At 37.4% G+C, this 70,768-nt stretch overlaps 6 protein-coding genes and 1 long non-coding RNA gene across 11 annotated transcripts; 6 read left to right on the forward strand and 1 right to left on the reverse strand.

The window, feature by feature from the left end:
- Positions 1-23,496: 23,496 nt before the first annotated feature.
- On the forward strand, positions 23,497-28,679 carry LOC114313286 (protein SEH1). 3 transcript variants are annotated; one of them, XM_082896179.1, is made up of 9 exons: positions 23,522-23,816; positions 25,112-25,223; positions 25,681-25,781; positions 26,138-26,215; positions 26,562-26,717; positions 27,063-27,175; positions 27,467-27,593; positions 28,102-28,163; positions 28,286-28,679. In XM_082896179.1, the coding sequence occupies exons 1-8, from the start codon at positions 23,658-23,660 to the stop codon at positions 28,117-28,119; spliced, it is 864 nt and encodes a 287-aa protein (XP_082752305.1). In that variant the 5' UTR covers positions 23,522-23,657; the 3' UTR covers positions 28,120-28,163; positions 28,286-28,679. The 3 variants fall into 3 exon arrangements, with proteins under 3 accessions (XP_082752304.1, XP_082752303.1, XP_082752305.1); XM_082896178.1 differs by lacking the exon at positions 28,102-28,163 and having other exon boundaries at positions 23,497-23,816; XM_082896177.1 differs by lacking the exon at positions 28,102-28,163 and having other exon boundaries at positions 23,521-23,816; positions 27,467-27,596.
- Positions 28,680-31,467: 2,788 nt separating this feature from the next.
- On the forward strand, positions 31,468-33,333 carry LOC145803017 (uncharacterized). The gene is made up of 3 exons (XR_014345006.1): positions 31,468-31,766; positions 32,931-33,080; positions 33,168-33,333. It is a non-coding gene; the product is annotated as an uncharacterized LOC145803017 (long non-coding RNA).
- Positions 33,334-37,281: 3,948 nt separating this feature from the next.
- On the forward strand, positions 37,282-43,200 carry LOC114313289 (protein SEH1-like). 3 transcript variants are annotated; one of them, XM_082896181.1, is made up of 8 exons: positions 37,282-38,030; positions 39,658-39,769; positions 40,227-40,327; positions 40,684-40,761; positions 41,108-41,263; positions 41,621-41,733; positions 42,025-42,151; positions 42,827-43,200. In XM_082896181.1, exons 1-8 carry the CDS (start codon positions 37,980-37,982, stop codon positions 42,956-42,958), a joined length of 870 nt encoding a protein of 289 aa, XP_082752307.1. In that variant the 5' UTR covers positions 37,282-37,979; the 3' UTR covers positions 42,959-43,200. The 3 variants fall into 3 exon arrangements, 2 of the variants coding, with proteins under 2 accessions (XP_082752307.1, XP_082752306.1); XM_082896180.1 differs by having other exon boundaries at positions 37,285-38,030; positions 42,025-42,154; XR_014345007.1 differs by having other exon boundaries at positions 37,302-38,030; positions 42,025-42,712.
- Positions 37,412-37,952, forward strand: LOC114313288 (agamous-like MADS-box protein AGL61). Its single transcript, XM_082895690.1, has 2 exons — positions 37,412-37,897; positions 37,941-37,952. Exons 1-2 carry the CDS (start codon positions 37,412-37,414, stop codon positions 37,950-37,952), a joined length of 498 nt encoding a protein of 165 aa, XP_082751816.1.
- Positions 43,201-44,470: 1,270 nt separating the features above from the next.
- Positions 44,471-45,422, forward strand: LOC114313287 (agamous-like MADS-box protein AGL29). The gene has a single exon (XM_028259663.2). It carries the CDS (start codon positions 44,560-44,562, stop codon positions 45,184-45,186), a length of 627 nt encoding a protein of 208 aa, XP_028115464.2. The 5' UTR covers positions 44,471-44,559; the 3' UTR covers positions 45,187-45,422.
- A 2,985-nt stretch (positions 45,423-48,407) lies between these two features.
- LOC114313292 (1-acyl-sn-glycerol-3-phosphate acyltransferase) lies at positions 48,408-50,276 on the forward strand. Its single transcript, XM_028259666.2, has 3 exons — positions 48,408-48,875; positions 49,805-49,822; positions 49,928-50,276. The coding sequence occupies exons 1-3, from the start codon at positions 48,515-48,517 to the stop codon at positions 50,116-50,118; spliced, it is 570 nt and encodes a 189-aa protein (XP_028115467.2). The 5' UTR covers positions 48,408-48,514; the 3' UTR covers positions 50,119-50,276.
- On the reverse strand, positions 50,250-52,934 carry LOC114313291 (putative WRKY transcription factor 53). Its single transcript, XM_028259665.2, has 3 exons — positions 52,090-52,934; positions 51,833-51,961; positions 50,250-51,253 (listed from the first exon to the last, which is right to left on the reverse strand). Exons 1-3 carry the CDS (start codon positions 52,407-52,409, stop codon positions 50,611-50,613), a joined length of 1,092 nt encoding a protein of 363 aa, XP_028115466.2. The 5' UTR covers positions 52,410-52,934; the 3' UTR covers positions 50,250-50,610.
- Positions 52,935-70,768: the final 17,834 nt, after the last annotated feature.

Here is a 70,768-nt window from a genome sequence, read left to right on the forward strand (position 1 = left end):
TGAAATAAAATCCTTATTTTTTAGTTGAGTGTTTTCATGTTCTTTTCACTTAGCATTTATTACATTCCTTGTGTTTCCCACACGGTTGGATAATAAGGCTTCAAATATCTGCCATTAATCTTCTTAGGATGTACATATCCATTCAAAATTTTCAAATGATATGCTCCCGAAGGCAAGACTCTGTGAATTTGATATGGTCCTTCCCAGTTAGGTGACCATTTGCCAAATTTGTGGCTTTTAATCCCTATTGGGAGTATTGTCTTCCATACCAAATCACCTTCATCAAAGCTAATGTGCTTGACCTTTTTGTTATAGTTTTTGGCTGCTTTCTTCTTTTGGAAAAAAATGCTAATTAATGCCAAAATTCTAGCTTCATCTACGTTCTCTAATTCCAAGCACATACTCTGATGGTACTGCTCAGGAACTAACTGGTCCAGGCCTCTTACCCTTAAGGACTTGATGTTAATTTCTACAGGTAACACTGCATCATGTCCATATACTAAGGCATAAGGCGTAACTCCTGTACTTGATCTTGGAGAAGTCTTATAAGCCCATAATACATCCAACAGTAAGTTATGGCAATCCCTAGGATTGTCTTCCATAACTTTCTGTATTCCTTTCTTCAAAGATTTATTGGATGATTTTGTCTAACCATTGGCTTGTGCATAATAGGGGGTAGAATTAAGAAGGCTAATTCCAAACTTTGCCACAAAAAACTTTACCATCTTCCTATCAAATATAGTCCCATTATCAACAGTTATAGTCTGTGGGATGCCAAATCTGTGGATCAGATCTTTAATGAATCCAATGACTTCGGTCTGGTCTACAGCCTTATACGACTTAGCTTGGACACACTTAGTGAAGTAATCTGTGGCCACTAAGATGAAACAATGATGCTTCGAAGAGAGTAGGTGTATTTTCCCTATCATATCCATAGTCCATTCTCTAAATGGCCAAGGTTTCACAACCGCATGCAGATCAGTTATGGGTACATGCCTTATTGTGCCATGCTTTTGGCATGCTTGGCAACCTCTAGCATATTTTATACAATTTTTAAAGATGGTTGGCCAATAGTAGGAATGTCTTCGAAGCATCTCATCTTCACACCAAGCTGATGAGCACCACAGATGCCTTCATGAACCTCAACCATGGCCGTCAATACTTCCTTTGGGCCCAAACATTCCAATAATAACCCGTTCGCCCCCTTTTGTAGAGAGCATTACCATACAGTATGTATTGCATAGATTGCAATTTGATTTTTCTACTACCTTTCGAAAATGGGCCAGCTAAATATTGCATTATTGGATGCCTCCAATCTTGTTCTTGTAAGTCATTATGATTGACTTCTAAGACCACATTCCTTTTATTTAAGGGTGGTATTACCTTTTGATATGTTGTTTGGCTTATGTTCATTTGAATGTTATCACTTCTCTTGAAATTCGAAACTTTCTAAGCCACATCATTAGTTTTATTATTCAAGAATCTTGGAACATATGTTACATTTGCTATCTGAAATTGAGAAACCAAATGTAATGCAACAACATAGTATAGCAACATGCTTACACTTTGACACTTGAAAATTCCTTTCACCTAGTTAACCACCAATTGAGAATCTCTGAATATATCAATTGCATGAGCTTGTAATCTAATAAGTATTTCCAGTCCCATTATTAAAGCTTCATGTTCAGCTTGATTATTGAAGCAAGTAATTTCATCCACTCTGAAACCATGTGTGGTTTCTACCCCCTGTGGTGACTTAATCACCACACCAATTCCAATTAGACCATTGGCTTTTGATCCATCGAACTATATTTGCCATGGTTCTATACTAGCCATACCAAGTTCCATTATCTCTTGGCTTTCTGTTTGACATGGATGATCTACCAAGAAATTAGCTAAAACTTGTCCTTTTACTGCCTTTTGGAGGACATATTCTAGATGAAATTCTGATAAAGCTAGTATCCATTTGTCAATTCTTCCTCTCAACATAGGTCTAGATAATATACATTTAACCAAATCTATGGTTGTAATTACCAAGACAGTTATAGGCAAAAGATAGTATCTTAATTTCATTGCAGCAAAATACAATGCAAGGCACAACTTTTCTACAGTTGAATATTTACATCCACAAGAATTTAGAAACCTCCTAAGGTAATAAATTGCTTGCTCTTTGCCTTCTTCATTGTCCTGGGCTAAGAAAACTCCCAGTGAATCTTCTACTGCAGCTATATACAACTTCAAAGGCTTATCACCCATTAGTGGCATCAGCACTGGAGGGTTGGCCAAGTAGGCTTTGATTCCTTCGAAAGCAGTTTGATGATCTGCTGTCCACACAAATTCCTCTTCATCTTTCAACCTTAATAAGGAAGAAAATACTTTAGTTTTTCCTGCAGTATTAGAAATAAATTTTCGAAGAAAATTAACCTGTCCAAGAAATTTTTGTACTTCTTTCTTACTTGATAGAGGTTTGGCTTCAATGATAGCTTTGGCTTTGTTCTGATCAATCTGTATTCCCTTCTTGTGTACTACATAGCCCAATAAGTTTCCAGCTGATACACCAAAAGCACATTTAAGAGGGTTAAGTTTCAACTTGAACTTTTTCATTCTTTCAAAAGCTGCTTTCAAGTGAAACAAATGTTCCTCCATGGATTGGGACTTTACTGCAATGTCATCAATGTAACACTCTAAATATCCTCCAATGAGATCATGAAAGATAGTGTTCATAGCCCTTTGATATGTAGCCCCAACATTCTTCAGACCACATGGAATTTTAACCCATTCGAAGGTGCCAATGTTCCCAAGACATCTGAATGTTGTCATGTAGATATCCTCTTCTGTAATGCAGATTTGGTTATAACCAGAGTGTCTATCCATCATTGATAAAATTTTGTACCCTGTTGAACTGTCCACCAATAAATCTACTATGGGCATGGGGTACTCATCTTTTGGAGTTGCTAAATTCATGTTTCTAAAATCGATGCATACCCTCATTTTACCATTCTTCTTAACTACAAGCACAATATTGGATAGCCATTCAACGTACCTGGCTGTCCTAATAAAGCCTGCCTTAAGGAGCTTAAGAATTTCCTCATTGACCTTCTGAATCACTTTAGGACTCATCCTTCTTGGTTTTTGTTTGTATGGCTTGAAATTAGGCTTCATAGGGAGCCTATATTCTACTAATGACCTATCCAGCCCTGGTAGTTTATTGTAAGACCATGCAAAACAATCTTTATATCTCTTTAAGACCACCAACAGTTGGTCCCTGTCAAGAGAACTTAACCAAGCACTAATGTAGGTAGGTTGCTATGTAGAACCTTCCCCTAAGTTAACTTCTTCCAAGGGGTCTTGTATCTGAGAACTTACTGATGCTCCTTTTTTTATTTCTTCTGTTTTTGAAGCAACCTTTTTGCTTTGTCTTGTTCCCAGTTTCTTTGGTTTAACATCTTTACCCTCCTCCTTATAGACAAAGTCTGTCCATAAGGCTTCTTCTTCCTATATCTCTTGGACTTTTGTTTCAATGTCCAAAGCACAATATTTATCAAAGGCCAAAAACCTGACCCGTTGCTACTCCTGCTTACAGCCAATCACCATGGCTTATTTCTCTTGCTCTTGCACCTTTTGGACTATTAATTTTATGTCCAATACTGAGAACTTAATTAAAGCCAAAGATCTAGCCTCCTGGGTTCCATCTTTTTGCCTACAACTAGGCACCATTGTCATCCTTGGCGACAAATTCTTCATCAGCACTTTCCTGGACTAAGTGCTTCAGGTGTGCTAATTCCTCATCAACCGTCACTTCGGCTGATCCATCAGGTTTTCTCAGTATACTGAGTGGGGTTAGTCCTTCAGTATACAATTTGGCCTCTGTAAAATCTACACAAGCTATGAAGGGTTGAGGGTCTACATTGATCTCCTCTATCTCTCCATTGCACAGGGCCATCATTATCTTCCGATGTAGAGAGGAAGGCACACATTTGTTGGTGTGAATCCAATCCGTACCAAGTCGAGCATTATACTTAGCATTGCTGTCAATAACGAATAATGTCGTCATGCAATCCCTGGTTCCTACACTCAGGTTGATGGGCAAAATGCCCTGAGCCATCTGTTTGTCTCCAGCGAAACCAGCAATGGTTGTGCTGGTTGGGATTAATCTGGGGTTCCTCTTTCCTAGTTTCTTCAAAGAAGATTTTAGAAGCAAGTTTACTGCTGCCCCATTATCTACCAATACCCGGTTCATCTGTATCCCATCAAAGAAGGTCTTGATATACAAGGGTTTGACATGCTGTGTCATGGATGTCGTGGGATATTCAAAAGGGTATGAGAGGTTAATACTCACCTCTTCATCACTCTCGTCTCCAGTTTCCATTGGTGTGGCCACTTCGGATTCATCTTGCACCATACTCACTTGTGAGTCTTCACTAGAAACTGGAATTGGGTCAATCTCCTGACCCTCTTGGTTTTCATCTACAGCTTGGAACTCCTGTGGTAGTATATGCACCATATTCAGTGACACTAGAGGAAACGAACCAAATTGAACGACTGGCTGCACCTGCTTCTTTTCCTGGCCAACTTGTTCAATTACTTCAGAAGCATCTTTCATGCTGCATTCTAGCACTTCAATACTAGTAACTTTCTTCGAATGGTCTGTTTCTGCTGGTTTTTTAACCAAAAATGTATGTTCAACCATGAAGGTTTCGAACATTTCCTCTTCAACCATCTCCTTTATTTGGCCTAGGCCAACTTCTCCCTCTGTCTCACTATCGCTTTCCATCAAAGCCCTTTCTAATCCTGCTAAACTGGATCTTTCTTTGGCTTTTAGTTCGGAGTGTACTTTGGCCAACTGCTCTCTGCTGTAACTCATTTTTCCTTAAGGAGACAATTTTGGACTATGATCTAACTTTGAACTTTTTTTTTCCTCTGTCTGGCCCTTTAACTAGACCAATGAAGAGCTTTCTCCATTTTCTTTCAGATCTTTCTGGTACTGAGTGTACCTTCGCTGGATCTTCCTCCTTTGGGATCTAGAAATCACTGGGACCATATTTGGTTCCTTTGTCTTTGGATGCTTGTAACAAGTCCGCGAGGGACCGCTACAGTTCGGACTCGATTTGTGTCACGGTTCTTAATCTGAACCAAAGAGTCCAAATCTGGCAAATCGTTTTGAGAAACAGATTTTTTTGAAAAGAAGTTCCAAACATGGCCTACTTTTCCAGATACAGAGTCGCCACCTAAATATTTTTTTAATGAGGAAATTTAGGAAACCCTGACTCGGTGCCGAAGGCCACGTGTCCGTCATCACCAAAGTTGCCTCGGCTCGGGAACTTGGGTACGATCGGGGAAGGTCAGCTATGAGCACCCCCTCTCGCCCGGTCTGAAGACTGGCGTCTACTAACCGTGATATCCAATTTTGAAAACGCTATGTGTTCTTATTCCAATTATTAGCCTAGAATTACTATGTTATGCGCGCAGCAAACAAGTATAGACCAAATCGCCCAAATTGGAACAAAACATTTCATGTTCGTTTTGAAAATGGTTTGCTACTCGCAAGTAGTCTAAAATGCAAATTTTGCCACCCTCAAGTGGGCTTTTGGAAAAAATGGTTTTGCCACTATCCAGTGGGCTTAAAATTCACGGTTTTAACGCATTATCCCAACTTAAGCAATTTGACCTCCACCCATAGGCATTCAAGCAGTTTATCTCATGTAAGCACTTAGCCGCATGGCAAGCATACTATTATGGCAACATTCACACGCATGCTGGATGCTAAAGCAAAAATACTTACATTGTACTCCGTGCCAAAACAGTAAACTAGTTAGCAAACATGCATGTCCTAGTTCATGTTAAAAGTGGCTAATGCATCACATGCAAAATGCGATCTAGGCAGGCTCGGCTAGCCCTAAAACATGGTATGTGAAAATGCACAATTATCACATATTCGGTTTAGAATTTAAAATACAAATGCGGTTAGCGTGATGTACCGAGCCTAATGTATGCAATACAAATGCATGGATGCACGCATGCATAGCATAAGGTATGCTAATTTTGAAAAATGCCCTAATCTACCACCATAAGCAGGTAAATAAAAGGAAGAAAGAAATGGGGATTGGAAAACATACACACCACCCACACACACTTATTACAGATTTGCCCTCACTCGGAGGGACCAAATAAATATTACAAATTAATTAACTACGCAAGCTAATTAAATATTGCAAATTAATTAATTAATTAACAAATTAACTAATCTAGGAAAACAGGTAAACCGCCTCGGGAAATGCGCCGCCATGCATAGGCTGCCTCTGTTTTCTTTCCTCTGCTCCTCTGAAGGCTACCAAAACCTCAGGACTGCTTCCTTGGACACTGAGGAGTGCCACCGGCTGAGTAGAATCGCCACCGGCAGTGTGGTGTAGTCACCGGCACAAGATGAATCCATCGGCTGCTTGTTTACTGCCGGTCGGCAATATATACTGCCGGTTGGCAAGGAATGTCTGCAGAACCTGCAATTGACAGCAACAGAGTGCAAAGCAAAGCATGGCAGCCCAATTCAAGGCATATATGCACCATTCATGTCCCTTATCATGGTAATGACTCAAAGGGGCATGTGCCTCGATTCTCGGACCACCAATCGCGCATTTCCATGCATGATGGCCCAAGGAATCAAATATGCAACTTTCATGTCAAATGAAATGCAAACCAATCAAACAAACTAAAACCCAACCTCTATCACATGATCAAGGGGCAAGGCATGCATGCCAATGCAATGCAACCTAGGTATGCGAACAAGAATACAAGCATGCTATGCAACTACATGGCATACACAATGCTAATAACATAACATGTGCAACGCTTTGAAACATGGCATACACAATGCAAGGTGGACTTACACCAATGTGAGTGGACCTCAGCCGCACCCACATCAGTGGCCATAAGATGAAAATGAAGTGCCTCGAAATGCGTGCACACGAGCACACAAACCGAGGCAATGACATATGCAATGCAATGGCTAAAATGGCATATAAAATGCAACATGAACTTATACTAACATGAGAGAGCCTCAGCCACACTCACGTGAGAGGCCGATGGATGAAAATGAAGTGCCTCGAAATGCGTGCACACTGGCACGCAAACCGAGGTAATGGCATATGCAATGCAATGGCATAGAAATGGAAAGCAATCATTCTAATAGAATTTCAGCACTAAAATATGGGGGAAAACAGTCCCGAAATGAGGCGAAATGACACCAAATGCATGGAATAGTCCCGAAATGCGAATTTAGGCACCCGAAATGGCCTATAGCTATGCCAAACATGCACGATATGGACATGGAATGTAAAGACAGAAGCAAGGAAGCCCCAAAATTAGCATTTTACTAGTACAAAACATGGTCAAACAGCAAACCAAGATAGGGCAAAACTAGCATGCAAGAAATGGCCCTAAACATGAGATTAAAAAGAAACTCATAGGTGCTGGCCCCAAACAGGTTAGGGTCCTTCAACAATGTTGAAGAGGGACCCAAAATAAGACTATTTAAAGTTTATGGCAGCCCCAAAAACAGTATACAAATATATTAGAAATGCAATGCAAAAATGAGGCTCAAAAGTGGCTATAACATGAGGTATACAAAAAATTCACCAAACAAGAAAATACCCTTAATAAAACATGTTCAGGAGGTCAAAATAAAGCCACTTTTAGTTCGGACCAAGGTCCAAAAACAGAAACATCAGGGGCTGCCAAGACATACAAAAATGGGACCAAAAAGAGGATATAAAGGGAAGTACAACATGGAAGTCCCAAACAGTGTTGAGCCCTTCTTCAATGTTGAAGAGGGGCTCAAAATAAGCCTATTTTCAGTTTACCTCAGGCTCGAAAACAGATCACACATAGGCTAAAAGAATCATGCAAAATAATGGCATACAAAGGGGTAATGAAGAAAGTGCCAAAAATAAGCTTCAAACTGTAATAAGCCCTTAACGAAACATGGAATATAGCTCAAGAAAATGGCATTTTATGTTTTGGTCGGAGCTCGAAACAGCAAGCAAAGAGGCTAAAAAAATGAGGCAAGAAATGAGCTAGAAAGAGGGAGAAGAGTGCTCACCCTTGAAGACCCAACCTTTGCTGCCTCTAGGACTGAAAAATGTTGCCTCTTAGCTGCTGGAAAGCCACTCCTATCTGCTGGAATGGAGTAGTGGTGGTGGTGCTTGGTAGTGATGAAGGAATGATGCAAGGGACTTGGATGCTTGAGCTTGAAAGAGAGAGATGGAGGGAGATATATGGAGGGATGTATATATCAATCCCAGCTGGTTTTTCTAACCTAGTATAAGGAAGAGGAGAGCTTCCTTTATAGGCAAAACAAAGTGTAAAGCTTCTTGAGGAAGCTAAACAAGGGTGCATATCCTCTATACACGTGTATGGAGGATCCATTCTGTGCCCTCCAGCTGGCACAGCTGGCATATACTCAATCTGCAGAATGCTCCGGAAGGTCGTCGGCCAGCAAAATTTGCCGTCAGCACAATAAAGTGCCGGTCGGCACAATAAATTGCCGGCCGGATAAATAGATTGCCGATAGATTCTGCCAAGGTCAAAAAATGGCCGGTGGGTGTCCAAATTGAAGCCCCGGAAGTTAGCTTTCCAATAGCGCAAACCTTGCATTAAAATTCGTTCTGTGCAAAAAGTTATGCCCTTTTTCGTGAAGCCGCGCAGATTCGATCCAACCGGGATGATGCCCGACTTCAACTGATCATATCTCCCCCACCCAGACTTGGTTCTAGGAGATTCTTGAGTGAAAAATGAAGCCCCAGAAGTAAGCTTTCCGACGGTGGTGGCCCCATAGCTAAACTCCAAGCGTACAGACAGATAAGCCCGATTCAACGAGGGCTGCTCGACTCGCTTCTACCCGGATTCATGCCGAACTTCTCCCAAATTAGTTTTCTCCTCTCCTTTCCTCTCTTCTTCAACTCCAAACTCCTAGACAAAGTGTTTTGAAGGATTTGCCTCTCTCCTTGCCAAAGAAACTGAACATTTCCCCTGCACACCTGTCTCCACCAAGTGAACCATCAGTAGCGCCCAAGTCTTAAGGGCGGTCAAAAATGGGGTGTCTACAATGCTTTAGTAACACCCAATTATTTGGAGCCACCAAGGGAAGTTTGACCATCCTACCCTGGTCTTCAATAATATTTCTTTCGGGTAAGTATTTCCTTAGGTTTGTTCTGCATAACAAACCAATCTGGAACTCCAGGTACCCATAAACCCACTAACTCAGTTGCTAAACTGTCCCTTTCTTCTTTTGAAGCCAGTTTCGAAGCTGCCTATGAAGGCCACTACTTGGCCCTGACTCCCTGTTTTGGGCCTAATTCAGGCCTTCCATGAAGGTGGCCACTTTCCATTCTGTGTGAGGCTGGTCTAGGGGGCCAATCTCTGGCTTTGATCCTATAACTTGATCCCACTTCGAGTCTCCTTTCAGGATGATTGCCCTTCATTCTATAATAGTTGGGCGGTCTAAACTCATATAGAGGTCTCTTGCACATGGAGTGCACTCTAGTGGCTGCTGACCCAGCCATGAATGGCTGCTACCTAGGACCAGCTAGATATGGCCTTTTGTTATAGGCACTGGCTGGTTTAGGATGCCTTTGCACATCCTTGTAATATTGTTTCCCATCAATCGGAAGCCCTTTCAACCATTTGTAGCTCAACTTGCACCTGAGACACATTCTTTACATGACAGCTACCTCTGAAGAATCATCATCCACTGTCTCCTCATTAGAGTTTTCCCTCTGGTCTGCAAAGCCCTGTCCAACAGCTGGTGAACTTCTAGCATCTTTCTTGATAGTAGTCTGGCTGGCAACATGCATTTGCACATTGACCTCTTCTAATTCCTTCAAGGATAAGTTCTGGAAGTCTGGCACAATAACATTGGCTACAACTTCTTCAATTTCTGGGAATAGATTAGTGTCAATCCCTATAGCCTTTTCTGCTTTAGCTTTGAACTTTCTTTCCGAATCTATTCTTGGATCTTGTCCCGAAAAATAATACAGTTTTTAGTTGAGTGAGACTAAGAATTATGTCATTTACAATACACTCTTCCCTTAAGTTCCTCTGGAGACGGAATTTTGACTCATTTTGGTAATTTCAGGAAGTTTACCGCAAAGCAAATGATCAAAAATGTCATCTGTCTTTATTAAATCGAAAGAGTATTTCCTATGAAGGTCTTTCTTTTTAAACTGTTGGTCTATTGTTGTGTCTTTATGAATTAATGCCTCACAGATCACAGGTTCCCCTACAATATCTGCTGCATCAATCTCATAATTAGGATCTCTATAATACATCTTGTATGATGCATTACTTCGATCTTGTTCTTCCTCTAGTAATGCTTCATACCTAGACACCTTATAGGTTAGTTCCACTAAGTCTCTAAACTCAGTCGAGTCAAACTTCTTTCAAAGCCTAAACTCTAAACCATTTTGAGCCAATCTCACGAACTCAGGCTCTGGTAGGATGATCCTACATTTATTTCGTGCTCTTTTGAATCTGGCAATAAATTGAGCAGCCTTCTCATCAGGCATTTGAGTCAACCTTGCCAAGTCTGCCATGGAAACTTCTGGCTCCGTTTGGAAGAATTGGGCATGAAATGCCTCCTCTATTTGTTGCCAAGTTTGGATAGAGCCAAGTGTAAGGTTAATATACCATACAAAAGCTGCCCCAAGTTAGAGAATTTGGGAACATTCTTAACTTCGTGTAATCATTATTGGTAAATCCACCGCATTAAGCAGCAAACCTAGCAATATGCTCTACCGTTGACTGGTTTCCATTCCCACAAAAAAGAGCAAAGTCTGGTATCCTAAATCCTCTCGGGTATTCATATACCCTATCTACCCATTCTGGATATGGTTTCTTGTAGACAGGAGTTTGAACCCCTCGAGCTATCGGTCCACACATCTCTCTAACAATATCAACAATTTGGTCCCTAGGAACCATATTTTGTGCTTGTTGAACCACTACTGGAGGAACAAACATAGGATTTGGTGGACAGCCTTGTGCCTGAGGTCCTTTTGGTCCATATGGCGGTATATTTGGGACTGGTTGTCCCTGTGGTGCTGGCTGCTGTTGAGGGTATGGGTAACCCCTCTGAGCCTGTCCTACGAAAAGACCTGCGAAAGGTGCTGGAACAGGTGTTGTGTCTCTTCCAGTCGCAGGAAACCCTTCCAACCCCCCGGGTACAAATTCGAACAAAGGATTAGTGAACCTCCTTGTGCCAGGTATGGCTTCGAACATGGGATTTGGAAGCATCCTTATGCCATTCTCTTGTGTTGGCCCGGATCCACCAATTTGCATGGTTTCATTGTTAAGTAATGAGGCATTTTGATTTGTCACAGGCCTCGAAAGAGGTAAAGAGGCTCATACCAAGACTGAGGTGATGGTCTTTCATAGTTTTGGTTACTAGTTTGACCATTAATGTGTCCATTACTCTGCATAGGTTGTTTATCTCTAGCCAATCTTTGCTGAGGGACATTTGAAATTTTCTCTATGTGCCTTACGTTAGTTAGTTGATAAGTGTTCATTTGATCTATAAATGATGTTGCCCATCTTTCCATTGTGTTCATTAACTGTTGTCCTATGGCATCTACTAGGCCTCCCTATGGATTTATCAGCTAAGTAGATAGAACAGTGGATGGTCCAATTCCTTGGCCTCGTCCAATATTTTGAACATGTGGTACTTGCTCCGAAATGCTGGTCTGTTCGACCATAGGTCTTGATAAAACAAGTACTTCCACAGGATGTGTTATCACATTATCCTCTGGATTTGGTATTTCTACCTCTCCTTCCATGCATTCTTCCAAGCGTTCATGTTCTCCTTGTCTCCTACGTCTAGCCATTTCAATTAGTCCCACTGGGCGTGCCAAAAATATATGTTGGTTTTTTGGATTTCGAAGGTTATTATTGTAATTTTAAGCATGCCAGCAAGGATCAATTAGTCCTTACAGAAGATAAATTGCCAACTAATTATCAGACAATTGTGTTTTAGTTCTTTCAGCCTCAATGGAGATGACTTTTACTGGTGGCTTTATTTAGGAGAGTTAAGCAAACAATGATTAAATGAAGAACAATAGTTGCATTTCATTAAGTAAAAATGAAAGACTTACACTGATCCAATTCAGCCTCGTAGAGGTTTACAGCAACAAGCTACTTGAAACTACTCATGTGAACAAAGTGCAGCACAGGAATTTGAAGTACAGAAATGCAAAGAACAAGAAATGTAAAAAAACTGGAAGGAAAATAAAGTAGATAAAACTAATTTTTTGGATATGAGTCTGGGGGCTCTTTCTGGGCCTTCTCTGCTATTTATACTTCTCAATGACAATCGTCAAAATGGGTTTCTAACCATCGAACCATCCCTCCATGATCGCTGATCATGTCTCCTCACAGTTAGCTCCACTATGCCATGTCTACAATTAGACTTCCCTCATGATTTTGAATTTAAATACATGAGCAACCGTTAAAATCACGTTATCTTGCATCTCTTTGCTGATCCAGTGCTATGCAGATCTACAATAACCAATACTAACTGCCACGTGTGTGATTATGATTGAAGATTTGAATTGTCTTCCCGTATTGCCCTCATCCTGCCACGTGTAGAACTATGATTCGCCTGTACAAAATATGTAGCCAACAAGTTCTTTTTCCATCCCTTGTTTCTCTCTCTCTCTCTCTCTCTCTCTCTCTCTTTCTCCCTCTCCAATTAATCTACTCTAACCTAACTTAGTCGTCAGAGTGTCCACCGAAGGACTACCTCCCCCTTTGGATAGTTTTACAGGCACGCTTTGTGGACTCAAAGGCCAGCAAACTGGTTAGAAGTGTGAATCAGTTCTACCCATCCTCCCTTGAAGTTACTGTCTCATAATTACGATTATTAGATTGATTTATATTTTTTTTTTATGGGTAACGCACACAAAGATTCTAATAAACAAACAATTTAGATCATTAAAACAGAGCCTATAATGATTTCCATAAACCTAAATAACGTCTCTCCAATCCAGATGAGAACTGGAGAGAAATCTCTCCCATGTTGTAATTAGTATGAACAGCTCAGACATGAAAAGTTCTTAAACCAAACTATAATATGGTGACAGATTTCACTGTATAAAAGTATATTCCTTATTGCATTTTTATCTTTAGCAAATGACATTGTCCTTATATCACTTTAATAGTTGCCTTGAATTTATAAATTTGAGTGCTTCTAAATATACTCACTAATTTTTTAATTTTTTAATTTATACTCATATTTTTTAACCAAATAATTATTTCTTTGTGAGGCACAAAAGTTACCATGCATGTGGTGGGTGTGGAGAAAAAATTAGTGAATATTTAAAGGCTAACAATGTTTGGGTTTTGAAATTCTATAAGTTTTTATAAAATTCTTTAAAATTTCATGTAAATTATTTTTCTAAACTAAATTAATAAAATCAAACCATAACATACTGTTTGTGTCGATTCTTCAATCATCAAAATAAAAAATTTTAATTTGATGCTAACCTTTCTTTTCAATAGTGACCGAATTGAATAGTTTACAACCCTTCTAATACTGTTTGAAAGGCCCGTGAAGACCCCTTCTGAGTGCTTTCATGAACCTCATAAAATTGTTGAAGTTCATCTAAACTTTCATGTGAGAGTTAATGAGAAATTACTAAATGGGCCATACTCGGCCCAATTGAGTTTATCAAGACATGAAAAAGAGACAGCCAGTTCTCCCCCTAAATTTATGGAGATGGTGATACTCCACCTACTAAGCTCAAACGAAGTTAAAAGACAGTAGTCGTATTATTGTATTTTTTACATGATGTTTATAATTAATGTTATAATAAAAAAATTTATGAGCAATATAATATTAATTATTTTTGTTAGGTAGTTAAAAGATAAAGAAACACTCACTTAATTTATTTTTATTTTTTTTGGATAAATTACAAGTATATTTGTTGAGATTTATCTAAAATATGATTTTTTTTCTCTATAATTTTGAAAATTATATCCCATCCCTTGAAGTTTAATTTTATACCAAATAGCCTATTTTATTAATAAATGATGTAGGTCGAAAAGTACTACATTGAAGCCACTGAAGTTATATTTTTTGGCTTTCAATATTGTTTATTTAGTGGAGATGATGCGTTTTGTGCACTTGTACATATTTGACAAGTAACACGCAAATTCAATCAAAAAGTACGCGGAAGCAAATTCTTCGAACGAGAAGTGAAAAATCCGAGCCAATCACCCCACTGCACGAGCGGCCCACCTGGGGATGCATGCGTGGAATTTTGGGTCTGTTTTGCTGAGAAAAAAAAAAGAAAAAAAAAAAGAAAAGAAAAGAGGCTAACCTAGGGTTGGAAAAATTACTTTAAAGAAAAATGAGACTAGGGTTTTAAAGAGGGATTTCTTCTCAAGCTAAAAGGACAACTTCCATGGAGGCTTCTTCCTCATCCTTTTCCTCTTCCCACTCCTTCATGAGTGACTAGTCTTCTTTTCTAGGGTTTTGATGAAACCCTAGCCATGTAATAGGATTTTTCATAAACTTTGACTGTGAATCGGTTTGAATCAATGTATGGATGATTTAGAGGTTTTTAATCATTATTCTTTTCATTTCCTTAAGTATTTTACTCACTGTGATTGTTTAATACTTTCCTTATATTAGTTTTTTTTGTGTTTGTATTCAAAGTACAAGATGAGTCATGCTACGAGAGACGAGTTGTGTTGCTACCGTAGTTTAGAGCAAACGCCTCATGCTACTCGGGATGACTCGTGCCTGTACGTTAAATGCAACAACCCTCTTGATCAATATTTCAAACTTGTAGTTGTGAAATATTGGATATTTCAAACTGGATTACAATTGATAGCCGATGTTTGATCTCGTTTATATGGTTAGTGATGAATTCTTTGTCCTGGGAAATTTCTCAAAAATTAATATCTCAAACTCTAATTTTAATTGTCAATTTAATTTATCAATTTCATCTAATTCCTTTTTAGTCATAAAATCTCTTAATCTTTTTAATAAAAATTAATTTAGGAATTTAGTAATTAAATTAGTCTAATTTCATAATTGTCCCTGTGGATCGATATCTGGACTTGCCATTATTCTAAAAGAATTTGGTATAGTTTAGTGTTTAATTTTGGTATGTGTAACGTCCCATCAGTAAATCATTAAGTCAATTAATAGTTTTATCTTAGAAATTTATTTCAATTAATAATGGGTAAATTAAATTGACACTCCCTGAGATTTATGCTTATTACAGTTCTTCCCCTCACCTTTTGAAAATTACACTCCCCTTCTGAGGTTTAAAGTTTCATTATAGATTCCCCCCACAGCAATTTAATTTTTTTAAATACCAATTTTTCTCTTACTAGGTAAAATACATTAACACCCCTCACATTTTAAAAATAACAATCCCCTCCCTAAGGTTTAAAGTAGCATTATCAATTGTCTTCTCGGTTAGTATTAGTTGGAAAAAAAATTATTTGAAAAAAAAAATAAATTGAAAAAAAATTTTGTTAGCAAAATTTTTAAATTTCTGTTTAAAAATCAATATAAATTCATTTTTTTGAATTTATGTTTTTTCCTCAACTTTACAAACTGAGACAACCATTTATAAACCAAAAAATTATCAAACAAGTTTTTATGACAAATTTTAAAATTTTTGTAAATATAAATTGAAAACTGAAAACGAAATGGTTACCAAACAGATTTCAGATGGTAAAAATGTAGTAAAATTAATAAATAATTAAATAAGTTACCAACGTAAGAAATGACTTATCAAAAGATTCAGGCTATGTATAGTTTGATTTTTAGAAAAAAAAATTTTAAAATTAAAAATTAATCTGGTGAAGAAATAAAAAATAATTATCATTTTTATATAATTTTATCTTTTAAGTGGTTAGAAATAATTTTTTACAAATTAAATTGAAACAGCCATACGTATGTATATAACCTGCCCAAAAGTTAAAATGATAATTATTTTTTACCCTTAAATGATAATTATTTTTTATTTTTTATTTCTTAACCAAATTAATTTTTAATTTTTTTAAAAAAATCTAAAAATCAAACCATACATAGCCTAAGAATCTTTTGATAAGCCAATTATTATGTTAGTAACTTATTTAATTGTTTGTTAATTTTACGACATTTTTACCATCTGAGGCCTATTTGGTAATCATTTCGTTTTAGTTTTCAATTTATATTTACAAAAATTTTAAAAACTGTCATAAAAACGTAATTGATAATTTTTTTGGTTTATAAATGGTTGTCTCAATTTGTAAATTTGAGGAAAAAATTTAAATTCAAAAAATGAGTTTACGTTGGTTTTTAAACAAAAATTTAAAAATTTTACCCACAAATTTTTTTTTCAAATAATTTTTTTTCAATTAATTTTTTTTCCAATTAATTTTTTTTCCAACTAATACTAATCAAGTGGGGCAATTGGTAATACTACTTTAAACCTTAGGGAGGGGATTGTAATTTCTAAAAGGTGAGGGGTGTCAATGTAATTTACCCAATGAGGGCAAAATTGGTATTTAAAAAAATTTAATTGCTGAGAGGGGAATCTGTAATGAAACTTTAAACCTCATGGGGGAAATGTAATTTCCAAAATGTGAGGGGGAGAACTGTAATAAACATAAATCTCAAGAGGTGTCAGTATAATTTACCCATTAATAATTTAGATAATTTTATCATTGTATAAGATAACAGTTAAGAGTTTTATTTTTTCAGTTGATTCTGTTCAATAAAAAATTATGCCAAGGGAACACTTGTAATTTTTCATACTATAAGAAGCAATTTATATTTTAAGTAAATCTCAAGAATATTTATTTATTTATTTATTTATTTATTTTGGGAGCACCGTGTAAATAATAGAGATTGACTATGGACTGGACTAATATAGTTTTGGAGTTTGGCCCAATCATGCACTCCACTTTAATAATTTAAATTGTTTAATTTATTAATTATTCTATGTACATTATTTTTAAAAAAAAATCAGATTGATTTAATAATTGCGGCCAAATAATTTTGTTATATTTGTCTTTAAAAAATATATGATTTTAAAAATAGACCGCTCAACATTTTAAAAATAAATATAATAAAATAACAAATCAACTAGTTTGGCTTTTTTTTTTCAAATATGATCTACACATTGTGTTTCATAAAATGAATAGTTCTCATCAAAAATTTTCAAAAATTCACTAAATAAAAAAATCTAAAAATCAAATCATACATAGCCTAAGAATCTTTTGATAAGTCATTTCTTACGTTGGTAACTTATTTAATTATTTGTTAATTTTATGATATTTTTACCATCTGAAGCCTATTTGGCAACCATTTCGTTTGTAGTTTTCAATTTATATTTACAAAAATTTTAAAAACTGTCATAAAAACTTAATTAATAATTTTTTTGGTTTATAAATGGTTGTCTCAATTTGTAAATTTGAGGAAAAAACTTAAATTCAAAAAATGAGTTTACGTTGGTTTTTAAACAAAAATTTAAAAATTTTACCCACAAATTTTTTTTCCAACTAATACTAATCAAGGGGGGCAATTGGTAATACTACTTTGAACCTTAGGGAGGGGATTGTAATTTCTAAAATGTGAGGGGTGTCAATGTAATTTACCTAATGAGGGCAAAATTGGTATTTTAAAAAATTAAATTGCTGAGAGGGGAATCTGTAATGAAACTTTAAACCTCATAGGAGAAATGTAATTTTCAAAAGGTGAGGGGGAGAACTTTAATAAACATAAATCTCAGGGGGTGTCAGTATAATTTATCCATTAATAATTTAGATAATTTTATCATTGTGTAGGATAACAGTTAAGAGTTTTATTTTTTCAGTTAATTCTGTTAAATAAAAAATTATGCCAAGGGAACATTTGTAATTTTTCAAACTATAAAAAGCAATCTATATTTTAAATAAATCTCAATAATATTTATTTATTTATTTATTTATTTATTTTGGGAGCACCGTGTAAATAACAGAGATTGACTATGGACTGGACTAATATAGTTTTGGAGTTTGGCCCAATCATGCACTCCACTTTAATAATTTAAATTGTTTAATTTATTAATTATTCTATGTACATTATTTTTATAAAAAAAAAAATCAGATTGATTTAATAATTGCGGCCAAATAATTTTATTGTATTTATCTTTAAAAAATATGTGATTTTAAAAATAGACCGCTCAACATTTTAAAAATAAATATAATAAAATAACAAATCAACTAGTTTGGTTTTTTTTTTTTCAAATATGATCTACACGTTGTGTTTCATAAAATGAATGGTTCTCATCAAAAGTTTTCAAATATTCACTAAATAAAAAACATACAAAAAAAGAAAAAACAACAAATTTAGTACATTTTTATGTTTCTTTTAATATATTTATTGAATTTTTCTTAAATTTTTTTCACAAATATTTTATTTTTAATTACATTTAGATTAAGTACATTTAAAAAATAATTTATTTTAACTAAAATACGATTTTTTATTAAAAATAATAAAACACGAAAGGGGAATTGTGAAACAACTTATAATATTGGTGGACAAAGCTCGCCCAACTTACCTATAATTTTTAGGATTTAAAATTACAGTTTAGGCCCCATAAATTAAGACTATAGATATATTTTAATGCAAGACTTGGAATAATAATGCTTGAAAGCCGGTAAGACCCACAAATTACATTATGGGGGGCATACAAAAAGTTTAAAATCTATTTAATCTCAAAACAAAATACTTGTATCAATTAGTCCTATATATTTTTAATTGTTATAAAAAAATCTCTTTTTTTTTTTATATGTAAATTTAAAAGCGCTATTATATTCCACCATTGCTGAATTTCCGTTAGATGGTCACCGAAGACTCGCTAAAATGTTCAACATCACTAGGAAGTTTGTCGGAGTATCGCTGAAAGTTTGCCGAAATATCACCAGAGTGTTCTAAACATCACTGAAAGTCGCCAGAATATCCAGAATGTTCGCTGGACGTCAAGGAAATCGTCGGATATTCATCGAAATGTCCAGAATATTGCCGGGAAAAAAAATGTGATGACCGGTTTTGTTGTATGTCTTTTCACTCATTGTCTTCATTGGGTTCGTTGCGTTCAGGAGTTTTTTTCTCAAAATTTTGCTCTTGTTTATTCCGGTGTTGAATTTCACTAATTTCGAAGGGTGCGAGGTCAGGTCTGGGATGTCTGGAGTTGAGAAGAGAAAACTCTGGGGCACGTGCGGGAGATGAAGCCGCATGTGCGGGGAAGTGAGGTTTTTTCAGCTTGCACACTGCATTATATGCAGGTGCGGAGTGAGGTGCGGGGAAGGACCACCACATGTGCGGGGGTGAAGGCCACACGTACGGGAAGACGCTCCATACGTGCGGGAGAGGGCGCCGCACGTGCAGGCCTCTGGGCAGTCCGAAAATCTGTTTTTTCTTCTTCCTTGGGTTGTGTGTATATCACATTTGTATATCATTTTCACACTCTAAAAATCAACTTTTGCTCCTCCTTCTCTCTAAACTTCCACCAAAACATTTTAAACTCTTCATCTCCTTGGATTCATTGGAATTTTGACCCAACTTCCTTTATCAAATTTGGAGAGCTAACCGAGAACCGCATCTTGTGCGGTGGAGATTTGATTTCAACACCGTCAAATTTGGGATTTATCTTCTCTCTTCTTCTCCAAAGCTTGAGGTAGGGAGTTCTTTGAGTTATATGTACATGTTTTGCAAGTTTGATGTGGGTTTTGGGGTTTTCTTGGGAATATTATGAGGGTTTGAATTTTTGGTTCAAGAATGTAGAGATTTTCAAAAGTGGGTTTTAAAATCTCAAATCTTTCTAAGTTAATCCTTGAGGGTTTCATTCTCATTGTGGGAGAGATAATGTTTTGTGTGTGCGTTCTTTTAAAAAGTAAGGAGATACCTAATCTTAGCCCAAAAAAAACCAAATTTATGGATTTTGTTCTTGAAATGGGTTGAGGGTCTATAAAAATTAGTATATTTGTTGTTATGTCACAATAGAAATGATGTATTGCACAGAATGTGTGAAATATGGAGATGGGAATTTGTAGCTGAAATTGTAGATAAGTTATGAGATAACAAATTGTTGGTTCAATACGAAATGTGGAAGTATTTATTTGTGATGAATTTAAACGAAATTATGGGTATCATGTTTGATAATGTTGAAAGAGGGGTGAAAAGTTTAATTATGATGAATTATCGTTGAGAGATTTGACGAAGGAGAAATGTTATGTAGTGGTGATGATTATTGCATTGCATATTCATTTAATTGATTTTTACAACATCATTATTGAGTTTTGGCATATGTTGTATTGGCATTGCTATCATTGCATTGATGCAAGTTGTGAGTTGAGATTTGAAAACATTTTCGTTGAGAAAGAAATGTTGTGAAATGAAATTATGGAAATGTTTTTGGAGTAAATACGTTGGTAAGTCCGGATAGGAGGTGTAGATGAAATTGATTAAGTTGACCTGAGTGTCCGGGGTAAAAGACCAAAAACACGTGCGGAGGAGGTACCACTTCCATTCTGGTTAGCAACCGGTAAAGTGGAGTTTTTGGTAGTGCTAGTTAAGCCTACTTGCAGATACCAACCTAGAGATTACCTAAGTCGTATTTACCGTCCCATTGAATAAAATTGTAAATTCCTGAATTGTTGAGATTTCAAGCTATTGTTGAACATGGTGTTTTCTTTTTTTAAAAACATGTAAATGAAATCCTCTTTTAATTGGCATTGCATGGCATTTGCATTTCATGTTGGGAATCTTGCATAAATGTATATACTTTGTTAAGGATTCTCTACTTGGCTTTATACTCACCCTTATGAGATTTTGGTGCAAGAAAGGATGTGGTGATCCCGTCGAGTTGAGGGCGTGGACATATTTTGTGAAGAGTACATGACTCTTATTTTGTTGTGATTCATGTTGCTAGCTAAGGGCTATAAATGTATGGGTTTGTGAAACCATTTTTGTGTAACCGGACTTAAGCCTTGGAAAATGTAAGCCCTCAAGGGCATTTTATTTATTTTTGAGATTGATGTTCTACATGCTATAGATTCATGTATTTTATATAATTGAATGTATAATTCGCATGTGGGACTTTTTGTACAAACCTTATTGATTAAGGATGTAAAGGTTGGAGAATTGCCATTATTCTTTAATGGATGTTGGTTGATGTACCTAATTTATATTGAATTATTTTGGGGTGTTAACAAAAAAACAAAAAAAAAAAACCCATAACAACAAACAACAACAATGGGAAAAGTATACATTATTTTTTAATTTTTGTAGGGTTTAAGCAAATAATCTCTAATATTGATTAAATTGAAAAGCAAGTTTTAAAACTGTAAATTGTTACAGTTTCAAAGCATGATTCAATTAATCATTTATCTTTATTAATCAAACTGAAAAACATGTTATGAAACTGCAAAATTTTACAGTTTTAAAGAATGTTACGAGACTACAAAATTTTACAATTTTAAAGCATGATTCATTTTAATACCAAAAAAACTGAAACTGTAAATTTTTACAGTTTTCACCACCTGTAACTAAAATCTGAAAAAAATTTGTTCAGAATTTGAAAATTTTCTCCATTAAAATAGGAAAATATAAGTGTATAGTAGAGAAAATGTAGAAAAATTGAGAGATCGAAAGAGAGAACCAGATATATAAAGAAGATTGTACTCCGGCAACAATTTTTGGTTTAGATCTAGTATGTTCTCATGCAGATCTACTCAGATCTGATGTAGATCTTAGTATATCCACATAGGATTTAAGTAGATCTGCTTCGGTAATACATCTTCCAGCCCTTTCTGCTCATTTGGAAACTCTTGCAAAGTCTCATCCCGCTTGGATAGCGAAGTAAGCAATCAAATGGCAGACATTAGCGAACACTCATAGCTTCCTTACTTTCTTGATATCAGTAATTAAGGATCTCTTCTCCTTCTAGTAGGTGCAAAAAATAAAAGGAATATCATTCTAATCAGTAAATGAAGAGTTCTTCCCTTAATGATATATTGAAATCATATTTGATATAGATCTAAAGTAGATCTACATAAGATTTAAATAGATCTGCTCATCTTTTTTGCCGAAAATTTGTCTCATTCGCCGTAAGTGAGGGTGAAGTAAGGAATCGGTGGTCAATGGTTGCTGGTGAACCCCAATCAACGGTGGTCGTTGATCGCCAGTGACTATGTGTTAGAAAAAAAAAAGAGGAGAAGTAAGGCGGGATTGCCCGTCGTTGGAAAGGAAGAGAAAAAGACAGAGAAGAACGAATGCACAAAGAAGAATAAAGAATAAAAATACAGTGGACTTTTGAGAGTATCCAAAAAGTTGTGGGCCTAAATAGATTTCTTATTTTTTAAATAGGTCTTCCAAGTAATTTACCCTTACATTATATGCATATATTCAAAATTTATATTATTTAACTTTATTGTTAGATATGAAAAATAAATGTATAAATCATTTATATATTTTTTTTGAATTTTTGAATAAATAAATTTAAAATAAAATCAATTTCAACCAATTTTTTTTCTTTAAATAATATTTTTTATAATTTTTTTTGTATTTTATATGAAAGACAAAACCAATTTTAACCCTAGCTAGCTTTACAATATTATCATGTTAAAAAATATATATTTTTAATAAGGATATACTTTTTGATTTTTTAATATAATTTTTATTTTGTGAAAATAAAAAATGGGACAATTACAAAAAAAAAAAAACCTCCGATATTTGACCCTTATATCAAAATAAACGCTAAACTTTTAATTTTGCCAATTTGAACCTTAAACTTTTGATTCAATCTAAACATTTACCAATTTTTATTAAGTAAAATCAATCAAAAAAAAAATTTTAGTCGTTAAATTCAATAAAAATTATATTTTAGATATTTTTTATATATATATATATACTCCTATTGAGTTTAATAACTAAAATATTTTTTTTTCATTAATTTTACTTAATAAAAATTGATGAATAGTTTCAATTGCAAACAAATCAAAATATTAGAATTTAAATTAACAAAATTAAAAATTTGTGATTTATTTTGTTAAAATGCTCAAACCTTAGTTTTTTTTTTTTTTTTTTTTTTTATGTTTTTTGTGTTTTGTAATTGTACCTAAGAAAATACACCCTCTGTCCTATTTTAATAGTCTCTTTTGAAAAATTCTAACTTTTTTAGGAGACATATAATCATTGCATTTGAATTTAAATTTTAGTACACTTAATAATACTTTTCTACGTTTCAATTTTAGGAATTTAAATATTTTTATTTTGACTTTTTAAATAGAACTAATATTTTGGGACATCTTAAAATGAAAAAAAAAAAGAAAAAAAAGAAAAGAAAAAGAAGACTAACAAAATGGGATAGAAGAGTATATGAAAATGTTACAATATCAAAGTATACCCTTTTTTATTATTATTATTAAAAAAATAATTAAAAAAAAAAAAAAAAAAAGCGAAGATGCGTGGGGGCTTTTAGGTAAATTCGCACATGCAGCGAAAATGAACGTTTTGACTAAAACCCTAGAGAAAGGGTTTTGGGGATTTCCATCAATGTCGAAACATTGAAATAGTTTTCTTCTCCGATCACTGAAGAAGAAATCGAAATTTAGAGAGAGAGAGAGAGATGGAGAAGTCTGTGGTGACCTTTGACAAAGGCACGACCTGCTCTTCTTGGAACTACTGTGGCGAGAGATTGGCTACTGGTTCAATCGATGGAACTTTGGCCATTTTCGACTCAGTCGACCCGGCTTCTTCGTCATTCACTTGCACTTCTACATCCAGGGTTCGTATTTCGTAAGCTTCGTTCTTTGTTAAAATTTACAATTTTTGTGTGTATATGGGTTTTGAGTGGATAATTATCTGCAATCCTTTTAGTCTGAATTGAATTCGAAGTTTAGATAATTGGATTCCATAGGGTTTTTATATGGCATTTCTAATTTGAGAATGGGTAATAATGGCGATAATGTTGAGGATTGTTTATAAACAAAGGCGATAAAGATCAGATAGGGAAGCATGTTGTCATTTATTGCATTATACACTGTTAAATCATTTTACATGGCGAACCCAGAATTGTGCAAAGGGGGGGTTAAAAAAAATTATTTATATTTTAGAGAAATTGAAGTAAAATTATATAGATTTTGGGGACCAAAATACTAATTTATTTTATATATACTCAAAATTACATGAAAGTGATGAGATTTTTCAAAGGCTTGGGGTGGCCAAAACACATTCGTTTTATAATTGCTGAAAATTGCATAAAAAGAATAATTTTTGGGCAGCAAAGATAAAATTATTTAGATTAATTATATTAATTTTGAAGGGGCCAAAACGCAAAACTCTTTTATAAATATTCCAAATTACATGATAGAAATGTGATATTTCAAAAGTTTGAAGTGTTACTAAAAGTTGCTTCTAAAATTATGTGTATGTGGCAAGGAAAGTGGCTTAAGGGAAGACAAGTCTAGTCAGTGGTCTTTTTCCTTACACTATCTGTAGCAAGATGAAACTTGTGAAATGGTTATAGCAAGGGTTGTTATGTTGATGCTTGGAAATGATATGTGCCCATGGTTGTGATGGGTTGGTTATGAGAAATAATAGGTTGCGGTGATCAATGGATTTGGGTTTTAGTTGAGTTTTGTGAGAAGGGGCTGCATTTCATTATACTGTGCGAAGGCATTTATGGCAAAAATGTATTATGTGATTTTCCATTTAACAGTGGATTTATCTCTTCCTCATTGGTTGAGGTTGTAGCATCATTGTTCATTGAGTATGAAGTTAAATTTGCATGTATTGATTGCAGTTCTTGCCCTGATTATCTCATGTTTTTCCTGTATTCTCTCACACAATTATCATCTTTTTTGTCATTCATGGGTATAGATTATAACTACATTTTGGTAGTTGGATTTTTTAAACATGATGATGTGGCAGCAGAAGTTTCATTGAGATTCAAACTTCTCAAAGTTTCATATATGTTTCCTTTCTTCTCCTTTTTTTTTTTTTTTTTTTTTTTTTTTGTGGTCATCATTTTCTTGATTTTTTATTTATTTATATGCATTTTTGACATTGGGCTTCTCATAGGTTCATGAAGTGAGCATTGTGAAAGTTGTTTGGGTTCCTCCGGAATATGGGGATGGAGTTGCATGCATTTGTGCAGATGGAACTTTGTCATTGTGGGAGGAGGTTGCTGAAGGTACCCAATGAATTTTCTAATGCATTTTCTATGTTATTTACACACAGTATCATAGTCTAAAATTAGGCAGTGTTATACATCGGCCAATTCTTTTTGATTTGCATTTAATATGTTCTTCCTAGGAACAACTTTGTAGGTAACTCTTTGCTCTGGGTTTCATTTTGGTTTGTTCAGTGTTTGTTCTCTTTACTCTTTTCTCTGATAGATTTTTATATGCTTTTTTGTAATCTTTTCATTTTAAGCCAAAAACATCCATCTTTGTGGCTCATGGTTAAAAATACCACTACCTCATCATTCTGGATGAGTTTTCTGTTTAAAAATTCTGTTTGTGTACCATTTTCCTTTCTAATAATCATGAAAAATATTACTCAAGCTTAGCATGCTGGGGAGCCTCCCATTTTGTGACCTGTGAACAAAGCCTCACTGTTATTTTGAATGTTGTTTTGTCATTCTATAGATACGAAACCCCTTCAATGGAAGCTTTGCAAAGACTTTGAGACAAGTTCAAATCAAGTGCTAGATATGCAATTTGGAGTCTCATTCACAAGTTTGAAGTTGGTAGGTATTGGCAATGGGTATCACCTCAGTTTTTCTTCATTTAATTTCTTAGAATTGCATATAGGGAATCAAGTTTGCCAGCCCGTTAATGAAAATATGGTAATTTTTGTATTAATTTGTAGTAAAAAGAGTTTCCAAGCCCCTTTTTGGCTCTAAATAGCTTTGGGGTTGTCAAGCTTCTATATGTTTCTATAATTTAAGTTGCTTTTTAAAAGGCACTAATTTTATCGAAGTTTTTATTTTACTATCCTTTTAGTTGTAGTGTTCTATGGCAACACAGTACGATAAGAAATTGTAAATTTTCATTTTGATGATGGCATATTTTGCTATGGTGTTTTGTTTGACTTCCTTTACAGGTTGCTGCATATTCAAACGGCCACGTGAAAGTGTATGAGCTCCTAGATCCATTGGAACTGAAGAATTGGCAACTTCAGGTGTTCTTTGTAATTCTACAATGTTACAACTTATATTACATGGACTCTTCAAAATAAATCAAATACTCGTGTGACGTGTTGGACACCCAACACTTGGACAAGGGTGTGAGATATTCTTATATATTTGTTAACCATCTCAGGCCACTAAATTCTAGTATTAAGTTGATGAACAGTGTTTACCAGGCATTGCCACCAAGCTGCTCTGTTTATGCTACAATATGTAATATATGTGATGAATGCACATACATAATATACATGTATAATGCTTATTGGTTTTCTTTGGTATTTTGACTTGTACATATTTTAATATATGTCCGAAACTAATATTTTGTAATTGTTTCTCTAGGCAGAGTTTCAGAATGTTATTGATTCAGTCTCCAAATTTGGAAAGGCTGCATGCTTGTCTGCATCTATCTCTTGGACTCCACAAAGAGGTGAAAGCCAGCAATTGAGCTTTGTTCTTGGTTTCAATTCGAATGTAATGCAACTCAATTCTGCCAAGGTATGTTAAATTCTGTATGTATTTATTCTTTGATTCTTTTTGCTAATATATATATATATATATATATATAAGAGAGAGAGAGAGAGAGAGAGAGAGAGAGAGGTGACGAAAAGACTTTTGATTGGTTTTGATGTATAGTGGAGTAAAGTTTTTTTTTTTTTTGCTTATAATGTTTTTAGGGGTGATATTTCCCTTACCAATAAGCAAATTTTCAGTCAGGGATAGTGTATTCTGCTTGTTTGAAGTTCTTCCTCCACTGCGAAGTCATCCCTGAAATGATTGGGATTTAAGTGGATGTCTGCCACAATGATATGTTTTAGTTAATGATGAGGCGTATCTCTGTAGGTTTGGGAATTTGATCAGGATCATCAAAGATGGCTTCCAGTTGCTGAGTTAGCTTTACCTGAGGACAAGGGTGACCCAGTTTATGTAGTTGCATGGGCACCAAATATTGGCAGGTAACATTTTATCTATCTTCTTATATAAATGCTTTTTATATGTATTACTCCTAAAAATCTGAATCTTCCAAGGTCAAAAGCTCTGTTAGTAAAGTTCCTTTGGCTGTGTTATCCCTTGGCACAGAAATTAGGTATCCTGCCTTTGGCATATAGTTTTCGGGGAAAGCTTTGCATCAGTATGCCGTCACCCTAATTATATTATTATTACTCCTGTTTTCTTATTTAAAGGAACCATTAAAGAATACTATTATTTTAATTGACTGTAAGACTGCATAAATAATTCTCCTTTAGGCCATACGAGGTAATTGCTGTTGCAACTCACAAGGGAATCACAATATGGCATCTTGGATTGAACCCTGATCTTGATGGAAGGCTCTCGGTGGGGAAGGTTACGTTGCTCTCTGGTCATGTAGGCGAGGTAGTTGTACCAATATCTATTTACATTATTATGTAATTATGCTTTATTAATAGAAATAAAGATGATGGTTAGAGCTGTTAACTTACGAACACCTCACTCCGCCAATGGGCTTTTGGTGTGCGATGGAAATTTATTTTGGTAATGTTTGGGTCTTGGATTTGTGGGGAGGAAAAGAAAATGAAGGGAAAAGTGAAAATTTTAAATTTTAGCTTTAATTTCATTTACTTTCCTCATTCATTTTCTTTTCACTCCAAAAATCCAGGTTCCAAGCCCAAGCTGCGTGTTTTATTTATATCATAATTTCATAATTTGGATAGCATATTTATGGAACATAATTGGTGTGGCAAATATATTGAAAAGATGCTGAGCCACTGCCAAATGAACTTTGAAATGTGTTATAATGCATGTAGATGTCATGCATTTGTGTGTCTGTTTGCCTGTTTGTCTGTCTGTACTTCTATGCATATTCATACATTGATAAAGGACTCATTTGAAATTATTTTACTAGCAAGGAGTCCGATCTTAAATGCCATATGAGGCTTCATATGAGATGATGATTATGTTGCTATGGTATGTCAAGATGCCCACTGAAGTAGCTGGTTGCATCCTTGTCGATGTTCTCTCTCTCTCTCTCTCTCTCTCTCTCTCTCTCTTGTGTAATGTAATGTAACATATCCTTGTTTTGTGATTAGGTTTGGCAGATGGAGTGGGACATGAGTGGAATGACACTAGCAACTACTGGAAGTGAAGGTGCCGTGAGGCTGTGGCAATCTAACTTAAATGGCATTTGGCACGAGCAGGCAGCTTTTGAACCCACCACCTAGTCCCTGTTATTCCGACTGAATGGTTGCTATTTCCTGTATTTATTTTGCCAGACTACATAGCTTCAAAAATTTTAAATTACCAGCTCTTACGTATAAAATTTCTTCCCAGTATACGCTTACTGGGTCTTTCTAGGCAGAGATGGAGTGGAATGTAGTCATTGTCATGGTCCTATGTTTATGTTGTATGCAAGGTTTCTGATGAATTAGTGAATTCTAAGGCTATAGTCATGGTTATTTTTTTATTTGATTTATTTTTGACCAATGGTAAGAACTTCAATTATGGGAAGCTGCAAACCCAACACAACCCCTATTCAGGGTCACAGTTCCAATGGGAAGGAGGGAATTTTGGGAGAAATGAAAACTCACATGTTTTGGATTTAATATTTAATTAGTACACGTGATCAATATAGTTTATTTGATCCACATATTTTGTGACTAGGAGTGTGTAGAGCGTATCGTGTAGAGTTGATTTAATGTGGCAAGGGTAGTAAAAAAGGCTAGGTTCACATAAAAAGATATTAAATTTTAATTTTTAAATTTTGTGAAATATAGTTTACTTGATACACATTTTGTGACTACGAGTATGAAGAGCTTATCGTATAGAGTTGACCCAATGTGGCAAGGGTAGTAAAAAACGGCTAGGTTCACATAAAAAAATATTAAATTTTAATTTTTATGTTTTGTGAAATAACTTTTAAATTTATTTGCATAAGTTAAGTATTTCAACTAATTTTGCAAAAATAAAAGAACAATAATACCATGTATATGATGATATTGACTAACTATAATGATGCACTCTTATCAATTATTATGCAGTAAGATATTTCCACAAATTGATTTATGAGCATCTTATTTGGACCGAAGTAAGACACAGTCCTATTTATCTTATATCTCTGACTTTGATAAGAACTCGATTTAAGAAAAATTTATTAATTGGTTCAGGTCGTTACATGATTATATTTTTGATCAATCACAAATTATTATGCGTTCTCATATTTTTAAATCACTCAATATAAAATTATGATGTTCACGTCCCTCACCAATCATAATGCATGTGAAATACCACATGACGCTGCCACTTAACTAATCAATAATTTTTCCATTTTAAGATAAACAATTATGGCCAAACACAATATTACTATAAATAGAGAGCATTTACTCCGATTCATATGGACTCTGATAATTTAAATCGTTGATTTTATAAAATTTTATGTATAAATTATTTATTAAAAAAAATCAAATTAATTTATTATTTATAAGTAAATAATTTCATCATATTTATCTAAAAAAATAAAAATAAATTAGCAACTACAATTTTTATTTTTATTTTTAAATAAACAAACACAATAAATTATCTACCTATAAAATAAAGGAGATTTTTTTTAAGGTCTCTGGTATTAAGATTTTATAACATAAAGGACATCCAATATTTTCATAATATTTAAGATCCCATGAATCAATCCAGAGAATTTCTTTGATCAAATTTTCTCTGGACTTCACAGAGAAATTCTGGTTCACAAAGAATATCTCTAATCGAATTTTCTCTAGACTTCACATAGAAATTCTCTTCAAACCAGAGAAATTCTCTCCAAATCGGAGAAATTTGTCTCATTACGTGCAGAGAATTACTCTGGAATCAAATCAGGGAAAATTGAAATTTCTCTGAACAAAATTGTTAATTTTTGAAATTAGACTTTACAAATACAAAGCAATTCACTGTGCTCCATTTGGAATACATGTATATTCACCATTACAGTGATCTAGAAAGTGAGAGAGAGAGAGAGAGCTTTACATCAATAGCGTTTACTTACAAACCAGAGAAATTCTCTCTGATTTAATTTTTTGTGTTAATTTTCTCTATGTAATGGTCAGAGAAATTTGTTCATTTTCTCTAGCCAAATCACACCTTGTGATTTTCTCTGGTCAGACTACGTACTCATCTCTCATCTCTGTGTTAAATAACAATCAACAGCTAATATTGAAATCAATTTTCTTTTACAAACACATTCATATAATCAAATCCTTTACTTCTGTTAAACCAAAATCGATTAATAATAAGAACAATTCACAATTCATAAAACACAAATAAGTGATCAATTTACACAAATATAAAATTTCCATTTAAATCTGAATAGACAAAACATATTCAAACATGTCTCTATATACAATTTTGCATGCTAAAATGCAAAATTAAAACCTAAGGTAGCAAAAGTAATTACAGGAAGAATTGTGTGGCCTGGGTTACTTATGCAAAGGAAACCTAGATGATAACAACAGCAGCAATTAGGAACAAACCAACTTTATATCTCCAACTCGTCATGAATCCACCAAAGACCTAGAAATTAAATTTGCAAATTTAATCAAAACTAACAAAGATCTATGTTTTTCTCTTTGATATTTGAGTAAATTCACGATCTTTCACTTTTGTCACCGACACAAAAACCAAGAAAGAAAAAGATAACAAAAACTCAATTGATGCTAGAATAGTTGGTGGTTGAGCTGGGCTCTTGCTGCTGCTCTGACTAGAGAGAGAATGAGAGATTTAGAGGGAGAGAGAATGGAAGTAGGAAAGACCGACAAGTAAAGAAGCCATGATTGAAACCCTAGTTTCTACCGTCTCCATCAAACTCTAACCTGCCATTCCTTTCTCAATCTTCTTTATTGTTTTCTTCGATTTCTCCACTTTATTCGATGAACATCTTTGAAATCTCTAACCAGACCTATAATTCTTGAATTTGAAGACAAATATATATATATATATATATATAAATCGAGGAGAAAAAGGAGGTGAATCGTCAAACCGTTGGATCGAAAATGAATCAATGAGGCATTAGACAAATAATTAGACAAATTTCTATGTAAACGGTTGAGAAATTTTAAATATCATAAAATTATATTTTGAATTTATTTTATTACTAAAAATGAAAAAGGGATGTTCGATTAATTTTTTTTAAAATAAAACCAACGCAACGTCGGGCTGCCCCGAGTTCGGATCCTCTCCTTGAGGAGGGTCCTTGAGCTCCTGCGGGCAACGGCCACGATGACCCGTTTGTCATCCAACGGCTCATATTAAAAAAAAAAAAAAAAAAAAAAAAAAATCAAATTACAGTGTGTTTTATGCTTCCCGCCCAAACAAACAACAACACAGCATTCACTTTCAATCTTACACACCACTCTCACTCTCACTCTCACGCAGCAGTCGCCTCTGTCGAACCCATCCCTCATCCTCACCGGCGAACCCATCCTCACCGGCGAGCTCCATCCTCACCGACGGCAAACTCCACCACTCCAGCTCTACGCTTCGTGAACTCACCATCGGTTGAGCAAAGATCTCTTCTTCACGAACCAGGTTAGTCTTCGACACAAAGATCTTTTGTCTTCCGACATCTGAGATTGAGATTGGGATTTGGGTTTGGAATTGATATGGACAAGTTAGAGTGAAAGGGAATCCCTCATCTGCTCGTTCCATATTTTCAGAATTAGGGATTTTATAATTTCAAAATTAGGGCTTTTTAAAAAAATTAGGGATTTGGGTTTTGAAAAATTAGGAATTTTGGTTTTTGAAAAATTAGGGATTAGGGCTTTTAGAAAAATTAGGAATTTCAGAAGTAGGGATTTCAGAATTAGGAATTAGGGATTCGAATTTCTATTCGAACGGCTAAACATTTAGGGCTTTTAACGTCTGAATTTTTTTTCAATTTGAGGATGATTTGGTAATATTTTTTGGAGATGATGAGGGTAAAGATGAACCCACAGTTCTGATGTTATGTAATATGAATGTAACCAACCCACAGTGCTGAAATATGAATCTGATTCTTTGTTGTTGTTGAAAATTTAGTTGTTCTGAGTTTGAATTTAAAGGTCTTTCCTTGCAATTACTGTGTAGGACTAATGCGATTTGCTGTTTCTTTTGTGATGTAGAGAATTTTCTGACCCATACAATCTGATGGAGTATACTATATTTGCTTCCTTTTATTTTAGGATTTAGTTTCCCAACTTGATTGAATTTTATTAGGAGTCTAGATTATGATTTAGTTTCCTATTTTCATTAGGTTCTCTAGCCTATAAATATTTGGTATTTGCTTCCCGGGTTGCTAGATGGGTAACAACTGGGCATGGTTTCCTAATTGTTTGGTTGCCGGATTATGAAAGATTGACTGAAAAAAGATTATGGACAACCACCTTGTAAAATATTGTGGCAGGGAATTGGGGGCCAATTGGTGTAGAAAGGAGATAGACTTAATTTAGATATTATCAAAGTTGTCTTCTAGCATAAAATATTAACAAAGTTATCTTCTAGCATAAAATAAAAGGAAGCAAATATTAACAAAGTTGTCTTCTAGACAATTGCATCTGTTAATAACCATGTTTGCATTTGTTAACATCAGAACTAGTTTGCATCTGTAACAATGTCTTCAAGTTATTCCTATGGGACATATTATTAGAACCAACTTCCATTAGCACCAACTTCCATTAGCACCAACTCTCATTAGCCTTCTCCTCATGTATGCAGATTTAAAAAATGGCTTCTTCTTCTAACATTAGCGACATGAGATTGGTACCGAGGCTGTGCAATTGTGGAAGAACAGCTGCTATACATATTGTAAGAACCAACGAGAACGGAAATGAAGGGCGTTTGTACTTTGTTTGCCCATCGAAATATGTAAGTTGGTAATTCTAGCTATTTTTTTCCTTTATTACACACATTAATATTTGTCTTATTGAACTAATGTATTCGCATGCATTGCAGAGTAACCCTCCCACTCATCATTGCAATTACTTCAAGTTCGTGTCTGAAGATGATGAAGACGTTACATCCAGAATCCGTTCCAACAGTACAGCTGCTGCTGGTATAACAATAGAAGACTTGAACGATGTAAGGATGAGGCTTCATGACATGGAAAATGACTATGGTCGAAGGCTGCAAACGATGGAAAATAATATGAAAAAGATGGTGTACTTCAGTGTATTTTGTATCATTTTCTACTTTATGATGTAACTTTTTCACTTTATTGTATTTTTGGGGAACTTAATGGAAGTTTGTATGTTTTTGGATTTTATGTACTCCGACTTGTTATCTATTATCTGTTATGGAATGAATTTTGGGGAACATTAAACTTCTTATTTGTTATGGAATGAATGATGGAATTTTGGAATGTTGGAATGAATGATGAAATGTTATGTTATGTAACTATAATACATGATAACCAGCAGATTCTGTGATGATGAATGATGGAATGTTATGGAATGTTATGTTGCACAGGCTGATTCTGATGGAATTTTGGAATGTTATGTTCCATTGGACTGCTATGTTATGTTATGGAATGGAATGTAATGTAATGTTATCATGTTATGTTATGTTATGGAATGTTTTGTTATGGAATGTTATGTTGCATTGGACTGCCATGTTGCTGAGCATGTTGCTACAAAAACCAAACCTCAATCTAAAGGATGCTTTTATGGACTGTGATCATGAAAAGGATGCTACTGTCAAATTAATTGCAGATCCAGTTTCAACACCATGGCAGAAATGAACAAATATATAGGCTATTGATTGGAGAACTTTTGACAGGAATGCATGAAGATTAAGCTATGTCAAATGATATATAGGCTAAGAATGTGAGGAAGGAAAGTGATATTGAGTTAGTGGCAAAACCAAAGAAGGCCAAGTCAAATGATGGAGTACACTTAACCACCAATTTGATTGAAAATGCAGACAAAGTATCTCCTGAAGTTAATGAGCAAATAAAAGAAGTAACAGCTCTGAAAAGAAGTAACATTGATGAGGTTGGCAGATGCCTTGCCAATGCATCATCAAGTGGGTGTATATCAGTCAAGAAATGCCGGTTGGAAGAACAAGTTGGTGTACACCCATAGCTTGGTTGACTGATACGATTGCTGCTGTTAGAATTGGTGAATTGAGAAACAACAGAGGAAGAAGAACTCAGCGAAAACTGTCAGGTCCGTTAAATGGAAGCTGCAACCTTCATAAATCAATCAATCAATTTGTTGGGAAGGAGACTAATGGAACATCTCTTGGAAAATCAAACAAATCAAAGACCAATGCTGTGAGTCCTTCCATGGATCTAGGCGTGCAAAAGGAAAACAAAAAGGAGACAGAGTGATGCAGATACCATGTCAGCTGGTGAACATGCTGGAGGAAATGCCAGATTAGAAGTGTCACCAGGAGACAGATGCAAACCATCTGGTCCAGCATCGACTACTCCTGTTAATTGTACCACTCCTATAAATGCTGCATCACCTATTTGTATGGGTGCAGATTATCTCAAACAGTCATGCAGGAAGAATTTGTCAATATGAACATGAACACAGAACATGAACACAGAATTTGTCCATTTGATTTGTAACAACTTCAACACAGAACATGAACACAGAACCAGTTCAATAACATGTTCAATATGAACATGAACATGAACATCAACCAACCAACACATATTTTAAAAAAGGATATTAACAATAACAGAATCAGTTCACTTGGGTTTAACATTTAAATTAAAATCAACTATAACTGAACATCAACCAGTACAACTTTAACATCTAAATTAATACATTGGTCCTTAAAAATTGACACATTGGTACTTTAACATCACTTTGTAGCAACAGTTTGCTTCACAATTTAAGAGGCCATGTCTTCACGTTGCAGCCCAGTTTCAGCATCAGTTTGGTTCTGTTGATGGTTGTCCATAGCCTAAAAAAGAAAGACAATTTTTAAGCAACTATAAATACATGATATCACAGAATTTTCAGCCACTATAAACTATAAATACATCAAGAACGCACCTCAGTACACATTGGAGTAGTTGATTCTTGAGAATATCGAAACCCAATGTCATATCCACATGAACCTTGTAGTAGTGATTGGAATGTTGGTTGAGTTGGCAAATAATTTGGCACCACATACATCTCCCGCAAATTGTTCGCCTACAAGAATGTCATTCTCAGGTTCCATATCGATATCAAAATGCAACTGAAAACCCATATAAATAAAATCTTAAGTTAATGATAGTTGAGCTTCTTAATAAGTTTTTTGGGTTGTTTAGGTTGTAATGCTATGAAAATGAATTGAAATTGGTTTATAATTAACATTTATCTGGTTTATAGATAGGACCATATGTCATATAAGGAAAATTACTCCAATTAACGAAATTGAATTATTCATAACTGGCTTATCTGGTTTATTCATAAGGAATTATGTGGTTTATTTATCTGGTTTATTCATAAGGAATTATTCATAACGAATTAAGGAAATTTATCTGGTTTATCTAGTTTATAGATAGGACCATATGTCATATAAGGAAAATTACTGAATATAGATAGAAATAGCAGTTAATAACACAAGCATTTCAGTTATTCATAACTAGCAGTCTCATGGGTCAAAAATTATTCATGAGATTCAATATAACATATCTACACACCAGTTAATAATTACATGACCCATGAGACTGCCATGTCTACAAAAGGCCCATAACATTACCCTGTTCTATCCAATTTACAGTGTGCTCTATTAACTGGCAGTCTCATGGGTCAAAGACCAGTAGTTTTAAGGTTAAAGAAATAGCAGTTTATGTAAGGTAGAGGCACTTATCAAAAGGAGTATATGATACCTAATAATACACTAAACTAACTATTCCATATTCAAGTTTTGTTACCAATGGAGAAGAAAGCACTTATTAAAAGGAGTATATGATACCTAATGATACACTAAACTAACTATTCCATATTGAGAATAATATTCTCATTGAACAGATAAGAAAATAGTTAGTTCCCACTTACTCTATTATGACAATAATTATATCCTTAGGGAATTAATCACTCTAATATTGCTAAGTGGCATCATTTTACTAAATGTTAAACTAAACCAGCTTCCACACTATTTGGTTATTTTTACTTCAAACAAAAAACAAAAAAAAAAATCATAGAAAAGCTTAATTTGGATAACTATAACAGCCAAATTTTAGCCACCTTGGAACAGCAACAAACAGCAACTGAATTCAGTACATGTACATGATAATTTTGAATTCAGCAACAAACAGCCAAATTGTAAATCATATATTAGCTAAATTAAATTATAATCAAATGGACAACAATCCATTACAGTACAAAACTATAAATACAAATGGATAACAATACAAATGGATAACAATATAATTCACAACCCAGATGGTCGGATATTGTGGAAATAGAGATATTGTGGAAATAGAGGGTAGTGAAGAGGCCGTGCTTGATAAATTCCCAAGTGTCCCAGACAGCTTAATCGCTATTAGGGCTCGGAATTGGCTATCCAAATTACCCCAATATGATGTAGCTGTTACGAAAGGGTATCCTATTATTGATAAGGGAGGAGGCAGTGTAGGTGAATTGCAGAGGAGCCCTTTTCATCCAAGGCCCAACTCATTCTTAAAGCAAGGTCAAAAGGCAAGGCAAGGCAAAGAACAAGCAAACCATGACAATCTTTTGATTATTATGCACCCAATGATGCAGGCTAGTATATCAATATTGGGAAAGGGACAGCAAACACAGACAGAGAGAGAGAGCATAAGAAGAAGAACTCACCGGGGAGTGGGTCGCCGTCGGGGGTCGCCGTTGGCCGTGGGTTCGCCGGTGAGGGTGGGGGTGAGTGAGGAGAAGGGGGCTGCGTGGAAATGGAGGTCTGTGCTGGAATGGAATGGTGGGAACAGAGCTGTGCATATACCGTTTGGACGGGAAGTCGAAAACATTACATTTTCAATTTTTTTTTTTTTTTTTAATATGAGCCGTTGGATGACAAACGGGTCATCGTGGCCGTTGCCCGCAGGAGCTCAAGGACCCTCCTCAAGGAGAGGATCCGAACTCGGGCTGCCCCCACCGACTCCAATAATACCTTATAAAAGACCTGACGTTCTCCTAAAAAGTCCAATTCCTTAGATTCCCATTGTAGTAGGGTTTTGAATTTGGCGCAAACGAAAACGAAAACAAGAAGCGAATAAAGTAACAATGGGGCGTAGAAGAGTCGAAATCAAGAGAATCGAAGACAAAGCCAGAAGACAAACCACCTTCACAAAGCGCCGTGACGGCCTCTTCAAGAAGACCGGCGAGCTCTGCAACTTGTGCGGCACCGAAGCCGCCGTCATCACCTTCTCCAACGCCGGCAACACCTTCGCCTTCGGCAACCCCTCCGTCGACTCCGTCCTCGACCGTTACCTCTCCATGACCTCATCATCCTCCAGAGCCTCCGTGGACGGCGGCGAGGTGGCGGCGGCTGAACGAGTGAGAGAGAGGGAAGAGAGGCTTGCGGAGGCTCTGGCTAGGTTGGAGGTCGAGAAGAAGAGGGGAGAGGCGATCGATGAGGCTTTGAGTATGTTGAAATTGAATGAGGATGTCGTTGTTGGAGATTCGAAAGTTAGGGCTTCGGAGGAGATGGGGGAGATTCGGAGTGCGGTGGAGATGGCTCAATTGGAAGCGGAGAAGAAGCATGATGAGGTTGTTGATGAGATGTTGACGATGTTGAATGCGAAGGCTGAAGCTTCGAGATTGAAAGAAGTTGAACAGGAGGTTGGGATGGATGTGGATGAGGAGACGACTGAATTGCAAATCGGAAACAAAAGCCAAAGAGGTGATCGATGATTCTACTGTTCCTCATGGTTGTGAATTAGGGTTTTGGATTCTACTTAATCAGAATCCCCCTTTCTGGTTTCTTTAGCTGCATTGTGTACAGTAGGTAGTATAGAAATCTTGATTGAGAATGGATCCCTTTTTTTTTTTTGTTCTTGTTCTTGGCTGATTCTTATTTTCATGGAAAATACTAGAGTCTTGTTGTTCTTGTTTTGAGATGAATTTTCCAGTTTTGAAATCTACAAATCTCTGGTTCGAAGGGTGGAGACTGGAGAAGTGTCAAATTCTGGCTTGAAAGTCGGTGAGGATGATGATTTGGATGTTGAGCTCTCTAGCAGTCCTGTAGGCTGTAATGGAGAAAATTGACCATCTCTCATCCATCACCATTCATTATATCTCATTATATTCCTTATTCACCCAACACAAATTATACCTCATCATATTCCTTATTCACCCAAGGCAAATATAGTTAATATTTCACCAATCATACTACTATCATGAAAGCATCATATATGACTGTACTCCCGAATTCATAATCACATCTGCATTGTATTGTGATGGATGTGAATGTACAAAGGTCTGTAGAGCTTCTTGATCAAGCTGTAAGTTTGTCATAGTCATAGATTTTCTTGATCAAGTTTCAAATTAACCACTTTTTAATTGAATTGAATTGAATTGAGATGAAGTAATTTGATTTATTTTATAATCATGAACAGACATGAACGTGGCCATATCAAAAGAATGCCTAAACATATGGGTGGCCTAAACACATTCGTTTTATAATTGCTGAAAATTGCATAAAAAGAATAATTTTTGGGCAGCAAAGATAAAATTATTTAGTTTAATTATATTAATTTTGAAGGGGCCAAAACACAAAACTCTTTTATAAATATTCCAAATTACATGATAGAAATGTGATATTTCAAAAGTTTGAAGTGTTACTAAAAGTTGCTTCTAAAATTATGTGTATGTGGCAAGGAAAGTGGCTTAAGGGAAGACAAGTCTAGTCAGTGGTCTTTTTCCTTACACTATCTGTAGCAAGATGAAACTTGTGAAATGGTTATAGCAAGGGTTGTTATGTTGATGCTTGGAAATGATATGTGCCCATGGTTGTGATGGGTTGGTTATGAGAAATAACAGGTTGCGGTGATCAATGGATTTGGGTTTTAGTTGAGTTTTGTGAGAAGGGGCTGCATTTCATTATACTGTGCGAAGGCATTTATGGCAAAAATGTATTATGTGATTTTCCATTTAACAGTGGATTTATCTCTTCCTCATTGGTTGAGGTTGTAGCATCATTGTTCATTGAGTATGAAGTTAAATTTGCATGTATTGATTGCAGTTCTTGCCCTGATTATCTCATGTTTTTCCTGTATTCTCTCACACAATTATCATCTTTTTTGTCATTCATGGGTATAGATTATAACTACATTTTGGTAGTTGGATTTTTTAAACATGATGATGTGGCAGCAGAAGTTTCATTGAGATTCAAACTTCTCAAAGTTTCATATATGTTTCCTTTCTTCTCCTTTTTTTTTTTTTTTTTTTTTTTTTTTTTTTTTTTGTGGTCATCATTTTCTTGATTTTTTATTTATTTATATGCATTTTTGACATTGGGCTTCTCATAGGTTCATGAAGTGAGCATTGTGAAAGTTGTTTGGGTTCCTCCGGAATATGGGGATGGAGTTGCATGCATTTGTGCAGATGGAACTTTGTCATTGTGGGAGGAGGTTGCTGAAGGTATCCAATGAATTTTCTAATGCATTTTCTATGTTATTTACACACAGTATCATAGTCTAAAATTAGGCAGTGTTATACATCGGCCAATTCTTTTTGATTTGCATTTAATATGTTCTTCCTAGGAACAACTTTGTAGGTAACTCTTTGCTCTGGGTTTCATTTTGGTTTGTTCAGTGTTTGTTCTCTTTACTCTTTTCTCTGATAGATTTTTATATGCTTTTTTGTAATCTTTTCATTTTAAGCCAAAAACATCCATCTTTGTGGCTCATGGTTAAAAATACCACTACCTCATCATTCTGGATGAGTTTTCTGTTTAAAAATTCTGTTTGTGTACCATTTTCCTTTCTAATAATCATGAAAAATATTACTCAAGCTTAGCATGCTGGGGAGCCTCCCATTTTGTGACCTGTGAACAAAGCCTCACTGTTATTTTGAATATTGTTTTGTCATTCTATAGATACGAAACCCCTTCAATGGAAGCTGTGCAAAGACTTTGAGACAAGTTCAAATCAAGTGCTAGATATGCAATTTGGAGTCTCATTCACAAGTTTGAAGTTGGTAGGTATTGGCAATGGGTATCACCTAAGTTTTTCTTCATTTAATTTCTTAGAATTGCATATAGGGAATCAAGTTTGCCAGCCCGTTAATGAAAATATGGTAATTTTTGTATTAATTTGTAGTAAAAAGAGTTTCCAAGCCCCTTTTTGGCTCTAAATAGCTTTGGGGTTGTCAAGCTTCTATATGTTTCTATAATTTAAGTTGCTTTTTAAAAGGCACTAATTTTATCAAAGTTTTTATTTTACTATCCTTTTAGTTGTAGTGTTCTATGGCAACACAGTACGATAAGAAATTGTAAATTTTCATTTTGATGATGGCATATTTTGCTATGGTGTTTTGTTTGACTTCCTTTACAGGTTGCTGCATATTCAAATGGCCACGTGAAAGTGTATGAGCTCCTAGATCCATTGGAACTGAAGAATTGGCAACTTCAGGTGTTCTTTGTAATTCTACAATGTTACAACTTATATTACATGGACTCTTCAAAATAAATCAAATACTCGTGTGACGTGTTGGACACCCAACACTTGGACAAGGGTGTGAGATATTCTTATATATTTGTTAACCATCTCAGGCCACTAAATTCTAGTATTAAGTTGATGAACAGTGTTTACCAGGCATTGCCACCAAGCTGCTCTGTTTATGCTATAATATGTAATATATGTGATGAATGCACATACATAATATACATGTATAATGCTTATTGGTTTTCTTTGGTATTTTGACTTGTACATATTTTAATATATGTCCGAAACTAATATTTTGTAATTGTTTCTCTAGGCAGAGTTTCAGAATGTTATTGATTCAGTCTCCAAATTTGGAAAGGCTGCATGCTTGTCTGCATCTATCTCTTGGACTCCACAAAGAGGTGAAAGCCAGCAATTGAGCTTTGTTCTTGGCTTCAATTCGAATGTAATGCAACTCAATTCTGCCAAGGTATGTTAAATTCTGTATGTATTTATTCTTTGATTCTTTTTGCTAATATATATATATATATAAGAGAGAGAGAGAGAGAGAGAGAGAGAGAGAGAGAGAGAGAGAGAGAGAGAGGTGACGAAAAGACTTTTGATTGGTTTTGATGTATAGTGGAGTAAAGTTTTTTTTTTTTTTGCTTATAATGTTTTTAGGGGTGATATTTCCCTTACCAATAAGCAAATTTTCAGTCAGGGATAGTGTATTCTGCTTGTTTGAAGTTCTTCCTCCACTGCGAAGTCATCCCTGAAATGATTGGGATTTAAGTGGATGTCTGCCACAATGATATGTTTTAGTTAATGATGAGGCGTATCTCTGTAGGTTTGGGAATTTGATCAGGATCATCAAAGATGGCTTCCAGTTGCTGAGTTAGCTTTACCTGAGGACAAGGGTGACCCAGTTTATGTAGTTGCATGGGCACCAAATATTGGCAGGTAACATTTTATCTATCTTCTTATATAAATGCTTTTTATATGTATTACTCCTAAAAATCTGAATCTTCCAAGGTCAAAAGCTCTGTTAGTAAAGTTCCTTTGGCTGTGTTATCCCTTGGCACAGAAATTAGGTATCCTGCCTTTGGCATATAGTTTTCGGGGAAAGCTTTGCATCAGTATGCCGTCACCCTAATTATATTATTATTACTCCTGTTTTCTTATTTAAAGGAACCATTAAAGAATACTATTATTTTAATTGACTGTAAGACTGCATAAATAATTCTCCTTTAGGCCATACAAGGTAATTGCTGTTGCAACTCACAAGGGAATCACAATATGGCATCTTGGATTGAACCCTGGTCTTGATGGAAGGCTCTCGGTGGGGAAGGTTGCGTTGCTCTCTGGTCATGTAGGCGAGGTAGTTGTACCAATATCTATTTACATTGTTATGTAATTATGCTTTATTAATAGAAATAAAGATGATGGTTAGAGCTGTTAACTTACGAACACCTCACTCCGCCAATGGGCTTTTGGTGTGCGATGGAAATTTATTTTGGTAATGTTTGGGTCTTGGATTTGTGGGGAGGAAAAGAAAATGAAGGGAAAAGTGAAAATTTTAGCTTTAATTTCATTTACTTTCCTCATTCATTTTCGTTTCCCTCCAAAAATCCAAGTTCCAAGCCCAAGATGCGTGTTTTCTTTATATCATAATTTCATAATTTGGATAGCATATTTATGGAACATAATTGGTGTGGCAAATATATTGAAAAGATGCTGAGCCACTGCCAAATGAACTTTGAAATGTGTTATAATGCATGTAGATGTCATGCATTTGTGTCTGTTTGCCTGTTTGTCTGTCTGTGCTTCTATGCATATTCATACATTGATAAAGGACTCATTTAAAATTATTTTACTAGCAAGGAGTCCGATCTTAAATGCCATATGAAGCTTCATATGAGATGATGATTATGTTGCTACGGTATGTCAAGATGCCCACTGAAGTAGCTGGTTGCATCCTTGTCGATGTTCTCTCTCTCTCTCTCTCTCTCTCTCTCATGTAATGTAATGTAACATATCCTTGTTTTGTGATTAGGTTTGGCAGATGGAGTGGGACATGAGTGGAATGACACTAGCAACTACTGGAAGTGAAGGTGCCGTGAGGCTGTGGCAATCTAACTTAAATGGCATTTGGCACGAGCAGGCAGCTTTTGAACCCACCACCTAGTCCCTGTTATTCCGACTGAATGGTTGCTATTTCCTGTATTTATTTTGCCAGACTACATAGCTTCAAAAATTTTAAATTACCAGCTCTTACGTATAAAATTTCTTCCCAGTATACGCTTACTGGGTCTTTCTAGGCAGAGATGGAGTGGAATGTAGTCATTGTCATGGTCCTATGTTTATGTTGTATGCAAGGTTTCTGATGAATTAGTGAATTCTAAGGCTATAGTCATGGTTATTTTTTTATTTGATTTATTTTTGACCAATGGTAAGAACTTCAATTATGGGAAGCTGCAAACCCAACACAACCCCTATTCAGGGTCACAGTTCCAATGGGAAGGAGGGAATTTTGGGAGAAATGAAAACTCACATGTTTTGGATTTAATATTTAATTAGTACACGTGATCAATATAGTTTACTTGATACACATATTTTGTGGTGTGTAGGGCGTGTCGTGTAGAGTTGATCTAATGTGGCAAAGGTAATAAAAAAGGCTAGGTTCACATAAAAAGATATTAAATTTTAAATTTTAAGTTTCGTGAAATATAGTTTACTTGATACACATTTTGTGACTACGAGTATGAAGAGCTTATCGTATAGAGTTGACCCAATGTGGCAAGGGTAGTAAAAAACGGCTAGGTTCACATAAAAAAATATTAAATTTTAATTTTTAAGTTTTGTGAAATAACTTTTAAATTTATTTGCATAAGTTAAAGTATTTCAACTAATTTTGCAAAAATAAAAGAACAATAATACCATATATATGATGATATTGACTAACAATATTAAACATAAAATTAGTTTCCTATAATGATGTACTCTTATCAATTATTATGCAGTAAGATATCCACAAATTGATTTATGAGCATCTTATTTGGACCGAAGCAAGACACAGTCCTATTTATCTTATATCTTTGACTTTGATAATGACTCGATTCAAGGAAAATTTATTAATTGGTCAAGTCATTACATGATTATATTTTTGATCAATCACAAATTATTGTGCGTTCTCATATTTTTAAATCACTCAATATAAAATTATGATGTTCACCTCCCTCACCAATCATAATGCATGTGAAATACCACATGACGTTGCCACTTAACTAATCAATAATTTTTCCATTTTAAGATAAACAATTATGGCCAAACACAATATTACTATAAATAGAGAGGATTTACTCCGATTCATATGGATTCTAATAATTTAAATCGTTAATTTTATAAAATTTTATGTATATATATATATATATATAAATCGAAGAGGAAAAGGAGGTGAACCGTCAAACCGTTGGATCGAAAATGAATCAATGAGGCATTAGACAAATAATTGGACAAATTTCTATGTGAAATATAGATATACGGTTGAGAGATCTTAAATATCATAAAATAATATTATGAATTTATCCTATTACTAAAAATGAATGAGGGAGGTTAGATTAATTTTTTCTAAAATAAAACCAACGCAACTTCGGGGTGCCCCCACTGACTCCAATAATACCTATAAAAGGACCTGATGTTCTCCTAAAAAGTCCAATTCCTTAGATTCCCATTGTAGTAGGGTTTGAATTTGGCGCAAACGAAAACGAAGAAGCGAATAAAGTAACAATGGGGCGTAGAAGAGTCGAAATCAAGAGAATCGAAGACAAAGCCAGAAGACAAACCACCTTCACAAAGCGCCGTGATGGCCTCTTCAAGAAGACCGGCGAGCTCTGCAACTTGTGCGGCACCGAAGCCGCCGTCATCACCTTCTCCAACGCCGGCAATACCTTCGCCTTCGGCAACCCCTCCGTCAACTCCGTCCTCGACCGTTACCTCTCCATGACCTCATCATCCTCCAGAGCCTCCGTGGACGGCGGCGAGGTGGCGGCGGCTGAACGAGTGAGAGAGAGGGAAGGGAGGCTTGCGGAGGCTCTGGCTAGGTTGGAGGTCGAGAAGAAGAGGGGAGAGGCGATCGATGAGGCTTTGAGTATATTGAAATTGAATGAGGATGTCGTTGGAGATTCGAAAGTTAGGGCTTCGGAGGAGATAGGGGAGATTCGGAGTGCGGTGGAGATGGCTCAATTGGAAGCGGAGAAGAAGCATGATGAGGTTGTTGATGAGATGTTGGCGATGTTGAATGCAAAGGCTGAAGCTTCGAGATTGAAAGAAATTGAACAGGAGGTTGGGATGGATGTGGATGAGGAGACGACTGAATTGCAAATCGGAAACAAAAGCCAAAGAGGCGATCGATGATTCTACTGTTCCTCATGGTTGTGAATTAGGTTTTTGGATTCTACTTAATCAGAATCCCCCTTTCTGGTTTCTTTAGCTGCATTGTGTACAGCAGGTAGTATAGAAATCTTGATTGAGAATGGATCCCTTTTTTTTTTTCTTTTTTTTTTGTTCTTGTTCTTGGCTGATTCTTATTTTCATGGAAAATACTAGAGTCTTGTTGTTCTTGTTTTGAGATGAATTTTCCAGTTTTGAAATCTACAAATCTCTGGCTCGAAGGGTGGAGACTGGAGAAGTTTCAAATTCTGGTTTGAAAGTCGGTGAGGATGATGATTTGGATGTTGAGCTCTCTAGCAGTCCTGTAGGCTGTAATGGAGAAAATTGACCATTCTCTCTCATCCATCACCATTCATTATACCTCATTATATTCCTTATTCACCCTACACAAATTATACCTCATCATATTCCTTATTCACCCAACGCAAATATAGTTAATATTTCACCAATCATACTACTATCATGAAAGCATCATATGACTGTACTCTCGAATTCATAATCACATCTGCATTGTATTGTGATGGATGTGAATGTACAAAGGTCTGTAGAGCTTCTTGATCAAGCTGTAAGTTTGTCATAGTCATAGATATTCTTGATCAAGTTTCAAATTAACCACTTTTTAATTGAATTGAATTGAGATGAAGTAATTTGATTTATTTTATAATCATGAACAGACATGAACGTGGCCATATCAAAAAAATGCCTAAACATATGGGTGGCCTTAATACTCTATTTGATTCGCTGAAATGGGATGGAATATAATAGGATGGTTATTCCTTAAGCACTCTTATAGAATTTTCATTCCATCGTAACGGTGAATGACGATTGCATTTTTATTGTATTTTTCTTTATTTTTTTAATTAACCAAAAATAAGAATGAATATCTTGATGGAATGATCATTTCATTCCACTCAATTTCAGTGAACCAAACACTGCCTTATTTGATTGGGTAGATTATAGCATAAGATTGAGGTTATTAATCTATGAAACTCATATTCTATTGTTTGGTTGCAATTTTATTATTCGGATTGGATTCCAATAGTCATTCTATTTAACAAAATTAACGAATTTTTTAATCCTACAACTAATAACACAAAACATACATATAATTGAGGTTATATATTTTCATATTTATTACAAAACAAACATGAACAAGAAAAAATTATGTCCATCACTAATCCCACTAGATAACCAATCTTATACTAATATCATGAATTATTAATCAACTCATTATTTATCCTACTAGTCAAACATACCTTAAGGGTGAGTTTGTTTGGACGGACTGGATAAGGGGAGATTGTAATCTATTGAACTATTAGTCCTGGGATACATTGTCCCGGGACTATTTGGTTGGACTAAATTTGTATCCTATGTTTGTTTAGTCATGAAATTAGAAGTCTGGATTGGACTATTTTTAGTTATCTAATATTTGTTTGGGATATTATAGAGAAGGATAAATATTCAAATGACTATTTTATCTTTTTCAATTATTTACTAAGTAATAGCAATATTAAACGTAGCTTTAATATTTTAATTATTTTTAGCTAGATTAAATAAAAATTTTTTTTATTTTATTTTTTGCACAATATTTTAATTATTTTAATTTATTATTTTCAATTAAATTAAATTTATAATTTATAATTTATATTTTTTATTTAATATATAATTTTAAATTAACGACAATAAAAAATAAATTTATTTAATATATAAATTAAATTTTCAACAACACTAAAAAAATTTAATTTATAAGGCCATAATTTATAATTTATTATTTTTTAAAAAATTTAATTTATAATTTATATTTTTTATTTAATATATAATTTTAAATTAACAATACTAAAAAAATAATTTAATTTAATATGTAAATTTAATTTTTTAACAATACTAAAAAAATTTAATTTATAATGCCATAATTTATAATTTATTATTTTTAATTAAATTAAATTTATAATTTATAATTTATAATTAAAAATTTTTATTTAATATATAATTTTAAATTAACAACATTAAAAAAATAATTCATAAATGTTCAAAAGACTATTTTATCATTTTCTAATTGTTTGCTAACTAATAACATGGATGGTAAAATGGATATTTCACAAAATAATCCCATGGGATACTAATCCCATGGTTTCTATCCCAACCCCCCATGGGATAGGATAGTCTCATATTTGTGGGACTAATTGTCCGGGAGGACTATTAGTCCGGAGCAAAAAAAATGAAACAAACAATAGATTATTAGTCCGGTGGAACTAATAGTTCAATCCCACCCTCTAATTCTTCCAAACAAACACACCCTAAAAGAACTACAGTCCCAAAGGTCATCATTACGTGGTGATTGGCCACTCAACCATGTAATGGTAAGTTACGAACACATATATAAATAAATATTTGAACTCACACTCTTGACACAAACATAACATTGGATACAATTCTTCCAAACCTGAAAAGCTTAACATATTAATCTTATATGTTGTCACCCGAATGATCGACTCTAAACAGAGTTAATTCTGGAACCTTGGCTATAAAACCCAAGATATTTCCACTCAAAAAAACCCCTCGGGTTAACAGGTTCATATCATCAACATCAAGCTTTAGTATTGCAAGAAGGTCCTGCAGCAAGGCAAAATGGCAGGCCGAAAACCTCTCAATTAGGGCCAGGGGGTGGGCAGGTTCGAATATGATAACAAACCCAACCCACGAAAAGTGTGTTGATTACTCTACCAAAGACAAAAATCCAAACAAAAAAAAGTATGGTTCAGCTTGTTTCAAGTTGAGATCAAGACTAGATCCGTTTAGTTCGATTCATGGAGTCCCTTTTTTGGGTCCGTTTTGATAATCCGAACCGTTAATGTGTAGAAATCATTGAGTACTACATATCTATAAAAAATCACGTTGATCGGATATCAATAGATATGTGATTAAATCAGTTTTGTATAAAAAAAAATGTACGGTGAAAAAATTAACGGTTGATCAAAAACTATTTTGTTTACATAGTTATTGATATCCGATTAACGTGATTTTTTACAGACATATAGTACTCGACGAGTTCTACACATTGAACGGTTCGGATTATCAAAACTGAATCCGTGGTGGGTCTCTACGGACCCAACAGCACGGTCCAGTCCGATCTTGGACTGGACCAAAGCCACTGCCAAAAAGTATATATATCAAGCGGTCTAAATCATCTCATCTGAAAACTTTGAATTTGATAAGGGAAAACAATGTCCATGTACAGCCATTACTGCATGTTCGTATAATTGTGGAGGAGAGAGAAAGAGGCTGCTGCTCAATGGTGATTAACTGTTTCCAACCTCTTTGGAAGAACCCAACCTTTCTGGGCTTCTCTTCTTCTCCTTCACCTTCTTCTTTTCTTCACAATGTTCAGACAAAGCATTGCAGAGAAACCACAAACTTCAAGTGTTGGAGAGAGAGAAGGTATTGTGGGAAGAGAGGGGGGATAGTCTGTGGGGGGTTCTTGCCTGTTGACCCATGGGCACCCAACATTGATTCACAGAGCATAGCTTCACAGCTCTTTGCTTTCTCTCTCTTCCCTTACATTGGTTTCTTGTACTTCATCACCAAATCCAAGTCTGCTCCAAAGCTCACTCTCTTTGGATTCTACTTCTTGCTTGCCTTTGTTGGCGCTACCAGTGAGTTTCTTTCAATTCATCTCTCAACTTTGCTTTTCTTCTGTTGAATCGAAATTTGGCTCCTGTTTATTTCTAGGGTTTGTGGGACTATTGGATGAGAACATGAAGAAAATCATATAAATGATTTGTTTTCTTGGAAAATCTCACTTTATTGTTTGATTTCTTTGGTTTATATTTATTGTTTTGGTGGAAATTTCTGAAAAAGGCATAAATTTTTGTTGGAGAATTTAGCCAATAACCCATTTGGCTTGATGAGAAAATTGTGGAAAAGAGACATACAAAGAGAAAATATGTTGAATCTTACGTTTTATTTGTTGTGGAAATACTTTTTAATTTTGGAAACTGCAATCTATCTTTCGAAGCATAAATTGGAGAAGTTCTACATTAAATTACTGAATCAGATACATCAGTGTTCTGTTCTTATGCATTGAGAGCTCAATGAAATTCTGGATGAAAATCTTCATCAATGACTTGATTGTTTGCTTCTAGGATTTGTTGAAGGAAAGTAGCAGGAAAATGGAGGAGGAAAGCTTCTTTTTTTTTTTTTCCTTCCATTTTTCTTTACTGAGAAAAACAAATCAGTAGAATTTTCTCAAAAAAATCTTTTATTTTTGTTTGGAGCATATTGGGATAATTAAGCTCTGTTGCTTCTCATTATCCTATAAAATAAAAATAAAAATAAAAAATTGTAATTTGGAGTTAGGTCTGTTAATTTCAGATCAGTAATTATCAGTTTCTACATTGTTGGAGGCAGATCTAAATTTCTAGCCCTAGGATTGCTCTTCCTTTCTCTCTGGTGGCAGTCAGCATTATTAGTTAGATAAAAATAAATAAATTTCTCCAATACCCTATTTTATATTTCTCTTAACCTATTTGTTTCAACTCTGTTGATTCCATTCATGTTTTGCTGCTTCGCTGCTGTTGAGCAGTCCCAGCTGGAATATACGGTAACTTCTCATCACCAAGCAAGATTTGCTTAATTTTTCTAAAATAAATTTGTTATTAATTTCTAACTTGAAACTATATTCTCAAACACTCTGCCTTTGGGACAGCAAAGGTGCGTTATGGGACATCATTATCTAATGTGGACTGGTTGCACGGTGGGGCGGAGTCGCTGCTAACTATCACCAACTTATTCATTGTGATGGGTCTAAGGGAAGCTCTTAGGAAAACCCGGGATGCAAAACCAACCACCTCTAGCATGGTTTCAACTGTCGAAGAAGATAAGAATTCTTCCATATAGGCTTGACATCCCTTTTGGGATTTTTTATTTTGTGGTCTTGATGGTCTTTCATCTTTGTCATATGATACCTTATTTACTGCTAAGAATTCCCAATTGATTATTGATGTACTATTTTGTTGAAGAAGTTGAACTTGTTTATGGAACATGAGATTTTATTATGTTTGCAATTGACATTCCTAGGAAGAACAAAAATACAACAATCTGAAAACTAAGACATGACTCTGAAATTTGTTTATTATTTCAGAATCAATTTCTAATTCTAGGCCAGGATTTATAAACTTATTTACTAATACGTACAAGCGAGCCTTTCTTTCTCATTTTATGGTAGCAAGGATCAGCAACTGGATTTTAAATATTGGCCAATAAGAAACGTATCAATGTTGAGATTTTGTTCTTTTGATACCGATATCCGGTTGATACTACCTAATACAAGACCTTATTGCTGATATTGATACCTATCCCAATACAATTATTTAGTATTATGAGTGGGAACTAATTGAAAAATCCAGGATTGTCAAATGGGAAATGTGAATCTTGAACAGCCGGATCAATTGAGAAATCCAGGTCCACAATCGGAGAATTGGTAGCTGAAGTGTTGCAGGAGATTATGTCGGTGAGATCGGATTCTGAATGGACCATTCCAAACCCATTCATCATCTGGCATGGAGGCACTGGGAAGTAGCTCGTTTCAGACGTTGCCGGAGGCACAAACGATGGTGAACAACAACTCTCCAGGATGCTATCACGGACGAGTGTTGAAAATGCAAAACTCGCATTGTTTTTGCCATTGTTCCATACGAGTGACGATGTCGAAGGAAACTCGAAATGAGAAGCCATGTCCTTGTTGTCCGAGTCATCAGTATCTACTCTGGAGCTTGTTCTGAAGTTGAAAAACATGTTTTGGGATTGCTGTTGCTGCTGGCAATTGTTGGGATTGTTTTTTGGTTTTGATTCTCTTTTGTCTAGTGATGATGATGATGGGGGTGGTGGTAGTGGAGCTGTGTGGGGGGTTTCGTTGCAACTGTGTCTCCCTCTGTAGATGATTTCGAAGATGGTGGGATCGTCGTCCGATCGTTGGACTTGCTTTGTAGCCCAGCAGTTTTGAAGGCTGCGGTATGTGCATCTGTAGTAGCTTCTGTAAAACACAAACAAACAAAATCATGGAATTAGATTTGCTTTTGTTTTTCTCATAATGAAAGTGCTTCCATTTTAGACTCAGTCCATCTCAGCCAATTTTGGATACCAAAAAGTGCCTTTATTTCTCAGTTTTTGAGCCCAAAAAACAGGATGGAATAAAGATAGTGGTTTAATTATGGGGGAATTGCAAATTAGCTGAAAATAATTGCAAAAAAATAGTCATCAAAATGATAATTAAAAAAAATGGGACAGACAATAATGTAAAACCCTATGACAGGTGACATGGAATCTTCTATTCCCAAATATATTAATTCTGTTATCCTAATACAATTTAAATTATTAAATTATGTTTTGAGATTTACGTGCTTCGAAAGTTTTAAATAATTGAATGATTGAGTGCATTAAGATAAGGAACAAATAAGTTTTAAAAAAAAAGAATCATTAGATTAGACAAGTCAAGATTGCGTCTTCAAAATTCTTGTCCTCCATCCACTTTCAACCGCTATGAGAATTTTATGAAAATTTTAAAACATGATCGAAATGACTTTAAAATTAGGATAAGAGAGAGAATAGTCACCTGGGATATTTGGCGCCAAGAATGTCTTTCTGTCCATATTTTCTCCAACTGTAACCATCCTCCGTGGGACCTTCAAACCCATTCTCAGAGCAAACCCTCACTTGTCCTGTCCATGTGGGCAACACCTTTCTGCAACACCAATTCAAAAAACATGTATTTAGAAAAACATTAGCTAAGAAAACACTTTCCCAAATCAAATTCACCACCAAAAAAAAAAAAAAAAAAAAAAACCACTTTTGTTAGGATTCGAAATTCACCTCTTCTTGGAAACATCATTCTGGTCCTGCTGATCTTTAAAACCCCGGTCGAATTCCTCGCTCTGAGGACTCCCGTCGCCTGAAATTGAAGACTCTGGCAAATTGGTGATGGGTGCCGATAACTGAGGATGTCCAATTGATCCACTCCACTTGAGAATCATAAAGGCCTTCTCGTATGAAGATAGTATCCTCTGTAGTAAAATTTCTCGACTTTCGGCAGAGGAAGTTGAATTCAAGTGAGCTCTTAGTTGCTTGGCTAGCTCCATCCCGTGAGCCAGCTCATTGATCAGTGTTTGTTCCCAATTCAAACCATTCTCCATTTTGTATGCAAATTTTGATCAACTTGAGGTTGGTGATTGTTGGGGGGGAAAAAAATCAGGGAGAGAGAGAGAGAGAGAGAGAGAGAGAGAGGAGTAGAACCCCTCACACTTGTGATCAGAGCTCAAAGAAAGACATTGAATGCCGGTATGGTCATAAGAAAGGGCATATGAAACGGGAATGTAGAGAAAAAAAAAGCTTTGACATGTGCTAGTCGACGTGCAGTTTATAACTGCTTCTTATAATTTTTTTATTTTAAGAATCCGTGGGAAAGTGTTTGATACAATTTTTGAGGCAAACTGATGATTGGAGAAATGTGGGAATGACACTTTCGTATCTGCTTTCTGATTATTAGTTTTCAGAGCAGAGTCAAAAACACATACCAGTAAGCATTCCAATTTGCAGAAAATGAGGAATCAGAATTGGATGGATTGAGGAATTCAGATGGAAAACTGGGTGGTGTTTGGATATGGGTTAGAGGAGCAGAGTTCGGTATGGAGAGGAGGGAGTGAGGGTTGAGGAAGCAGAGAGTGAAAGATTTGAATTTAAAGAAAGGGTGTGTTTGGGGAGTTTGACCGAGAAAACGAGTTTTTCCCCATAGACCGGTCTTTGGTCATATGGAAATTGGAAAATATTGTGGATGTACAAACGCTGACCCATTCAAAAGCCCTTAAAAAGGGTGGAGAGTTAATGTTAAGTCATTGGGAAGATTCTTAAATGAAAAATCAGTAATGGAATTTATTGAAAATGGAAATCAATCATGCTCACTTTTGAAAAAACACGCACAAAAGAAAAAATGCAAAATGATCATTTCCAAAATCTACAAATCCGAATCATTTATAGTGGCGTTTTGAAAAGTTGGTAAAAAGTTAACTTTTTTGACTTTGTGGATAAAAAACATGAGTAGTGATGTGGTTCAAAATTGATAAAAAGCTAAAAGTTGAGCTTCCCAAAAGACCCCATAATTAATTCTTATTACTTTTTTTTATTTTATTTTTTAGGTGTTTGAGCTGACTCGTGTGCACATTGACTAATCTCAAAATTTTGAAGTTTTAACAACTTAGCAAATCTCTAATAGTCTTTTGAGGTATTAATTAGTTATTTTTATTAATGGATGAGACATTCATTTATTAGGCGTGATAGTGGGTTCAAATTATACCATTGCAAGTGCAACTTCTTTTGTCATATACTTTATATTCTCTTGGTACTAATTGTTAAAAGAATAGTAAATTACATTATTAGTCCTTTGAGTTTGGGCAAAATTTTAACTTTACTTCTTGTAATTTCAATTAAATCAAATTAATTGCTACACTTTTAATTTTATTTCAATAAGGTCCCTCCTTTGTCAATTGTCGTTAAAAATTAAAAGGAAAAACAAGAAGTACAAAGATAGGGGAGCTAAGTAAAATTTGTAAAAAATTATGAAGTTCACCGGCATAATTTATTCATTTTGCAAAATTGCATAGATGTTTCTATATGTGACCTTTTTTCATTTTTTGCAAAATTGCATGACTGATTGCCTTTATTAAGAGAATGTTGGTTTTATTCAAATTTTATTTTGATAATATTATATTAACTTGATAATAATCCAAACAGGTCTCCGTATCCCACACATATGCAGGGAGTGATAGAAGGTCCATATGCTGACCCATTCAAAACCCGCAAATGGGTCTCTCTCTCTCATTTGTCCTTTTATTTTATTGCATTAATAATTGAACTTAAGAAATGAAAAAGAAGAAAGTCAAAGGTTGGAGTTTTTAAGGATGTGATCATTATACTAAAGAATCATCAGACCTAAATCCGCGTTGCTTGCTTTGCCTAATGAATGTTGTTGGGTGGAGATTCTGATGATCTTCATTTCATTTAAAACATGGTCATACCATCTCACCCAAATTTAAAACTAATAATTTATTGTTATTATTTTTTGGGCATAAATTATAAATACACTATTGATATATATTTAAAATATGAATTATCTTTATAATTTTAGAAATCACATCTCGCCTTTTTAAGTTTTTAATCGCATAAAAAATGTCGTCTTTTATTAATAAATCGTTAAGTTAATTAATAATTTTTAATATCATAAATATATTTCAATTAATAATTCAGATAATTTTATTATTATATAGGAGAGTAATTATAAATTTCATTCTGTTCGTAGGGGTTTTGTAATTTTCAAAATTATAGGAGATAATTCATATTTTGAACAAATCTCAGCGGGTGTATTTATAATTTATCCTTAGCTGAAACTATAATCATTAATTCATTTTACCCCCAAACATTCAACAAAATTAATATTTTTTTACTGGCCTCGTTTGGGAACAGGTTTTTTTAGTAACTTTTTGACTTTTTGGCTAAAATGTGATGTAAAAAAAACTAGTATGTTTGAATGATTTTTTGACTTTTTATGAAAAGATGTGCAAAAAGTACAGAGAAAAGGGAATCTTTGACTTTTTGATATGAGTTGTTGGCTGTAGACACCCAACTTTTGACCGACCTTAAGACTCAGACGTCACCAATTGAGTGCTCGGTGATGATGTATATTGTGCTCGTTCTGAGGTTTCAGAATCTCGGCTGCGAGTCTTGCCTCCGGACTTCGGGGCTCTTTTGTGCTTTGCCTCGGTTTGTGAACCAGGTCTTGTTTTCTCTCTTTTCTCTTTCCGAAGGGAAGGAGAGGTCTCGTAGACCATCTCTCAGTGGCCGTAGGCTAAGTTTCGTGGTCGTTGGCCATTTTTCCCGTTTGGAGACCAGTTTCCGGTTTTCAGAGCCGTCAACCGTGTGCCTCGGTTCGGGACTACTTAACTATCTCCGTTTGCTCCGGTTTTTGGTACACACCTTGTTTCCTCTTTTTTGAGGGACACTGTGGCCCGAGAGACCACCTTCATGGTCGCATGCCACCTCCGGTGCCTAACAGCCTGTTTTCGGGGCCCCGGGCCGCGTGTTTTGGCCCCCGAACCCTCGTTTTGCATCGGTGAGGGTTCATTTTTGGTATGGACCCTATTTTCATTGCTTGGAAGGTGGTAGGATGGTGGGAGACCAGCAATTCTTTTGCAAACCATTTTCTCTCTCCTCCAGCCAGTTTTCTTGACAGAAAGTTGGTTTTTCTCACATTTGGACCTTAATTTCTAGTCTCCCATACCACCATTGTATTGTGCTCATCTGGGAGGCCACCAATATGGGTAGGCCGACCAGCTTTTCTTCTTGACCCTTTTGAACCTTGCTAGAAAGCTGGTTTTTCTCTCTCTTGGGTCACATTTTCTAGTCTCCCACCATACAACTGTATTCTACTCATCTGGGAGGCCACCTTTCTGGTATGGTCGACCAGCATTCCTCCTTGACCCTTTTGACCCCTGGTCGGCCGACCAGCCAACCAGAGGAAGTGGTCGGCCGACCACCTTGGCTGGTCGGCCAACCTTCTGCTTTTTGGCCTTCTTGAGTGCAATACAGCTGTGCCAGTTGCGTAGCACTTGACCCACTGTCCGAGATTTTAGCCTTTTGTTTGGTCTTCTTAAGGTGGTTTTGACCCCTTTTCTTAGCTTCTAGGAGAAGTTTGCCCCTTTTGTCAAGCTTCTTGAGGAAGCTTGACCCTTTTGGTCAAGCTTCTTTTAGAAGCTTTGACCCCCTCTTGAGCCTTCTCCAAGAAGCCATGGCTTTCCTCTTCTATAAGAGAGGCCTCCCTCTCATTTTGCAAGGGTTGAACAATCTTGGCTAAGGCATACACCCATTTCCCCTCCATCTCTCTACTTCAAGCCTCCAAACACCCTTGTTCTTGGTCATTTACACTACACCTCATAGCCTACCACCTCCACCATATATTCCAGCACCTTGGGATTGATTTGCAGAGGTTGAAGGTTCACCAACTTGGTCCAGAAGTTGCTGCATTGCTGTGCTACAAGGGTAAGTCTCCATTTTCCCTTTTATTGCATTATTTTTCTATATACTTTAGCCCTATTTGCTAGCATTTTTGGACTTCGACATAAACTGTAAAGTGTCTTATTTTGAGCTCCACTTGAAGTTTGATTAAGGACACTTTTCTGTTTGAGGTCACCTACCTCCTTGTATTCTTCATCTCTCTTTTAGGGCTTATTTTGCATGGTATCTTAGCCTTACTTGCAAGCATTTTCGAGATTTTCCATGAACTAAAAAAAGTCTTATTTTGAGCCCCTCTTGAAGTTTGATTAAGGAAATTTTTCTGTTTGGGGTCATCTTCCCCTTTACATGCTTCATTTCCTCATGATTAGGGCCATGCATTAGAGCATTTGCATTGGCCTTGGTTTGGCCTCTTAGCCACTGAAATCCAGTGGATTTTTAGTGGCTTATATATGTTTTTGAGAGCTAAAATCAGAGGGGGGTGACCCCCTCTCTCCTTGTCTTGTTTGTTGGCCTTTTTGCCCTTCCAAAGGACCCCCTATTTGCAAGCTTCCAAGCTTCATTTCCAGCATTTTTCAGTGGGTTTTAGGACCCCCATAACTCATTTTTAGAGTTAGTTTTGCTATGCTAAGTGTCCTTGATGCATGTGTAGAGTAACCCCTCTTGTGGCCTTTCAAAGGAACACACTATTCTTGCATGCATGGACCTCATTTCAGTGGGTTTTTGGAGTTTATTTGACATACCATGTTACTGTTTTTAGCTGGTTTGGTGACCTCTCTTGTGCTTTATATACATGTAGTGTAAACCATGCTTACTAGTCTAAGTTGCATGTTGTTTTAGCCCATCATGTTAGCACTCTTTGGCCATGCTTTGAACTAATATTGTGCATATTTTGGGACTGCCTTGGCTCTATTTTTTTACTTTATGATCAAATAATGCTTTCTTTGCATGATTATAGTTCAATGCATTTGCCTAGTTTTGAGTTTCGGGGTCTCTTTCATGCATTGGGTGCCATATTTCCATGATTCGGGACCATTGCGCATCATATTTTAGTGTTGGAAATTGTATGTTTGTATGCCATCTTTCATCCCTTGCCATGCTTTGGTAGAGTGACATTTGATGCCTTAGGTTCGGTCCCTAGTATTCGTGCATGTGTGCACGCATTTCGGTTGTCTCATTTTCATCTAATGGCCACTGATGTGAGTGTGGCTGAGGTCCACTCATGTTGGTGTAAGTCCATCGTGCATTGTGTATGCCATTTTAGTCCATAGCCTTTACGTATGCTAGGTTGCATGTTAGAGCATTGTGTATGCCATGTTACATCACGTGTATTGTGTATGCCATCTTAGTCCATAGCATTGCGTATGCTAGGTTACATATTAGTCGCATTGTGTATGCCATCTCATTTGCATTGTGTTTGGGATAGGAGTTAGCCCAAGCAAGGGAAACGAGGGACGTTCCGTACTCTAAGTGACGAAACGTGTCTCAATTCCCGGTTGCTGACACTCCGGATTAACCATGATGGCGTCTAGGCCTTGTTGTTTTTATACGTGCATTCATTTCACATCGAGTCATGCAATTCGACTCCTCGGCCATCATGCATCGAGATGCGTGATTGGTGGCATGAGGATCGAGGTCTACACTTCCTTGAGCTTATGCAAGGATGGGGAGTGTGGTCGTGCACACATTTTTTGAAAATACCTTGCCATGTCTCTCTCTTGCTTTGTGTTGCAGAAAACCAGGATCCAGGGGCAGAAAGTGGTCGGCCGACCAGGTTTTCTGGCAGGCCGACCACCTTTTTTGGTATCCACCACAAAGGGTGGTCAGCAGGTGTTTCCCAAGCCAATAGCTGGTCGGTAGCCTTCCCAGGGTGGAGTTTCATCCTCTTGGAGCCTTGTGCAAATTTCTAAAATCAGTTGCAAACAAAGGCGAGACGAGACATCGCGATGGAATTTCCCGACGAGGCAACTTGAGTATGCATCTTTTATCATTCGGAACAGAGCTAAGGCGGTCCATGAATTTGCATGCTAGTTTATTTGCTTTCCTAGTTAATTTGTTAATTAATTAGGGTTTTGTACTATTTAATCATTCATTCGGACTGTAATTATTTATTAGGACTGTATTATTTATTCGGACCCTCCGAGCGAGGGTAATGTTGTAATAAGTGTGCGTGAGTGTGATGTATGTCTTCCAACCCCACTTGTTTCTCCCTTTTATTTACCAGCTTATGATGGTTAGATTAGGTCATGTTTCAATTAGCATACTTATGCTCGCATGTTTGCATCCATTCATCTGTTTTACACGCACTGGGCTCGGCGCATCATACTAACTGCATTTGTATTTCAATTCCAAATTGAATACGTGTTAGCTGTAGCATCATCATATGCCATTTTAGAATAGCCGAGCCTGTCTGTAGTTGCATTTTGCATGTGTTGCACTAGGCATTTCTGTATAGATAGGATCATGCATGGATTTCTAATCAGTTTCTGTTTTGGCTTGGAGTACTCGGTAAGTTTTATACTTTAGCATCCTTGCATGCGTGTGAGTGACTGCCATGATAGCATGCTTACCATGAGGCTAACTGCTTATGTGATATATCTGCCTGAATGCCTGTGGGTGAAGGTTGGATTACCTGAATTGGAATAATACATCGACTGTGAGTTTTAAAGCTCACTAGATAGTGGCAAAACCATGTTTTCTAAGCCCACCCGAGGGTGACAAATCCACGTCTTAGCCTACTTGCGGGTAGCACCATCAAACCATTTTCAAAATAAACAAACATGAGATGTATTGTTTCAATTCAGGCGATCCAGTCTATACCTATATGTTGTGCGCATCACATAGTAAATCTAGGCTAATAACCGGAATAAGAATGCACAATGTTTTCAAAACCCGATATCATGGTTAGTAGAGGCTGATCTTTGATCGGGCGAGTGGGGGTGCTCATGAAGTGACCTTCCCCAATCGTACCCAAGTTCTCGAGCCGAGGCAACTTTGGTGATGACGGACACGTGGCCTTAGGCAACGAGTCAGGGTTTCCTAAATTTATCCAAAAATAAAATATTTAGGCAGCGACTCTGTATCTGGCAAAGTAGTCCATGTTTGGCACTTCTTTCAAAAAAATCTGTTTTCAAAAACGATTTGTCGGATTTGGACTCTTTGATGATTCATCGGTCTTGCATTGCACTCTGCAAGATTAGATACAGGACCATGACATTTGAGTCCTGAACTGTAGTGAGCCCAAATGAACAAAACGGGATCTCCTCTCGGGACGTTCGGGGACGTCTACAGTTTCTGGCGACTCTGCTGGGGAGTTAGAGAACTTGACTCGAACTCATGATATCTATTTTTGACTACACTTGTGTGTTTCTTTGCATTGCATTTGCATTGGTACGCCTAGGACACCGTGTTTGCCATATGCTATTCCTGAACGGTTTGCCGGAGGCTCGCTTCGCGAAGCATGCCATAAGGCTGACCGGTTGTAGGCTCTGCCACGACGAGAACACAAACCCTGGTTTTACCGGGGCACCCTTTTTGACCATTCAACCGAGTGCTTATTCGGAATCCATAGTGACCATTCCAAGCTAGGACAGGTTACTGACCCGATTATAGGTTGTTTGAAACCGCTGCGTACGTAGTGAAACCCTAGCTCCTGACAAAATAGGACAGGAAAACCCTACCCCAACATAGGGGTGTTTTGGCTCTCACTTGCTTGTTATGTGCTTTTAGAGTGCGTCTCTACAGGGAATGCATGTATCAGTTTGCAAGTTCGGGCATCAGGCCTGCGGGCACCAATTCAGTATTTTTGGGAATCAGTTATCTGCGGGTATCAGATTCAGTTTGGGGATAGTGATTTGGGGATAATGATCAGTGTTGGAGAATAACATTTTCAGCTTATCAACTGTGTGTTGTGTATTTATTTAAAGCCGTTATGCTGTCCGTTTGTCTGGATGTTTATTTCCTTATTATTGCTTTATTTATCTTTTTGCTAGGTAATTTAGCACAATTGCTTCAGACCAAGCAGATATTCCCCAAGCACTCTGGACAAGAGGTCGCCGACTCAATTGATCTGAGGATCTAGTTGACGGACAACCAGTGTTCCACTTTCTACCCCCAGTTATCAGACGGAGGTCGAGGAAACGCAGTGTATCCGAGCAAAGATTGCCAGATCAGTGGACTTTGAACAGTCAGGTTGAGCTTTCCGAACTTACTCCAGAGTTAGACCTGCCGGTAGTTCAGATAGATCAGGGCAGTATGGCAGGAACGACAGGAGTTGAGGAAATGATGCGTCAGATATAGGACACCATGAGAGCTATGCAGCAGGATGCTGTTCGTCGAGATGAATTTGCCAAACAACAGGCCGAGATCATGGCCCAGTAGGCAGAGTTAATTGCCAGGTTGCAACAACAAACCGGGACATCTGCTTCACATCAAGCTCCTCTACCACCAGGGGTTCAGACACCTGGGGAAACACCTAATGTCCAGAAAGGTACGAACATTCCGGTAGGGCCGGCTCCGCTCCCAATTTTACCCCAGCTATCCAAAACACCTACCAATCTACCGGACTCTCCTTTCGAGTTCGAAGTCGACCCTACCGCGTTAAAATTGAGCAAGCTTGAGAAGTTGTTCAAGAAATCCCAAGGGGTGAAGTCTATCTCGGACATTGAGGACGGGTACATGGACGTGGCTGTGACGCTGCCAGATAGGTTCAAAATGCCACAAATTGACCGCTTTGACGGATCTGGGGATCCTATGGTACATCTCCAGTTGTTCTCGGATGTACTACGGCCAATGGGCCTCACCAGACCGCAGAAGCTTTCATTATTCGGCCGGACCCTGTCGGGTGTGGCCGCTATCTGGTATACAAAATTAGAAGATAATGTCAAGCGAAACTGGGATGAGATGGCCAAGCCTTTCATTGCACAGTACTCCTATAACACACAAATCGAGATCACAACCCGTGATCTTGAGACAACAAGGCAGGAGCGTAAGGAGAGCTTTTCAGAGTTCGTAGCCAGGTGGAGGGCGAAAGCCTCAATGATGACCCTAAGGCCTACCGATAAAGATCAAATCCAGATAATTGTGCGCAATCTCCAGCCTAAGCTGATGCAGAAAATGATCGTACTCCCCTTCCCTACCTTTTTCAGATTTGCATGAGATAGGAGTACAGATTGAGGATGCCTTGAAACAGGGCTTGATCGATAATGACAGAGAGCAACCCAGAAGAACCTTCAACCGCAATAACAATACAGACACCAGTAATGTCGCAAATGCTAGAGCTTCAGAAGTAAGCATGGTCACCACCATTCTCCCTCCAAGACCCATGGCAGCTACGCCTTTCTCCGGCGCGTCCAGAAGCAACACACAAACCACCAAATACCAACCTCGAGGCCAAAGGACCTTCACCCCATTATATATGCCCCTGTCCAAGGCTCTGGGGGTATTAATCAGGAAAGGGCACTTAAAGCCCCTGGAGCCGAAGCCATTGCCAAATCCACTCACTCCCTTTCATAACCCAGCAAAATACTGTGCATATCACCAATAACACGGTCACGACACTGACCAATGTTTTAGATTGCGGCACGAGATTCAGGATCTCGTTGATAAGCAGGTGATTATGCCTCCAGAAAAATCCAATGTCACAACAAACCCTCTCCCACTGCACAACCAAGCTACCCCCCATAAACATTTCAACTTTATCAAGACTGGGGTCGTATCTTACGATCCTAGCATATATATCACCCCGTCCCACCTACCCAAGCCGAAGGTGCTCCTTCCTGACTGCACTGACTTGTGCATGTTGGACATCTCCAGAACCCAACTCGGACCAATGGTGGTGACTGTCAAAGACAGAATAGGGGAGATTTCAGGGGAGAATGGGATTGTTGAGTCAGAATCTGAGGAATCTAGGAGTTTTGCTGAGGAGGTATACAGTCCTAGTGACTATATTCTATCAGTAGGCCAGGTTGGGCCAAATGAGGAATTGCCGGCAGGGGCAGAGCTTTGCGTAATACAAGGGGGTGAATTTGGTCAGAGGACAGATGACTTGGCAACTGTGGAAGGGGACTTTGCTAACTTCCAATTTTTCAATGAACAAGATCCAGAGGGCATCGCAGTCAACTGGTCTGATTTTGAGGAGTCAGCAGAGGTCACCGGGTGGCTTGATGACCTACCAGATGTTGTCGACGAAACTCAGTTAGAATGGGGCCCAGCAGGGGCAAGGACATCAATTATGGTCGGAAGGGCCGAAAATCAGAATGCATCGCCGGAGAGCGCCGGTGCTAAGAATTTCGCTCAGGATCTGGGTATTTTGAATATAGGAATTATAGAGCAGCCAGCTGTACTGACGCAGTTGGAGCAAAAAGGAATCGAGGAGTTTGAGAGAATCAGAAAAGCCAAGGCCCCCGTGGGGACTGAAAGTACTGTGTGCACAAGGATAGAGAATGCTGTGAGCACATGGACGGAAAGTAATGCAAGTACAATTGTACCGGAACCAGGCAGGTGTCTGTTGGCTGCCGACGGAATATGGTGGGAGGACGATGATCTATGTCTTGCCCATACGGATGAGGATTGGGGAGCAACCAGCCAGACGATACCTGGTACATTGGCGAAGTCGATCATATGACTAGAAGCGGGCGGTATTTCGAACCCCCACATCTAGATCAGCTAGAGGTGTCCGGAAAAGATAAGGAGGCAGAGAAACAGAAAGAGAAGCAAATCGAAAAAGAGGCCGTACTGAAGCAGTTGAAAAAGATACAAGCAAACATCTCTATATGGGGACTGCTTATGGCATCGCGAGGGCATCGACAAGCTGTCTTATCAGCCATGGACAAGGCCAAGCTCTCAATAGACACCACGCCCGAATAGCTGGTGGGCTTAGCTTTTTCGGGAGGGGCTGCCCTGATGATGACTTTCTTTGACAAAGAATTGCCACCTGAGGGTGCAAACCATAACAAGCCACTCTACATCTCTGTGGAGTGTGGAAACAAATGGATACTCGTGGTGCTTGTCGACATAGGGTCTGCCATCAATGTGTGGCCGGTAAGAACTACATATACCATCGGTTTAAAGACCGCGGACTTTGTGCCGATAGCCCAGGTGATTCGGGCATATGAAAACACGAGCCGAGAAGTAATGGGGACAGTGAAAATTCAGACCAAGGTTGGGCCGGGACAACATGAGATCGACTTTCACGTCTTAGAAGTTCCTGCGACCTTCAGTTTACTCTTGGGACAGCTGTGGCTGCACCAGGTGAAGGTAGTTTCATCCACCTTACATCAGATGGTGAAATAACCCCATGGGAAGGGAGTAGCCATTGTTTTTGGGAATTTATCGATCCATCCACCACCAGAGGTGTCTACACCAGTCTTGGAAATTGAGCACGGTATGGAGGATGTGTTCTTATCCGCTGGTCGTGCAGAACATTTTGGCTGTTAATGAGGGGGTGTATGTCAGTGCTCAATCAGTATACCTCATGAACAAGCTTTAACACATCCCCGGGATAGGATTGGGAAAGAGCGGCCGGAAGGGTGTTGCAGCATTGGCCGAGGCGCCACACAACCCGCATACTTTTGGTTTGGGTTATCTGCCCACCAAAGAGGATTGGGTGAGAAAAGGTAAGGAGATGGTTGGGAGAGCCAGAGCAAAGAAGGTCGGGAAGCCATATGAGTTAATGCACTGACCTATCCAAGGTACCCTAAACGGACGCTTTGTCCGGGAGGGGGAGGACTTTCCATTTTGCAGCTTCCCGGAACCATGGTTAAACGCGGAGAGGAAGTGCGTGCCTGGGTTTGAGATCTTCTTTGACCTGCAGTTATCTAGGGATGATGTTGCCGAAGAGCAGACAGACCCATTTGTTGAGGCTGAGCAGAGCAAGAAAGTGGAGTCTGAGGACTCTAAAAGTGAAATGGGGGTAGCGCTGGCGTGTCTACTTTCAGATCCTCCGATCGAACAGAAGTGCTTGGGGGATAACTTCTCGGTATGCGTGATCAGGAATGAAACGGCTGCGGGCCTACCAGTAAACATTTTGGATGCATCTATCGCACCCTCTCTCATTTGGCAGTATAAAGAGGGATTTTTGTCAAGCAGCACCGAGTCAGGTAGTGAGCCGGAATCTGATTTCACCGAGTCTGTTGAGTCGAAATCAGGTTCCAGCTCGACTGAGTCTGAGTCTGAGTCTGGTATTCCAGGGGGTGATAACCCAGATATCATAGTCCTGTCCAGGTCGTCTTTTTCTTTCTCTTTTGAGTCTGTTGTAACCGAAGAATTGGACGATTTGGATGTGCTTAATGAGATTGATGTGGCTGTGGTTTCTGAGTACTTTTCTGTGCCCTTGATTCATTGCATTAACTCTGACTTTCAAAATTTTGATGAAAATGATGAGGAAGAAATTCCTCCGGTTTGCAACGCTTAATCAAACAAGAGCAGGAAAGATTTGTTAAACCCTTAATGGATGAAATCACTACTGTGAACATTGGTATTGAGGAGGACCTGCGGCTGGTCCAGATCGAGTCCATGTTGTCTTCGGAGGAACGCGAGCGCTTAGTCGCTTTATTAAAAGATTTCAAAGATATTTTTGCGTGGTCCTACGAAGACATGCCTGGAATCGATCCTGAGATTGTACAGCATCGGATCCCTCTTGACCCCGAGGCCCGACCCTTTAAATAAAAGCTCAGAAGGATCCGCCCGGACTGGGCTCTCAAGATTAAGGAAGAGGTCACCAAGCAAATTGACACAGGTTTCCTGCTGGTATCCGAATACCCAACTTAGTTGGCCAACATCGTTCTAGTGCCGAAGAATGATGGTAGGATCCGGGTATATGTGGATTTCAGGGACTTGAATAGAGTTAGTCCGAAGGATGACTTCCCCTTGCCGCATATCGATGAGTTAGTGGACTTCACAGCGGGGCATGCTTTGCTTTCGTTCATGGATGACTTTTCGGACTACAACCAGATAGTGATGGCACCTGAAGACCGAGAAAAGACTGCATTCACCACCCCGTGGGGGACTTATTGCTACAGGGTAATGCCATTTGGGCTGAAGAACATTGGAGCTATATATCAACGGGCCGCGACCACTATATTGCATGACATGATCCACAAAGAGGTTGAGGTGTACGTGGACGACATGATTGTCAAGTCCAAAGAAAGAGAGAGCCACTACACCGCCTTGCAAATTTTTTTTCAAAAGATCAGAGAATTCCGGTTACGGCTAAACCCTCAGAAGTGTACGTTTGGTGTTATAGCGGGGAAAATGCTAGGATTTCTGATTACATAGAAAGGTATCGAAGTCGACCCTTCCAAAATCAAGGCCATCCTAGAAATGCCACCACCAAGGACTGAAAAGGAGGTGCGAGGCTTTCTAGGTAAAGTGCAATTCATAAGACGGTTTATCTCAAAATTAACCTTGACTTGTGAACCACTTTTTGGCCTCCTGAAGAAAGGAAAGAAGTTCTAATGGGACGGCCGATGCCAAGCTGCTTTTGAACAGATTAAGGAATACTTACAGAACCCACCCGTGTTGTCGCCATCGGAGCCAGGAAAACCGTTGATTTTGTATCTTTCAGTGACTGAGACTAAAATGGGCTGCATGCTCGCACAAGAATCAGATGACAAAGTGGAGAGAGCCATTTACTATCTGAGCAAGAAGATGCTAGAGTATGAGACTCGCTACACACCGTTGGAAAAGGATTACTTAGCTTTGGTATGGGCTACTAGAAAGCTGCGGCACTACCTGTTAGCTCACTCCGTAATGTTGGTTTCACGTTTAGATCCCATCAAATATCTCTTCGAGAAACCGACACTTACGGGTAGGCTAGCTCATTGGTTGCTGTTGCTTTCCGAATTCGATCTGAAATATGTGACGCACAAGTTAGTCAAGGGAAGAGCAGTAGCAAAATTCTTAGCCGATCATCCAGTGGAAAGAGATGAAGCAGTTGAGTACTTATTCCCAGATGAGGCCATTTTGCATATCGAAGACGAAACTTGGACGATGTACTTTGACGGAGCGTCAAACCAGTACGGGTATGAGATAGGGGTTTTACTGATGGCACCCGACAATTCCCGTATCCCTCTAGCATTCAAACTCTGATTCAAAGTCTCGAACAACGAAACAGAATATGAGGCATGCATTGCCAGTCTAGAAGCAGCCCTGGAACTAGGGACAAAACGGTTGGACATCATCAGGGACTCGAATCTTGTTGTGTCTCAAGCAAAAGGAGACTGGAAAGTCAAAGAAGAAAAGATGATAATGTATCACCAAACCTTGGACCTGCTGATTCCTCGGTTTGAGAAGCTAAACTTCACTCATCTACTAAGAAAAAACAACAGGTTCGCAGATTCACTAGCAACTCTATCTTCCATGATAGACATCCCGTTTGGAGTCCGGATGCGTCCAGCCATTATCGACTAGAAATTTGTGCCGGCTTACGAGTCAATTGCTGCTATAGATGAGGTTCAGGATGAGAACCCCTGGTATTACGATATTTGGAATTTCTTGGAGAATGAAGCATATCCACCAGGGGTAAATGCCAAGGATAAAAGGGCAATCAGAAGAATGGCCGTTCAGTTCATCATCTGCAGAGGTAAATTGTATAAGAGAGGCCGTCTGGAAATACATAAACTGTGCATTGAAGCTGAAGAATCGAAGTGCCTGATGGAGGCCATCCATGGAGGGGAATGCGGTGTGCATATGAATGGGGTAATGCTAGCGCGAAAAATCCTCAGACAAGGTTACTACTGGTCCACCATGGAGGAGGATTGTATCGGCTTTGTTCGGCGATGCCACAAGTGTCAGATCCGTGCAAACCGCATGAACATTCCGCCGTCGAAGCTGTACAATATGACTTCGCCATGGCCATTTTTAGTTTGGGGAATCGATGTAATCGGGGCTGTCACTCCAAAGGGGTCGAATGGGCATGAGTTCATCCTAGTCGCGATAAATTATTTCACGAAGTAGGTTGAGGCCCAATCTTACGCGGTGTTAAAGGCGTCGCACGTTGCAAAGTTTATCAGAAACAACATCATCTGTTGATATGGAGTCCCGAATGAGGTTATTTCAGATAATGGTTCCCACTTCAAGAAGGAAGTGATTGACTTGTTGGAGAAATACAATGTGGCTTTTCATAAGTCATCCACTTGCCGGCCGCAAACCAATGGAGCGGTTGAGGCCGCCAACAAGAACATCAAGCACATACTGCAGAAGATGGTGAAAACCTATCGGGATTGGCCAGATAAGCTGCCGTTTGCTCTGTAGGGCTACCGGACTTCAATTAGAACTTCTACTGGTGCGACTCCGCATTCATTGGTTTATGGGATGGAGGCCGTTCTACCTATTGAAATCGAAGTTCCGTCTTTGCGAGTACTGGCTAAGTGTCAGATAGCCGAAGCAGATTGGCAGCAGAGCAGATTTGAGGAACTCATGCTCTTTGATGAGAGAAGACTGAAAGCACTGTACCATGTTCAAGGTTATCAGCGCAGAATTGCCCGGGCTTTCAACAAGAAGGTTAAGTCCAGGAATCTAAAAGAAAGAGATTTGGTACTCAAGGACAACCGAGCTCCTATCCACGACCCTAGGGGCAAGTTCAGACCCAATTGGACTGGTCCCTATGTTATTAAATCTATCTGGTCAGGTGGAGTTGCGGTTCTGATGGACTTAGATGGCCTAGAGTTCTCACAACCGATCAACATGGACAAGTTGAAGAAATATTACCCCTGAGAGGCTCGCTAGGCTGAAAATCCGAGAGGGTGACCTAGGCAAAAGTCAGAGCACAAAAAATTTTGAAATTATAAAAACTGAGCTCGCAAGGTTGAAAACTCACAAAGGGCGACCTTGGCAAAAGTTAGAGCGTAAAAGGATAGTGAAAATACTCGAGTGAACCTGAGCCTGAACTACGTAAGGCTTGATTCCCATCTTTGGGATACGTAGGCAACTTCATCTTGAAGTTCAGCCATAAACTTTTCCCCGATCAACTTTGTCCATTTGATCATCTCGGCCATCTTTGTCTGTTCAGCATTCAAGAGTTCGGTTATGATCTCCGATTCAGTGCTTTTCAGACTAGGGGTAACTTTCCGTTGCTGTGCAGTGCCGCGGTACTATTCAGACTAGGGGCAACTTTCCAGTTGCTAGGATCCGAGGTTGTGCATCTCAGCGACAGATTTCAGGCGTGTCCAGTTCTGATCCATATCGAAAATGATTTTGAAAAGTTTTAATAAAAGTTAACTTTGTTCAAAATTAATCTTTTTACAACTTAGACCATTTTTGGACCAAAGCAGAAAATTTTCAGTACCCACAACCTTCAATTTCATTGATTTCAATACAGAGTTCTCCTGCTCTTGTATACAAATTTGAGGTTACTTTTTATTACATTGATAAAGAAAACTTGAAAGTACTAATAAAGCAATAAATCCGGGGCATAGATAAGTCAGGTGTTCCCGCGCCCCCTCCTAGAACTGGTCGAAGCCTCTGATGCCAAAGTGGGCCCTTCCTGTGCCTCTTCATTAAGCCAATCCAAGCACTCATCAGACAAAGTGCAATTGAAAGTGGGAGCGGGGGCCAGGAGTTCTCTAGTCCTCCATGCTGTGGTATACCGGGCAAGCTGTGCGCCTCGGGCTAGGAATGCAGCAGGGTACTCTATCCCCTCTGGCGGGCACAGTGTGTCATGCCAATCAATTGAATCCTAGGTTGACGGGTCATGTTGTAACTCATTGCTGGCAGATTGAACCAAGGACAGCGCCAAGCGATGCGGTTTGCAGACAAACTGCACATCCAGTTGTACCACCACCCCTCATCCAGGGCATCGACCAGGTGTTGTTGAAAAAAGTAGCCGCGAGCTAAGTATGCTGGGCAAGACTTCACAATCTGTAACTTGTCCATCAACCACACCTGGGGAGGGATGAAAAATGAGAGAATAAAGAATAGAGAGATGTATGATGAGAGAAAAGAAAGAAAAGGGGTTTTATGATAAAAATCGAGCCCGAGGGCCGAGTGACGTGAGCTATACATATGTGAGATTGGGTGGGAAACATTACCTGTAAAAGTAGTGGGCTCCCCGCAAGCCTAGCCGTCTCCCGGCGATGAAAAGTGTCTAAACCCATCAATGTCTCAGCCAATGTCATGGCGATGCAGCTCTTGCCCTCCTTCAAACCTTGGGCAACCTTGATCAACCGGACACTGAATCCACCGGAGCCCGGGGCAAGCAAGAAGTGAGATAGCAAGCATAGGCAAAGCGCGTGTCACTGATAGCCCTGCCAATGATGGTCGCCGCGGTCACCAGCATCATAAAACCAGCGAACCAAGCTTGGGATGTCTAGCTCCCCGCCGTGAACCAATGATCGAGTATCATGCAAAGTGTGGCCGCACATTCGTCCTAGGGCTTGGACGTGGCCAAATCGGAGTTGAGGCAAGATCTCCTCATTGCGCTCGGATTCCATCAAAACTTGGAAATCCTCGAAGATAGGACACATCTCTTGCTCGCTAAAGCTAAAGACGTGTGTTACCGGATTCCAAAACCTTGCCGCGACATGGAGGAAAGGAAGATGCAGCAGAGTACGGCCCAGTGTGAATAGTGCATTCAAGCCAAAGTCCCGGAAATTCAACTTTTTCGAGCCGTCTAGAGAAGCAATCCAAGCTTTGAGATTCTGGATGAGAAATGCTTCCATTTTGATGCAAAACTAAGATGAAATGAGTGAACCACGAAGCTGGGACTTTTATAGAGGACAAGATACTGTTCGGGGGACACGTGTCAACAAACTGGTGGCTGCCAAGCCAAGTGGTCGGCCGGCCACCTTTTCTGGTAGGCCGACCACCCCTTTGGTCTTAATTGAAAAAAAACTGGTCGGCCAGCTCCCTTAGGTGGTCGGCCATGGAGAGAAGTGTGGCTTTGGTCTTGTCCTAGCCTCTAGAAGAGAGTTCTTAGCATTTCCATGCATTGGGAGTGTTGAAGGTGCGAGTTTTCCTCTATTTCGGATGCGTTCCGTCATCCAGATCGTCCGAAATGCATTCTATTTATCGAGTTGTTGTTAAGTCTTGCTTATCGAGTTATTGTTTTGCTTATCGAGTTGTTGTTTTGTTTATCAATTTGTTTTGTTTATCGAGTCCTGCTTATCGAGTTGTATTGAGTTGCTACTCTTTGTTTAATCAACATTGTTGTATTTTGCTTATCGAGTTGTAAACTTGCTAAGGTTTCGTTGTTTCTTAGTAAGTTAAGTTGTTTAGTTTGTTGTGTCGGTTCATTACCTGACTCGGCAATTTTCAGTGCACAATTCCATTCAATCTCATTTTCGTGCAAAATGATGCGATGCAATGCTGAGAACATAAAATACAACACTTTTTCAAAAAAGCTATTTCATTCCATCATGCTTCCTTTGTTACAACATTTTACAACAAGGGTACAAGTTTTACAGAATATAAAACTGCCTAATAATGTACAATGTGCTACAACTACTAGTAAAAGAGGCAAATAAAGCAGGGAACAACTGCATCAATGCTATCA

Source organism: Camellia sinensis, chromosome 11 (genome assembly GCF_055761805.1).
Source record: "Camellia sinensis isolate YWXY chromosome 11, ASM5576180v1, whole genome shotgun sequence".
NCBI lineage: Eukaryota > Viridiplantae > Streptophyta > Magnoliopsida > Ericales > Theaceae > Camellia > Camellia sinensis.

What these genes read in the sequence shown, in the direction of transcription:
- LOC114313292 (XM_028259666.2), top strand. Translation starts at nt 48,515, where the DNA reads ATGGTGATTAACTGTTTCCAACCTCTTTGGAAGAACCCAACCTTTCTG.
- LOC114313291 (XM_028259665.2), bottom strand. Translation starts at nt 52,409, where the DNA reads ATGGAGAATGGTTTGAATTGGGAACAAACACTGATCAATGAGCTGGCT. An exon ending in AATGATGTTTCCAAGAAGAG is followed by an intron (nt 51,962 to 52,089) that starts GTGAATTTCGAA and finishes TTGGTGTTGCAG; the next exon opens with AAAGGTGTTGCCCACATGGA. An exon ending in CTTGGCGCCAAATATCCCAG is followed by an intron (nt 51,254 to 51,832) that starts GTGACTATTCTC and finishes TGTGTTTTACAG; the next exon opens with AAGCTACTACAGATGCACAT.
- LOC114313286 (XM_082896177.1), top strand. Translation starts at nt 23,658, where the DNA reads ATGGAGAAGTCTGTGGTGACCTTTGACAAAGGCACGACCTGCTCTTCT. An exon ending in GTGGGAGGAGGTTGCTGAAG is followed by an intron (nt 25,224 to 25,680) that starts GTACCCAATGAA and finishes GTCATTCTATAG; the next exon opens with ATACGAAACCCCTTCAATGG. An exon ending in TGGGCACCAAATATTGGCAG is followed by an intron (nt 27,176 to 27,466) that starts GTAACATTTTAT and finishes ATTCTCCTTTAG; the next exon opens with GCCATACGAGGTAATTGCTG.
- LOC114313287 (XM_028259663.2), top strand. Translation starts at nt 44,560, where the DNA reads ATGGGGCGTAGAAGAGTCGAAATCAAGAGAATCGAAGACAAAGCCAGA.
- LOC114313288 (XM_082895690.1), top strand. Translation starts at nt 37,412, where the DNA reads ATGGGGCGTAGAAGAGTCGAAATCAAGAGAATCGAAGACAAAGCCAGA.
- LOC114313289 (XM_082896180.1), top strand. Translation starts at nt 37,980, where the DNA reads ATGTGGATGAGGAGACGACTGAATTGCAAATCGGAAACAAAAGCCAAA. An exon ending in CATTCACAAGTTTGAAGTTG is followed by an intron (nt 40,328 to 40,683) that starts GTAGGTATTGGC and finishes CTTCCTTTACAG; the next exon opens with GTTGCTGCATATTCAAATGG. An exon ending in TGGGCACCAAATATTGGCAG is followed by an intron (nt 41,734 to 42,024) that starts GTAACATTTTAT and finishes ATTCTCCTTTAG; the next exon opens with GCCATACAAGGTAATTGCTG.